General features: G+C 43.3%; 1 protein-coding gene and 3 long non-coding RNA genes across 6 annotated transcripts; 2 read left to right on the plus strand and 2 right to left on the minus strand.

The window, feature by feature from the left end:
- Positions 1–922: 922 nt before the first annotated feature.
- cartl (cocaine- and amphetamine-regulated transcript-like) lies at positions 923–3,633 on the plus strand. Of its 2 annotated transcripts, XM_085281235.1 has the most exons (3): positions 923–1,190; positions 2,495–2,572; positions 3,162–3,633. In XM_085281235.1, the coding sequence occupies exons 1-3, from the start codon at positions 933–935 to the stop codon at positions 3,267–3,269; spliced, it is 444 nt and encodes a 147-aa protein (XP_085137361.1). In that variant the 5' UTR covers positions 923–932; the 3' UTR covers positions 3,270–3,633. The 2 variants fall into 2 exon arrangements, with proteins under 2 accessions (XP_085137361.1, XP_085137367.1); XM_085281241.1 differs by lacking the exon at positions 2,495–2,572.
- Positions 3,634–4,090: 457 nt separating this feature from the next.
- Positions 4,091–6,270, plus strand: LOC146583760 (uncharacterized). 2 transcript variants are annotated; one of them, XR_014893219.1, is made up of 4 exons: positions 4,091–4,160; positions 4,876–4,932; positions 5,444–5,533; positions 5,622–6,270. It is a non-coding gene; the product is annotated as an uncharacterized LOC146583760 (long non-coding RNA). The 2 variants fall into 2 exon arrangements; XR_014893216.1 differs by having other exon boundaries at positions 4,096–4,151.
- A 12,390-nt stretch (positions 6,271–18,660) lies between these two features.
- Positions 18,661–19,254, minus strand: LOC146583761 (uncharacterized). The gene is made up of 3 exons (XR_014893221.1): positions 19,127–19,254; positions 18,900–19,049; positions 18,661–18,818 (listed from the first exon to the last, which is right to left on the minus strand). It is a non-coding gene; the product is annotated as an uncharacterized LOC146583761 (long non-coding RNA).
- A 4,257-nt stretch (positions 19,255–23,511) lies between these two features.
- On the minus strand, positions 23,512–24,192 carry LOC146583762 (uncharacterized). Its single transcript, XR_014893225.1, has 3 exons — positions 24,065–24,192; positions 23,838–23,987; positions 23,512–23,756 (listed from the first exon to the last, which is right to left on the minus strand). It is a non-coding gene; the product is annotated as an uncharacterized LOC146583762 (long non-coding RNA).
- Positions 24,193–64,178: the final 39,986 nt, after the last annotated feature.

Consider the following 64,178-nt stretch of genomic DNA (forward strand, 5'->3'; position numbering starts at 1 on the left):
TGTATTGCTTCTTGTACTGTCACTGCTCTGATGCACTCCGCAAATTATTATTTAAAAGATGATCTTGCTGGGTGGCAGTCAGGTTGGTAGACAGGCGACTAAACATGTTTGAAAGGGTGAGAGGTGAGTTTACAGGAAACAAAGGAATGATGAGTGAGGTGCAGGTAGAGAAACTGGGATAAGGTGGAGTGGGTGTGTCAGACAGGTGACTGGGAGGAGACTGAGGGCCTCTGCAGGGTGGAAGCAGGGATATAAACTGTAACACTGCTCACCTCTGCCTAAAGAGTTAAGGAGAAATAATCCAGCCATAACAGTTTGATCCAGGGCCGTTTCAGGCCACAGCTCCATGAAAACGCTTCTGCTCTTCTTACCGAGGAAGAATTTCTTACTTGTGTTTGTTAGACTTGAAGTAAGAATGCAGAAGTGGCAGTTTTACACACAGTGGTGTTGAAGGTAATTCTCTCAACTGTGTGTGATGTTTTCTGATGTAATCTAAAATATATATTTATATATAAGTACCTGCCCTACAACACAATTCATATGAAAATAAATATTTAAAATATGAATATTTTATTCAGGATGTAATTTGATGTGACTAAATGATAACTTCGTTGTGATACATGGCGGTGCTACAACAGTAAAAGTTATTTTGATGGGCAAAGACGTTCAGAATGAAAATCCCTCCTTCCTTTATCACACAGGAAATGAAGTAAGCAGGTAATCAGGGATGATGCTGGAGGGATGAGGTTTCTAGACATTTAAACGTGTGTGTGTGTTTACACATGATGTGTGAGTTCCTCGTGGTCTAACCAAAAGAGGGAGGAGAGTGGGCTTCTCGTGCTTCTGCCCCCCCTCCCCTTCAGTATTTTCCGGTATGGTAGTCTCGCAGCGGCCTCCCGGGCGGGGCTGTGTGAACCGGTATAAGAGGGGACATGGTCCGGAGGGTGGAGGGAGAGTCACCTGTAGACCTGCTGCGACACTGTGCTCCTCAGCCTCTAATCTGCTGCCTCCCACTGGGACCTCCGCCCTCCCGCTTCACCGCCACCAGCACCATGGATAGCTCCGGGATGCTCCGCGGGCTGCTGCTCGTCGGCCTGCTGTCCGTCCTGTGCCACGGCCAGGCATCACGGGAAGTCTCCGCAGAAGACTTTGGAGAGAAGAAACAAGAAGCAGCTGTAGACAGAGACCTGGTGAGTATCTGCAGAGCTGTGAGTTTATGGAGGAAGGCCACAGTGAGGGAGGGAGCAGTTTAATGATAAAGCTGAGAGACGCCAAATAACTAAGAAAAGAAAATATCGTTTTGAGTACAAACTCAGAATTCTGGACGGATGCTGTAAACTACATGTGAGGTATAAACTGTTTGTGAGGCACAAATACTCAAATCAACATAAACACGTAGGATCCAAATAAAGCGCATTTCATTTGCATGCGATTCTCTCACTTCCACGCTGCTTAAACACAATCAGAATAAACAGAAGTAAAAGTTTGCAGACTTATGCAATATTCCCGGATTTCCTATGACAGCAACTGTTAACTGTCACATCAGCTGCTTTTCTGTCTGCTGTATGTCTTTGGGTTTCAGTGGGGATGCAGCTGCACGTCACAGTTTTTTTTTTTGTTTTTTTTTTCGTGAAACTTAAGTGTGATTTACTTGACCCTCGGTGGTTTCTGGTGGCCAAAATGATGGCTCACGTTGTCAATAATTAGAACCATGTTTTTCTTTGATCCGTGAATAATGATGAAGTATTTTTTTAATAGAAAGAAAAAAAAAGTTACATTAAATTATCAACACATGTACTGCACAACGGCTCGTTATATTAATAGTCACGCTGTAAATAACGTCAAACTGAGAGGTGATTATAATGGTCACTTTTGTCTGTTTTGCCTGTTTATCATCATAAGTTGTTGCTGTGGTTAGTTATGAACGTTTTGCCATTTAGCATATGGCATGATAAGCATAATAAACAAAAGCTTTATTATAAAAGCTGAACAGCTTTTCAGAGAGTTCAGTTGAAATTTAGTAAATTGCGTTCTTTCTATTTAATTGCATTTGTATCCTTTGTCATGTGTCTAATTTTTTTTCCAACTGCGAACATATAAACTCATAAATTCATGATTCATATGATTCAAATGAACCTGGACATGTTTTAGTTTGCTGGAATAAAGTTACAGTATCAAAAAATTATCTCACTGTAGTCTTAGTAGTAACTCTGTAACATAATTGTGTTATTAACATGAATAACGCTGACAGTGCAGTGTTACAAATGCTAACACGTTTAACATTTAACTCTAACCTGAGTGAAACTGACTGAAAGGGTAACACAGCTCATAGTGTAGCGTTAACACTCTATCACAGTTAGTTTGACACTTTTGTTTTTATTGTGTATCTTCTGGCTTCATTAAAAAGTTTGAGCACGAATAAATGTGCAAAAGTATCAAAAAGTGGATGAATGTTATTTAAATCAAACTTTCTCTGTTGTTCTGTGCTGAGCAGCTAGAGGCACTGGACGTGCTCCTGGGCAGAAACCATAATCAAGTCTCCTCCCCTGAGAAAAGAGGAAGCATCCCACTGGTAACGTCACTCCCCCCCCCCCCCCCCCCCCGGTTTTAACATTAATGCACCGTGGCTCTAAGGACGTCATTTAGTCTCGGCTTGTAAGACGAGTCATTAATATGTACTGCGTACATCACTCCACTGCTGCTTAATTAAAGCGTATGGAAAATATACCTGCCAGTAATTAAAAGATAACAAGGGAATGCCAACAACACTCTTTCATTCAGTGCAATTACAGACTAATCAAGGCTGCTGCCCAACTCCAATTAGCTGAGAGAGGGAAACTGGAAAGCTGCAAACAGCTTTCAATCCTCCTGTCTCCTCACACAAAATAAGTCAGCCTGTTTCCTACAGGCCCAGCTGGAGGTAATGGATGGCATTTAATTACAGCGCTGAAGAATGATTCATCTTCTTCTTTCTGTTAAATAAATTGAATAACTGTTCGCAAAGTAATGAAGTTTTTGTGCGCAAATAACAGAATAAAAAATAAATATCCTCCCTGACAGATGTGAAAGCTCATAGTTCTTTTTGCAGCTGTTTCCACATTCAAAGATAAATAAGTAAACTCGCTCAGAGTAACAAGTCTGTGTCTTCCTGCTCCCCTCAGTGCGGGTTGAGGAACCGGTGTGCCATGAAGTACGGGCCTCGCATCGGGAAGCTCTGCGACTGTGGAAGAGGAGCCAACTGCAACTCCTACCTCCTCAAGTGCATCTAAACCGCCCAGGGCTCTCCTTTAATTTGTCACCTCTGCTATGCCAAACACATCCTTCAGCACAGCTCCCATAAACCAACCCTTTCATTTATAGTCATAGCTGTTGTTAAACAGTTGTCGCCTGAGGATAAGCATGGATTTTGTACTGCTGACAGTACTGAATATGTTGTGTTTAATGTAAATGTTTCATCTTCAATAAACACGTCAACATATAATTTGTTTTTTTTTGTTATTTCTTGGTCCGTGTCGCTCGCCCTTTGTCATTCAGGTTACTGTGTGTTTTTATATTGGAGATGAGAACATGTTGTATAAAGCTTGTTTGGATTCGTTTTTATTGGCACTGCAGCCATTACACTACACAGGAAGTTTGCTCAGCTGGAAGGACAGCACTGTGCAAATTCAAGCTCTTCAATGTAGCTGGAGTGTGTCCAGTAACGATACACATTTATTCTGGTTTCAGAGGCCTTTCGGGCCAGTGGAGAATGCATACGTAAATACACTCTAAAAAATATTCGTTGTGTTTGTCGGTAGAACTTACCAAAAAAGCATTTTTCTGCTAAAAAAAAAGTAAGTTGTCTACATGTACACGTTTCAGTGAGTTGAATAATCAATGTTAGAAGTCAGTGCAACACAAAAATTAAAAAACAGCTCCTTAACTTAAATGTTTGAGTATATTGAATAAAATACTTTTGTCATCAATCAACAACAGAAAATATTAAGTTTGTGTAACATGTAAAAATGAGTTTCAACATCCTTCCTGTTTGAATTGAGACCATTCAGACAGACGAGGGCAACCCCGTAGCATATGTTCGTATCGTGCGCAACAGTTTCTGGATTCTTGTGGCTTCGTGGGAGAAGAGGTGTGTTTGCCCTCGACTGTGTTCGGTGAGTTAAGTAAGTACTGAATTCTAAATAGATGAATTACAAGTTATATTTGTACACTTTAAAATGTCATATTTAAAAAAAACTGAAATTTGATGGTTTTAATCGTAATTTAGCAGAGTAGAGTTGTTGTTGTTTTTTTAAGTTTAGCTAGCCGTTTCTTTTAGCTAGCAAACGTTCCTCACAAATAAAAGAGTACAGATACAATTAAAACATGTCACTTGTCAGGGTACATTTGGTTAGCTGATAGACCATGCCGACAGCAGAGCATGTTCAATTTGAACCCGTATATGTTCAAATTAACCGGTCAGTAGCTGCCTGCATTTTTATCATGGTGTCAGAGTAAATTCGTGTTTCCACATGATGGTCTCGGGTGAGGTAACTAATTACTGACAGAGTAAAATGTGGTGAATTTATCCCTGACTAAAAGTATTTCTATCAATTGTGTTGATGTTCTAAGCTCGACTGGGAATTCTGCCTGAGGTTAAAGTTGGTTGACCTAGCAAAAAAACCCCAAAAAACAATATTGTGTGTGTGTGTGTGCGCGTGCGCGCGTGCATACGACTTGCATTTGCTTTCTGTAATTGTAAGCATAATGTAAAGTGTGGGATTGTGGCATGTCCACAGTGGTATTTAACTAGTTTAAAAGAATATAGCCATGGTGGACTGTTTATGCCTTGCCTGTACTGGGATTGTAACTGCTCATTTGAACATATGCTTCCCATAGGAACCGAAAACACACTCCTCACTCATTGGATGACTTCAAGCCTGAGCTGATACAGAGGTGTGTCAGTCGTTTGAATGCAGGAGATGATCCTCTTGAGGAACATAATGAAAATCCATTGTGTGAAGATGTAGCAAATGAAGAGGATGAAGAAATTGGTGAATTGCCTAATTTAATTGAGAAACATTTAGCCCACCTACTACTGAAACTGGAAAGTATATGTAATGTACCTCGCAGGTGTATTGATGAATTAGTTGTTACAGTTACAGTTATAGTTCATGTCATCCTCTGATTCAGGTCCTATTCATCAAAAGCGCAATTGTGCTGTTGATGAAATTTAGGTTACATTTACTTTTACTCACTTTATCCTATTGCTAGCAAAGTGGGCATTTAAAGCAGGCCAGTGTGTAACAGTTTAAATTGAAGTTACAAAGATTAAAACTTTATTTCTTTTAAAAACATATTTAAAATCAATATTTGGCACAATGCAAGTCACATAAATGTAATAGTTTTGACTTTTCACCTAATAAACTGTAAGTTTAAGTTTTGTTTTGCTTTTTTTATTCTCCAGAGTTCAGTGGAAATGAAGAGAGAGGTCGCAATCCGTTGCCTGAAGGTGTATCTGAAAGAGAAGGAAGAGGATCTCTTCAGAGAACAGCTGGTAGGTGAATCTCGCATTCTTTTGTGTTTTATTTTTAAATGGCACATAAAATGCTGACATGTTTCCATTTAAACTACCTACTTGCCAGGATGGTGAACAACAGTTCCCAGAAGAAGTGGTAAAGATTGTAGTCACCAGACGTGCAGCAGTGTCTCTCAAAGCTGTCGCTAAAATTGTGATTGAAGGAACAGCAGTCCTGGAAGACCTTGATGTGCCCAGAGCGTGTGCCTTAATGATGGGGCTTATATACACTCTCAATCTGAGCTACCAAAACAAGTAAAGAACACTCTAGAGGTATTTCTGGAACTTGATGGGCTTAAACCAGTCCACGGGTAATGTCTGTTAAGTGCAAACTTCTGTCATGAAACGAATGTGAATTGGACTGTAGTATTCCGATGTGCCTCTTACGTTTTTGTATGCAGTCCTAGATGAGTGTAGTTTTGAGAAAAGTTTGTAATACATATAATCTTAGCTTTGGATTGTTCCGTTGTTGAACATTAAAATCTTTTGTCATTTCCTTGATTCTGCGACAAGTTGAACAAGTTGATACCAATTTAAGTTAATGTACATGAAGTACTTTTTTTTTTTCTTAGTCATTTATAATTAAAGGGCTGCTGTAATGTTTCATTTATGTTGTATTGACACAGAAGTGTATTACTTTGAAAATGTTTTGTAATAAAATAATCAATTGGAATAAGTGAAATGGCTTTGTATGATTTTAGAAAAGCTATAGAAACCTAAACTAATTGGCATGGATAATTGTGAGTAGGATATATGTAAAAAAGTTCGTTGGTGTAACTCAACTAATGTAATTTCTCAACTTAATTTTACCAGAAATTTTAAATTAATATTAGGTTGAATAAACTTAATTATGCTTGTGGAGGTCAAGGTAAATCATGTTGGTTTGTTAAACAAGTTGAGTTAGCCAAACCTAAAAATTACTTGCTGAATTTACTTAATAATATGCAAAATTTGTAACTTAAAAAGCTGAGTGGAAATTGTTACCTTACTTTTTTAAGTTGAGGCAACAAAATATTTTTTAGAGTGTAGGAGGTTTCAAACTTGGGAAAAGCCTTAAAAGTATAATGTACTGACACGCTGGTTTATTTGTTTATGTAGAAACTTCAATTCAATTCAGTTTTATTTATATAGCGTCAAATCACAACAACAGTCGCCCCAAGGCGCTTTATATTGTACAGTATATCCTATAATAATAGATACAGAGAAAAACCCAACAATCATATGACCCCCTATATGAGCAAGCACTTTGGTGACAGTGGGAAGGAAAAACTCCCTTTTAACAGGAAGAAACCTCCAGCAGAACCAGGCTCAGGGAGGGGCGGGGCCATCTGCTGCGACCGGTTGGGGTGAGAGAAGTAGAGACAGGATAAAGACATGCTGTGGAAGAGAGACAGAGGTTAATAACAGATATGATTCAATGCAGAGAGGTATATTAATACATAGTGAGGGAGAAAGGTGACTGGAAAGGAAAAACTCAATGCATCATGGGAATCCCCGGCAGCCTACGTCTATTGCAGCATAATTAAGGGAGGATTCAGGGTCACCTGGTCCAGCCCTAACTATATGCTTTAGCAAAAAGGAAAGTTTGAAGCCTAATCTTGAAAGTAGAGATAGTGTCTGTCTCCTGAATCCAAACTGGAAGCTGGTTCCACAGAAGAGGGGCCTGAAAACTGAAGGCTCTGCCTCCCATTCTACTTTTAAATACTCTAGGAACAACAAGTAGGCCTGCAGAGCGAGAGCGAAGTGCTCTAATAGGGTGATATGGTACTACAAGGTCATTAAGATAAGATGGGGCCTGATTATTTAAGACCTTGTATGTGAGGAGCAGGATTTTGAATTCTGGATTTAACAGGGAGCCAATGAAGGGAAGCCAATACAGGAGAAATCTGCTCTCTCCCTTTCAAGGATGCCAATGTTCACATTTTGGACAGAGAGGACAGATGGTTTGAAAGAGGAGTGAAAGAAGCCATCTATGTCCACTGTGAGCGACCATCTTTGAACAGAGGCGGGGGTTTACGACACCAACTCTCTGCCATCTATAATCCAGTTTTGAGATCCCTTCCCAGACGCCTTAACGCCCACTCACATCCTGGGCCATCTGACCTCAGGAATTCGCATGATAAGGTGGGGCCAGGTTTCACAATAAACTCACCCGAAACTCTGACTGATTGGGACCCACGCCGAGTTCGACACGTTGGCTCAGGCGATTAGAGGATCATCAGGGGGTCCTTTTGTCCTTCTGTGGGGGGATACTCCCACTAGGTTTATATCTGGAACTCTCCACCATTTGACCTTAGAACTGAAGAAACTTCTCGGATGAGAGGTGAAACGTCTTCAAGTAACTTAAAGAAGTCCAGACGCTTTTCTTTGCAAGCTCCTTTGAATATTTGTTTAATATGTGCATTGAAGGACATGTCCTGGTCAAAAATGACTCCAAGGTTCCTCACAGTGTTACTGGAGGCCAAGGTAATGCCATCCAGAGTAAGAATCTGGTTAGATACCATATTTCTAAGATTTTCGGGGCCGAGTACAATAACCTCAGTTTGATCTGAATTAAGAAGCAGAAAGTTAGCGGCCATCCAGGTCTTTATGTCTTTAAGACATTCCTGCAGTTTAACTAATTGGTGTGTGTTATCTGGCTTCATAGATAGATAGAGCTGGGTGTCATCTGCATAGCAGTGAAAATTTATGCTATGTCTTCTAATGATGCTGCCTAAGGGAAGCATGTATAATGTAAACAGAATACAACTTAGACTCACATTAGTGTCAGGTGTGTTAAAGGTGTTTTAACTTCGTGTAACAAAGAAGACGATTAAAAGACGAACTGTTGCCAGAATAAAGTTGGTAGCACACACTGCCATTTCTAAGTAACCACAGCTTATAACAGGCACGACATACTGTGCAGTTACCATTGACTCAGAGCTCTTTTGTTGTTGTTTTTATATATTTCTGGGAATATTCATGGGAATTGAAAATGAGCACTTAAATCAGTAAAAAAAAAAAAGTCTATAAACACACAAACACAAACTGTAATATACAATGACAATGAGAATGATAGTGAAGATGTTCATTATTTCCAGCAGAATCACAACAACACCATCAATCATCTGGAATCATATTTCAATGCAGATGATTACTTTAAACCCAATATTCACTCTTGTTTTTGCTCTATTAGCATCACCACCCAAGTACACTGTGTAGATAACTACACATTACACCTACAGGAGTTGTTTGGCAATGGAAACCCTGCTATGATGTTCGAGGCACACACTTTTTGTGTTTGGAAATCTGCAGTTAGTGAGTCAGCAGAGCGTTGGCAACTTGTATGCACTATACACCTCTGCAACAAAACTCTATAATTTTATATGATCAGTCACTTCTTGGCTAAGCTGCTCCTAAACGACTGTGAAACATCTAAATTTCACAAACTGGTGGCACCGTCTTACAGGACCATGCCAGAATTCAAAAACACATTCTTTGAAACATGTTGGCAACGGCTGCATGGCTACAAGCTGGAGTTGATACCTGTGGCAATGAGACTGAAAATGTCTGGACTCAGTAAGAGATGTGGCCTGACACAACGTCCACACCGTGTACAGCCTTTTACCCTTCACTGGCTCCGCCTGTGAGCTGCAGTGATTGGGTACAACGATTACTTTTTTAAGAGTTAAAAGGCTTAAACCCCCCATAGTGCTGCAGACACAAGGACAACTTGTGTTCCTGACGAGGGGAAGCCTCTTCCACACAGTCTATCTGGATCATTGTTATTATTATATTGTTAATATACTGTTTGGTAGATATTCATTTATAAAATAAGTCAGAATTTGAAGCAGAATATTTCTGCAGTGTATTACAGGGTGTGTCACATAACTTCTACAAGCAGTTGTCTTCATGTTTTGTTTTTAACCCTCCAGTGCAGGAGCCATTAAACAGCTCCTGCACTGGACTCCTGCAGGACTGTGGCTTTAAAGGTTGATGGAGACCCTCTGCTGGCTGATGCTGCTTGGGCTGGAGCCAAGTGCAACATGCTTATTAAGCCCAAAGTGGAAACAGACCAAAGAAAAACAAATCAGCGTGACGGCTCATCATTTATAAATGCTTATTTATAACTGCCCTTTCCTAAACTTTTATTCTTGCTCTTTCCAGAGCCTGTGCACCCTGCTGTGTGACACATTTAACCACAGCTTGGAACAAATGTAGTGTGTTCATAATATTTGGCTGTATTTAGTCACAAACTGTGACAAATAAAAGCACACTGTCCAGCTGCGCCAAAGATATGTACAGTAATGCTGCAAACATGTGGCCTGCAGCCAACAGATACATGCTTTTCATTCATCCTCCTAATCCGCCATGAAAAACCGAGGAGCTCATTTAAAGTTCTTTGGCTTTCTCTGCTTCTGTTGAAGAGATAGCAGACAAACAGCCCTGTAATGCGTCCCCTGTCCAACGGCTGAAGAAATTTAACCTGCATTAAAAAACAAGTCAATCAACAGTGGATGAAAAGCTTCTGTTTTTAATTATTGCAAACAGTGTGTACCATGTGTCCCCAATAAGGCAACCTTACTTGTGAATTTTAACATGTAACATGGGAGTGTATGGAGATGCACTGCCTTTTAAAATTAGCCTGAAGTCTCATTAGAGGAACCACATGTTTTGGTACTTCCACACTGACTTAAAATGTAAGCCACGTAAATGTTTTCACAGGGGTCTGTGAAAAACCAAGAACACCCCACGATTCAGTAGATTGTAGAACCATGTTTAGTTGAAGTGATGATATTCTGTATGACTGTATCATGTCTCTGACATCACTGCGGAGGAGGCCCTCTCTTCTGCTAACAGCCCACCGTTACCAGTAGCAGGGCCTAATGTAGCCTCGGAGTAGTAATCTGGCCTGCAGGAGGACTAAAAAGGTCTGGAAAGCTCACAGTTTCACACACTGTTTTAGTTTGTAGTTTTCAGACTTCACATCGCTCTCTGTGGTGCCCTTATACTCTTCAGCACCTGGAAATATTGTTAAAGTTCTTATTAAAGCAACATCCTGCCTGATAAGGAATCTATATATCTGTGTCCTATTGCCCAAAATTATTGTGTGCTGGACTGTACTGGGACAGTGGCTGCTGTCGTCACAACCCCAGTGATGTTTCAAATAAGGTTTTTTTTCCAGCATTAAATCTGTTACACCACATTCACTCTGTCCTGGTTTCTTCCAGCCTCATGACTCCCCTGGGTTCTCTTAAAGTGGTGCCAACTTGATGAAAAAAGCTCTTTTTTTGTACAGTTGTGAAGCACAATAGAGAGAGCTGTTTTACAGCAGACAGAAAGCTGTTGTTTCCACTCCCCACCCAGGTAATGTGATCCGTTCCCGACTAGATGGCGTGATTCAAAGATAATAAACTAACTGCTACAATGACTCACATTGTCACGGAGGAGCAGGGAGGACTCGGCGCAGACTGAAATCCCAGAAAAACAGGTTTATTTACACACTCCAGGTGCACTATATACAGGTGAAGGAGAAGGGGGCCAGGGTTCCCAGGGGTGCAGAGCGGGGTCGGGAAAAGCGTCCAGAGTCTCCAAACCAAACACGAGAAATCTGCATACAGAGAACAAGGGTTAGCACGGAACTTTCATCGGACAGAGCTCAAAACTGGCTGAGGCTAAAGTAGCACTGACGAGCGTTATTCAATAGTCCAGCGGCGAGGTGCTCTCAGTCACTGCCTTAAGTAGCGGGAGCAAACAAGGTGAGGAGCCACAGGTGATTGCCTACAGGTGGTGGAGGCCGGGAGCTCACAATGAGCTCCGCCCAGGCAGCGAGCAGAGAGAGGAGAGAGAGAAAAGACAAAACATAACATGTAGCCACACAGGGCCAGCCGAGCAGGCACGGGGACCATGACAGTACTCCCCCCTCAACGGGAGCCTCCCGGCGACCCACCAGGCTTACCCGAACACCGACGATGGAAGTCCCGGATCAACTCCTTGGCCAGGACAGCCGACCGGGGCACCCAGGACCGTTCCTCCGGCCCGTAGCCCTCCCAATCCACCAGGTACTGGAAACCCCGTCCCCGGCGCCGAGAGTCCATAATACGAGTGATGGCGTACACCTCCTGACCATCCACAAGCTGGGCGGGCGGAGGGGCCCTAAGAGGGGGGCACAACGGGCTGGAGAGCACGGGCTTGACCTGAGAGACGTGGAAGACGTTGTGTATGCGCATATTGCGCGGCAGCTTCAGGCGAACTGACACCGGGTTGACAACAGAGTCAATTTCAAAAGGCCCAAGGAAGGTGGGCGCCAGTTTCTTAGACTCAGCGCGAATAGGCACAAAGCGAGTGGACAGCCATACCTTCTGACCCGCGGCGTATGCAGGGGCAGGGGTCCGACGGCGATCAGCGAGGGCCTTGTTTCGCTCCTTAGTTCGGAGCAGGGCCGCTCTGGTAGTACGCCAGGCCCGACGGCACCTTCGGAGGTGGTGTTGCAGAGAGGGGACCGCATGCTCGCCTTCAAGAGCAGGAAACAGCGGCGGTTGGTACCCCAGAGAAGCCTCGAACGGCGACATTCCCGTGGCGGACGACGTGAGGCTGTTATGAGCGTACTCAATCCACGGTAACTGGTCGCTCCAGGTGCCTTGATTGTGGGAGACAACACAGCGAAGGGCAGCTTCCAGCTCCTGGTTGGCACGCTCCGTCTGTCCGTTGGTCTGAGGGTGAAAACCAGATGAAAGACTAACCTTTGCGCCCAGGGTCGTGCAGAACTCTTTCCAAACCCGCGAGGTGAACTGAGGGCCTCTGTCGGACACGATGTCGTCAGGGATGCCGTGCAGCCTAAACACATGTGCCGTGAGCAGTTGAGCAGTCTCCAGTGCGGTCGGGAGCTTTATGAGGGCAACAAAATGTGCAGCCTTAGAAAAACGGTCCACAATGGTTAGTATTACTGTGTTACCTGAAGAGGACGGCAGCCCCGTGACGAAGTCCAGGGCGATGTGGGACCAGGGCCGGCCAGGAGTGGGGAGAGGCTGGAGCAACCCGGACGGCGGTTGGTTGGGACGCTTGTTTGAGCGCACGTGGGACAGGCGGTCACATAGTCTCTAGTGTCTTTTATCAGGGAGGGCCACCAGAAGTAACGTTGCAAGAAGGAGATCGTGCGATGAAGTCCAGGGTGGCAGGAAAAGCGGGCGGTGTGACCCCACTGGAGAACACGTGACCTGACGGACGTGGGAACATAAAGCCGCCCTGGTGGGCCCGTCCCTGGGTCGGGTTCGGTGACTTGCGCCTCGAGGATTTGGGATTCAATCGCCCAAGTGACTGCTCCGAACACGCAGGAGGAGGGGAGGATGGGCTCAGGGTCAGGGTCTTTCTCCGTAACGGTGAACAGCCGGGAAAGGGCGTCAGGTTTTACGTTTCGTGACCCGGGCCTGTAGGTGAGAGAAAAGTCAAACCGTGAGAAAAACAGAGCCCACCTGGCCTGCCGGGAGTTGAGACGCTTCGCTGACCGGATGTACTCCAGGTTTTTGTGGTCTGTCCATACAATAAAGGGATGCTCAGCGCCCTCTAGCCAGTGCCTCCATTCCTCTAGTGAGAGTTTCACAGCCAGCAGCTCTCGGTCCCCGATGTCGTAATTCTGCTCCGCTGGTGTGAGGCGGCGAGAGAAGAAGGCACACGGGTGGAGTTTACCTTTAAAGCGCTGAGACAGGACTGCCCCAACCCCCGTCTCCGACGCATCCACCTCCACCACGAACTGTTGGTTGAGGTCAGGCTGTTGAAGGATAGGAGCGGTGGCAAACCTTTCCTTTAGGCAGGCGAACGCCTCCTGGGCTGGCGGGTCCCACTGAAACGACACCTTCGGGGAAGTAAGTCTTGTGAGAGGCAATGCGATCTTACTATAATCTTTAATGAAGCGCCTGTAGAAATTGGCAAAGCCCAAAAAACGCTGGAGCTGCAGGCGATTTGGGGGCTTGGGCCAGTCTAGGACTGTTTGGACCTTTGCCGGGTCAGGCTTCAGATTACCTTGAGCGATGATGTACCCCAAGAACGCCACTGAGTCTACGTGGAAGTCACATTTCTCCGCCTTCACAAAGAGTCTGTTCTCCAACAGGCGCTGGAGAATCTGTCTCACATGGACTTCGTGCTCCTTCACAATCTTTGAAAAAACAAGAATGTCATCAAGGTAGACAAAAGCACAGCGGTTAATAAAATCCCTGAGGACATCATTGACTAGCGCTTGGAAAACAGCAGGGGCGTTCGTCAGACCGAAGGGCATTACCAAATACTCAAAATGACCAAGATGTGTATTGAATGCCGTCTTCCACTCGTCTCCCTTTCGAATCCTCACTAGGTGGTAAGCGTTTCTCAGATCGAGTTTGGTGAAGACTGTAGCCCCTTGAAGTAGTTCAAAGGCAGAGGAGAGAAGGGGCAGCGGGTATTTGTTTTTGATCGTGATTCTGTTGAGGCCACGATAGTCTATACACGGCCGGAGGGTTTTGTCTTTCTTGCTGACAAAAAAACCCCCCGCACCTACAGGAGAAGAAGAGGACCGCATAATGCCCGCGGCCAGCGAGTCGGTGATGTATTTCTCCATTGTCTCTCTCTCAGGTTGGGTGAGACTATACAAGCGGCCAGAGGGAAGCGGCGCCCCCGGGAGGAGGTCAATGGCACAGTCGTAGGGCCTGTGGGGGGGGAGCATTTTTGCTTTGTCCTTGCTGAATACTGCTGCCAGGTCGTGATAGACAAAGGGAACAGCGGACAAATCGCACTCCTCTGTGGGCTCAACTGTGGTTAGCCGAGTGACCGGGGGGGTGGCAGTTTTAAGACAGTTCATGTGGCATTCCACACTCCACCCCGTAACACGCTCTTTCTTCCAGTCTATCTGGGGGTTATGTTGCACCAACCAGGGGTAACCTAACACAAGTGGTGCAAACGGTGTCTTGAACACGAAGAAGCTAATCCTTTCAGTATGGTTACCGGAGAGTGTGAGAGACAAGGGTTCAGTAATATGAGTGATGTCTGGCAAACGTTGGCCTGATAAGGCAGACACACGGAGCGGATTAGGCAAAGCTGTGGTAGCAACGTTCAGCTTTGTGGCTAGTGAGATATCAATGAAGCTCTGCTCAGCACCAGAGTCTATTAATGCAGAAAGAGGGTGAACAGCTGTCTGTATCATGAGCTTTGCGGGCAATGTTAAACGTGGATGGGAGTGTTTACCAGACAGGTCGCCCACCAGTACCCTCTCCATTACTGGTGGGCGCGCTCTTTTGCCAGAGCCGGGCAGGTGGAGATAAAGTGACCCTTACGGCCGCAATACAGGCACTCACCAGCGGAGAACCGACGCTGACGTTCCGCGGGTGAAAGGCGGGAGCGTCCTATCTGCATCGGCTGCTCTCCTTCCTCGCCCCTGCTGTACTCACGGGCTCCTCGTGACTCGGGGGAAGGGTCTCTTGTTGCCCGCGGCTCCCGCGGTGCGTGCCTCCGCACGCTCCGGCGCGCACGCAGCCGATCATCCACCTGAATACACAGCGACATAACATCCTCCAGAGATTGAGGGAGTCCACGCATCATTAATTCGTCCTTTAGGTCGTCATTGATGTTGTTTAGTAACGTGGTCCTTAATGCCTCCTGCCCCCACTTTGTTTGCGCTGCCAGGGTCCAAAAATCGACAGAATAATCAGTCATGCTGCGCTTACCTTGTTTAAGGTTGTGTAAGCGGTGACCGGCGGCTTCTGTGCTGGAGCCCTTATCAAACACAGCCTTAAACTTGGAAAGGAAGTCAGCATACGTAATTACAGGGTTTGCTTGAAGTTGAGCCTGCGCCCAGGTCAAAGCACGGTCACGTAACAGCTGAACGAAATAGGCGATCTTGACCTCATCGCTAGAAAAGACATGTGGCAATTGGCGAAAATGCATAGCGCACTGCATCAAAAACCCCGCGCACTTCCCCAGCTCCCCCGTGAATGCCTCAGGTGTGGGCAACAGCTTATCCAAAGACACAGAGGAGAGAGGTGGTGCAGCAGCGCTTGCAGCAAAGCCTGATGTTACCTGAGGAGATGAGGCAGAGGCTGGGCGCTCCGGGGGGCTTGCCTCGGGGGGGCTCGCCTCTAGTGGTGTTCGTTGGGCGACGGCCAGAGCCAAGGCGGCCACCTCTCCACTGAGCCGGACTAACATCTGCTCATGCCGGTGTAGTAGCTCCTCCAAGGTGATCGGGGCTGGGGCCGAGGAAGCAGAGTCCGCTGAGTCCATGGTTGGCTTGACTATTCTGTCACGGAGGAGCAGGGAGGACTCGGCGCAGACTGAAATCCCAGAAAAACAGGTTTATTTACACACTCCAGGTGCACTATATACAGGTGAAGGAGAAGGGGGCCAGGGTTCCCAGGGGTGCAGAGCGGGGTCGGGAAAAGCGTCCAGAGTCTCCAAACCAAACACGAGAAATCTGCATACAGAGAACAAGGGTTAGCACGGAACTTTCATCGGACAGAGCTCAAAACTGGCTGAGGCTAAAGTAGCACTGACGAGCGTTATTCAATAGTCCAGCGGCGAGGTGCTCTCAGTCACTGCCTTAAGTAGCGGGAGCAAACAAGGTGAGGAGCCACAGGTGATTGCCTACAGGTGGTGGAGGCCGGGAGCTCACAATGAGCTCCGCCCAGGCAGCGAGCAGAGAGAGAGGAGAGAGAGAAAAGACAAAACATAACATGTAGCCACACAGGGCCAGCCGAGCAGGCACGGGGACCATGACACACATGAAACATAAAAAGAAATAAAAGTCACTATTATTCTTTGTCTGTGATGTTGAAAGTCTTTAGTCTGTAAGAAACACATCATCGCTGCGTGTGCTTTTAGATCTGGGACAAACGAACAACTGCAAAATGTTATGTAGATGACTTGGCTTGGATTTTCTTTTTTTAGAAAGTTTTATTCATGTTATAATTCATACATTTACAGCAATGGCAGCCACAGAGCAGAAGAGATGCATCTGCCTGCAAGAAATGAGCAAATGTGTTCATGCTGACTTTAATCTGAATTACATGATTAATGATCACTGGCTACATTTGTGTAGATTAGATTGTCAGATGAAATACACAACATCCCTGCATTAGCTATAATAATCCAGGGCAGCCTTAAATACCACAGTGCTCACTGAGCCCATCAGGATCAGGATCAGGATCAGGATCAGAATCAGGATCAGGATCAGGATCAGTGATCACTGGATCACATGGAGCAGTGCTCGTGATGATGTAAGTTTTTGACCTACGTAATGTTATCAGTATCTAACATTACCTCAGAGTTACCTCAGGCCATTATCAGGCCCACTGTATAACATAATGGGCTTTTGTTAAAGCGGCTGGTGTGTCCCAGTTACACACAAAGTACGTTGATGCATGACGTGCGCGGTACATATGGAGAGTCACGCACATTAACATAAAGTATTTTAAGAATGAATTATTAATTGTGAAACAATTATTCACTTTATATTCATTCATAAATTAAGTTTTGATGTCTAATACTTATTTATACACTAATGAAGCAATTTATTATTTAAACACTGGATTGTCAGCAAAAATTAGGAAGTATAAATGTTTCTAAATGAGCTATTAATCCATTCATAAATAGTTCAAATGGAAAAGGGATTTACAAAAAAACACTCAATAAAAGCTTCATTTAAAATATAGAAAACATATATATACATAAACGTATTTAGGCGCTATACACGAGCGCCTATATATATTTACATATATATGTATATATATATATTTACATATATATATACATATATATGTAAATATATATATATACATATATATATATATTTACATATATACATATACAGATATATCCGTGCTACTTTGATCTTGCCCTCTAGCCTCCTTCTCCATGGAGGGTACTGCCCCTTGTGGCTGTTCAACTTGTAGCCAAGCATCTCACTGATCACTGCTGCCGTATTGTAGATCATATATATATGTGTGTGTGTGTGTGTGTGTGTGTGTGTGTGTGTGTGTGTGTGTGTGGTCCGCGTCAAGCTTGGCCATGATCCTATTTTTCAGGTCAGTTCCTCTCGCACTCAACGATCCTTCTCCTATCGCACTTGGGGCTATGTAGCCAATCTCGGGTGGGGGTGATGATATCTCCTCCCTGACCTGGCGTCCTGACTAGCCGTCTGTGTGCATGGGTGTTGGACTTCCTCACTGGCAGAACTCAGGTGGTGAGGGTGGGCAGGTGCTTCTCCAACAGCATCACCATCAACACAGGAGCACCTCAGGGATGTGTCCTCTCGCCACTGCTCTACTCCCTCTACACTTCAGACTGTGTGGCCACCCATGGCTCCAACACCATTGTGAAGTTTGCTGACGACACAGTGGTGTTGGGTGCCATCTCCAACAACGATGAGGCGGCCTACATGGATGAAGTGAAGAATCTGGCATCGTGGTGCCAGGACAACCACCTCCAGCTGAACGTCAGCAAGACCAAGGAGCTGGTGGTGGACTTCAGAAGGGGTCAGCACAGAGACTACAAGCCCATTATCATCAATGGAGCTCCAGTGGAGAGGGTGCAGTCCTTCAAGTATCTTGGTGTCCACATCTCCTCAGACCTGACATGGGCTGCCCACATTCAGGTCCAGACCAAAAAGGCTAGGCAGCGCCTGTATCACCTACGACAACTGAGGAAGTTCAGGGTCTCTCCAAAGATCCTCAGGATTTTCTATACAGGCGCTGTGGAGAGCATCCTCACACAGAACATGACATCGTGGTTTGGGAACAGCTGTGTGAAGGACCAAAAAGCTCTCCAGAGAGTGATCCGTACAGCAGAACGCTGCTGCAGGATTGCTCTCCCCCCGCTTCAGGACACCTACACCAGGAGATGCCGGACTAGAGCAGCGCAGATACTGAAGGACCCGTCCCATCCTGGCAACAAACTGTTCCAACTTCTGTAATCTGGTAGAAGGTTCCGCATCTTCCGGGCAAGGACAGAGAGACTCAAGAGGAGCTTCTATCCCCAAGCCATCCGTGCCCTAAACACACACACCCGCCCTCTCACATCATCACATCATCTATAATTGACTGAGACAGGACTCTTCCAGACACTAAACCTGTCAAGAACCGAAGTTCAACACACAAGCTGGACCCAGGAGCAGAACACACACACAGCGGTACGAGAGAAAAAATAAACTTTATTATAACTGAGAGTGTCCCGGGAGAGTAGAAGGGAGAAAACGCACGGAACCAGAGAAACCGAGGGACCGGGAGAAGAATCGCGCAGGAAACGCCGAGAGCGGGACCGTGGGAGGCTGAAACAGAAAAAGAAAAAAGGATTATTGGGGTGCGGGTAAACCGGCAGCATACGAGGGGAGGTAGTGTACGCGTCTTACGATGATAGCGGGGCCAAGGGAACCGGAGGGAGGGGTGAGGGTCCGTGGGGAGAAGCTCCAGAAAGGGCGAGGCGGCTGGGGTTGATCGTGATCCAAATTCTGGACAGGCAGGTGGACAGGCTGGTGACTCAAAACACGCCGAGCAGTGATCTGGGTATACAAGGCAGAGTTAGTACTAGTTCACACGGATAGGATTGCCTAAGGACTTTCCCGTAGGTGTGCGTTACCGCTGAAGGACGATTACGGACTGGCGTGGAGCAGCAGGCTGGGCAGGATTAAATGGTCCACCTGGTGATCGCCTGGGATGGGATGCAGGTGTGGAGTCAGCGGCCACGCCCACGGGAGTGGGCATCCCATCAGCACCTCAGACGCCAGGCCGCGGACCATGACAGTACCCCCCCCTCAAGAGTCGCCCCCAGGCGACAGGCCGGGACCCCGCCTGCGGAGAGAAGCATGGAAAGCAGAGATGAGGCGAGGGTCCAGAACGAAGGAGCGCGGGACCCAGAGGCGGTCCTCGGGGCCGTACCCCTCCCAATCCACGAGATACTGCCAGCCGCGCCCGCGCCGGCGCGCATCCAGGATACGCCGGACCGCATAGGCCGGATGGCCGCCGACGAGCCGGGCGGGAGGAGGGGGCGCGGAAGGAGGGCACAGGGGGCTGAGGCGGACTGGTTTAAGCTGAGACACATGGAACGTGGGGTGCACACGCCGGGAGGCTGGAAGCCGAAGCCTGACCGCCACCGGGTTGATGACTCGGCCCACCTCGTATGGCCCGATGAAACGGGGAGCCAGTTTGCGGGACGTGCCCCGGAGTGGGATGTTCCCAGCAGCCAACCAAACCTTCTGTCCCGGCTGGTAGTCAGGGGCTGGGGCGCGGCGACGATCGGCGTAGTGCGCATGTCGTTCCTTCGCACGCAGGAGGGTGCTGCGAACGCTGCGCCATACACGTTGGCAGCGCCGAAGGTGGTGTGGAGCCGACGGGACGGAGAGAGTCAAGTCCTCTTCAGGGAAGAGCGGAGGCTGATATCCGAGAGACGCCTCGAAAGGTGATAGACCGGTGGAGGACGAGGTTAGAGTGTTGTGGGCGTACTCCACCCAGGGCAGGTAGGTAACCCAAGAGGAGGGGTTTTGACTGGCCACGCACCGTAGCATAGTCTCCAGTTCTTGATTGAGACGTTCAGTCTGTCCGTTGGATTGCGGGTGGAAGCCGGAGCTTAGGTTAACTTTGGCGCCGAGAGCGGAACAGAAGGTCTTCCACACCTGTGAGGTGAACTGGGGACCTCGATCGGAGACAATTTCCAAGGGGATTCCGTGGAGCCTGAACACATTAGCAACCAACGACTGGGCAGTCTCAGCGGCTGAGGGCAGCTTGGCTAGCGGGATGAAGTGAGCGGCCTTGGAAAACCGATCTACAACGGTGAGAATGACACGCTTTCCGGACGAGGCAGGGAGACCGGTAACAAAGTCGAGGGAGATGTGAGACCAGGGCCGGTGGGGTGTAGTGAGCGGGTGGAGCTGGCCTGCGGGGCGCTGGGTGGATGACTTATTACGGGCGCAGACGGCACAGGCAGACACATAGTCCCTCACGTCCCTTATTAGCGTTTTCCACCAAAAATGTTTCTTGAGGAGGTGCGTCGTTCTGTTCACGCCTGGGTGGCACGTGAATCGTGCTGTGTGGATCCAGTGGATGACAGCTCCACGGGCGGCAGCAGGAACGAAGCGCCGTCCGGGTGGTCCGGTCCCTGGATCGGGGTCTCCCGGGAGAGCTCGGCGAATGGTCTCCTCTATTTCCCAGGTGAGGGCGCCCACCACGCAGGTGGCGGGTAGGATGGTGGCGGGGGGAGTCGCTTCGCTGTCGGAGGAGTACTGACGGGAGAGCGCATCGGGCTTGGTGTTCCGCGATCCTGGACGATAGGAGAGCGTGAAGTTGAAGCGGGCGAAGAATAGGGACCAGCGAGCTTGGCGTGGATTCAACCTCTTGGCGGTTCTCAGGTACAGGAGGTTCTTATGGTCTGTCCAGATGAGGAAGGGCTGAGCGGCCCCCTCCAGCCAGTGGCGCCATTCCTCTAAAGCGAGTTTAACGGCTAGCAGTTCCCTGTCGCCGATGTCATAATTCTTCTCTGCGGGGGTGAGTCGGCGTGAGAAGAAGGCGCATGGCCGGAGCTTATTCAGAGGCCCAGACCGCTGGGAGAGAACCGCTCCCACTCCCGCATCAGACGCGTCAACTTCTACAACAAACTGCTTAGCAGCGTCTGGGTGGGTTAGGATGGGTGTGGAAGTGAATAACCGTTTTAACTTAGCGAAGGCTGCGTGGGCTTCAGGGGACCAGGTGAAGGGCACTTTGGGTGAGGTGAGCTGGGTGAGCGGCGCTGCCACCTGGCTGTAGTTCCGGATGAAGCGGCGGTAAAAGTTCGCAAACCCCAGGAAGCTCTGAAGCTTCTTCCGTGACTCCGGAACCGGCCATTCCAACACTGCCTTGACTTTCACCGGGTCGGTCTTCACCTGCCCACCTGCTAGAATGTAGCCCAAGAAGGAGATGGATGAAACGTGGAACTCACATTTTTCCGCCTTGACGTACAACCTGTTTTCGAGCAGCCGTTGTAGTACGCTTCTCACATGGATGTGATGTTCTTCGGGTGTTTTGGAAAAGATCAGAATGTCATCTAGGTATACGAAAACAAACACATTTAGGAAGTCCCGTAACACGTCGTTGACTAGAGCTTGAAAAACCGCCGGGGCGTTGGTTAGTCCAAACGGCATCACCAGATATTCGAAATGCCCCAGTGGGGTGTTGAAGGCGGTCTTCCACTCATCACCCTCACGTATTCGAACCAGGTGATAGGCGTTCCGCAGATCCAGCTTGGTGAAGACTGTGGCTTCCTGGAGTGAGTCAAAAATAGAATTAATTAGTGGGAGGGGATATTTATTCTTGATGGTGATGTCGTTAAGACCCCGGTAATCGATGCAGGGGCGAAGCGTTCCGTCCTTCTTTCCCACAAAGAAAAAACCCGCAGCGACAGGGGAGGACGACGGCCTGATTCGTCCTGCCGCTAGCGACTCTTGGATGTAATTCTCCATGGTTTCTCTTTCGGGGCGAGACAGGTTATACAGTCTGCTAGAGGGCAGCGAAGCTCCCGGGAGTAAATCAATGGCACAGTCATAAGGACGGTGAGGAGGTAGTGAGAGCGCCTCGTCCTTACTGAACACCTGCCGAAGATCGTGATATTCGGGGGGCACGGAAGAGAGGTCCGGTGCGGGTGGCGGGGTTGAATTTCGTTTCGTTGAGGCGGAGGGAACGGCCGACCCCAAACAGTTCGCCAGACATAACACACTCCAGCTCGCGATCCTCTTTCCGGCCCAATCGATGCGAGGGTTATGTTTCTGTAGCCAGGGGTAACCTAAGATAAGCGGGGTGTCAGGAGCGGGAAAAGTGAAAAAGGAAAGCTGCTCCTGGTGATTCCCTGATGTGACTAACTGTACGGGTGCAGTTTGGTGGGTGATATAAGCAAACACTTGATTATTCAACGTGGACGCAGGGATGGGCGGCTCGAGTGGCGTGAGGGACACAGCTAATTTCTTAGCCAGTCTCTCATCCATAAGATTCTGTTCCGCCCCGGAGTCTACCAGCGCGGAGCATGTAAAGGTCTGGTTATTAGTTACGAGGGTAACGGACAGTAATAATCGGGGTCTAGTAGTGCTTAACGTGCTGCCCACCCGTATCCCCGGACTTACCGGTGGGCCGGGTCGTTTGGGCGGACCGGGCAGACAGCGATGCGGTGACCGGGCCTCCCACAGTACAGGCATTCTCCAGCCCGAAATCGGCGTTCCCTCTCCTCCGGAGAAAGCCGAGAGCTTCCGATCTGCATGGGTTCGGGCGGGGGAGGCGACGGAGAGCGCGCACACGCAGCCGTGGGCGTGGGCGGAGAAACACTGATCCCGGGGCGCAATACGGAGCCCATAGGTTTAAGCCGCCGCTCGGCATCCCTCTCCCGCAGGCGTCTATCGATCCTACGGGCGAGGGAAGCCAATTCTTCGAAGGATTTAGTCTCTTCGTGAAAAGCTAGTTGGTCCTTCATCTGGTCGGTTAGTGACCGTAATAAAAACCCCACGGAGAGCTGAATCGGGCCAACCCACGGCGACCGCTCTGGTACGAAACTCGACTAGGTACTCCGTGATACTGCGCCGCCCCTGACGGAGCCCCAGCAACTTCTGTGTGGCGTCATCTTCCGAGACCGGAGGGGAGAACGTAGCCCGGAACTCCTCCAGGAAATCATCGTAATCGCAATCACGAATGGAGTGAGATGTTAAATAGGCCTCAGCCCACGTTAAAGCACGTCCCCGTAATAAACCTACAAAATAGGAGATTTTAGCTGCATCCGTGGGGAAGGCGTGTGGCGTGCGGCTGAAGAACAGGGAGCATTGAAAAAGGAACCCCCCACACAGGTCTAACTCCCCGTGGAAGGGCTCCAAAGGCGGAGGCGAAACGCCGTGGGGCACGGGATCGGGTGGCTTGGTTCGCAGCTGTTCCCGAGTGTCACTGAGCTCTTGGTAGCGGTCCTGGAGCGATTGAAGCTGCTGGTCGTGGTGACCGAGAATAGCGCCCTGCTTATTAATGGCGGAACGGAGTGGATCTGCTGGGTCCATACTGGCCAGTCCGTACTGTCAAGAACCGAAGTTCAACACACAAGCTGGACCCAGGAGCAGAACACACACACAGCGGTACGAGAGAAAAAATAAACTTTATTATAACTGAGAGTGTCCCGGGAGAGTAGAAGGGAGAAAACGCACGGAACCAGAGAAACCGAGGGACCGGGAGAAGAATCGCGCAGGAAACGCCGAGAGCGGGACCGTGGGAGGCTGAAACAGAAAAAGAAAAAAGGATTATTGGGGTGCGGGTAAACCGGCAGCATACGAGGGGAGGTAGTGTACGCGTCTTACGATGATAGCGGGGCCAAGGGAACCGGAGGGAGGGGTGAGGGTCCGTGGGGAGAAGCTCCAGAAAGGGCGAGGCGGCTGGGGTTGATCGTGATCCAAATTCTGGACAGGCAGGTGGACAGGCTGGTGACTCAAAACACGCCGAGCAGTGATCTGGGTATACAAGGCAGAGTTAGTACTAGTTCACACGGATAGGATTGCCTAAGGACTTTCCCGTAGGTGTGCGTTACCGCTGAAGGACGATTACGGACTGGCGTGGAGCAGCAGGCTGGGCAGGATTAAATGGTCCACCTGGTGATCGCCTGGGATGGGATGCAGGTGTGGAGTCAGCGGCCACGCCCACGGGAGTGGGCATCCCATCAGCACCTCAGACGCCAGGCCGCGGACCATGACAACCAAGGCACAATGTACATTTCAATTCCTTTAATTTTAAATATGTTTATATTGTCTATCCTGTAAAATAGTCAGATATCTATTCATATTAATGTACAGAATTCACCTGCTTGCTGCTACTACTGCACATTCACCCAGTGTATATACTATATGTGTATATATATATATATATATATATATATATATATATATATATATATATATATATTAGGGGTGCAACGATACACAAAATTCACGGTTCGGTTCGGTTCGATACTTTGGTGTCACGGTTCGATATTTTTTCGATACAAAAAAAATGTTCATGCATTTTTAATTTGTCATTTATTAAAATTATAAATATATATTTTAACTCAAAAGTACAGTTTTTAAATTTAACCCTAACCCTAACCCTTGTGCGCGTTTTTTATTTTGACAGCGAATGCGCACCTGCGGACCACTTATGTGCAGCCCTGGTTATATAGCTCGTCATATTGCAGCCACAGAAATTATTTTGTCCATGAAACCATAAAGCTGCACTTTCTTTTTGCCTTATAGTCTGATTTGTCATAACTTCTCCGTTTTGTGGTAAGCTTTTATTTGGCTGTCACTTCTTCACCCTGACCTGTCTTATTTGGCTCAGCAGAACTGAAATGCTTTTACACACGCACTCACATAAGCTCAGCGATTCTCTGCGTGATCAACCTCTCACATGTTTAAGCTTGCTGCGGGAGAATTCACTTGTCATGTTTGCATAGTAAGCTAACGATTAATAAGACGATGTCAGAGGAATTGGTGCACAAATTATCATCACTCACAGATCAGTGCTGTCGCTCTCTATACACAGTTCGCACGATTGCAAAGTGAAAGCAAAAAAACAAGCGCAAATTCAAACGCGACTTCAATATGTCACATATTGACAGTGGCTCACCGATGCCAATGACATAATTACCCAGCTACATTTCTGAAAGAATGCAAAAGCATTGACATATATTTTTCCTTCCTACAATAGCCCGACGGGCAGGGAAGAGATAGATTTTGGTAGCCCGACTGAAAAAATCGCTAGCTCCGGGACGTCGGGCTAGCGATATTGCAAGCCCTGTATCTGATTGAGGAATCACTCATCTTTGGAAAAGAGAGTTTATTACAGAGAAATGGCTCTTTCCAAAATAAAAGCTATACTATCCGCTTCTTCTGGGCTATATTCTCAGCAGCATAAGGAGAATCATGTGCTAACAGCTGTCTAAATGACTCGGCTAAAGTTAGTAGCATGCTTGTTGTTTTTGTCTTTGCACTAGGATGATGTCGGTGTAAATGTGCAGTCATATTCGTTGTGTTCCCACTAGTGCTTTCAGGTTAATCTCGTTGAAATGACCTTAACGCCACAACATGGCAAATCTCCGTTAACGAGCTACCGCCGATCGCTCCGTGCATGGGGCTAGACGGCCAACACGTTAACGAGCTAACTGCGCTAACACACTAGTTCACACCAATGTAATTGAGCATTGCATGGCACATCCAACATACTGTTTTACTTTAGTCCATGACTCGCTTACCTTCAGGGTCATACGTCACATGAAAACCAAAATAATTCCAAACGCCAGATCTGAATGAGGGTCAATTTGCCTGTTGCAAGGAGAGCTTAACTTCTGTCTCGCTAGCTTGCCCTGTGCTCTTCCTTCTGACTATGCTGTCTGTGTGGAGCGCTCAGTGGATCTGCGCTCGACAGTGCAGCCTAGGCGGAGTAGTCGAACACAGATTCACTGAGCGCTCCACACAGACAGCATCGTCAGAAGGAAAATTGATAAAATAAATTACAAATGTTGTATTGTTCGATACATATGCGTACCGAACCGAAAGCACTGTATCGAACGGTTCAATATCGATACGAATATCGTTGCACCCCTAGTATATATGTATATATGTGTATATATATATATATATATATATATATATATATATATATATATATATATATATATATAGGCCCTGGCGGACTGACCCCCGGCTGCCAAGACTGGCAATAGGGACATGGAATGTCACCTCTCTGGTGGGGAAGGAGCCTGAGTTAGTGTGTGAGGTTGAGAGGTACCGGCTAGATATAGTCGGGCTCACCTCTACGCATGGCTTGGGCTCTGGAACCAGTCTCCTGGAGAGGGGCTGGACTCTGTCTCAGTCTGGAGTTGCCTCTGGTGAGAGGCGGCGGGCTGGGGTGGGTATTCTAATATCCCCTTGCTGCCGGTACGTTGGGGTTTTTCCCGGTGGACGAGAGGGTTTGTTCCCTGCGCCTTAGGGTCCTGACTGTCATCTGCGCTTATGCGCCGAGTGGCAATTCAGAGTACCCAGCCTTCTTAGAGTCCCTGGGCGGGGTGCTGGAAGGTGCTCCACCTGGAGACTCTGTTGTCCTGCTGGGAGACTTCAATGCTCACGTGGGTAACGACAGCGAGACCTGGAGGGGCGTGATTGGGAGGAACGGCCTCCCTGATCTGAACCCGAGCGGTGCTTTGTTATTGGACTTCTGTGCTAATCACAGTTTGGCCATAACGAACACCCTGTTCGAACATAAGAGTGTCCATAAGTGCACGTGGCGCCAGGACGCTCTCGGCTGATCGATTTTGTAATCATATCACCAGACCTGCGACCATATGTTCTGGACACTCGGGTAAAGAGAGGGGCTGAGCTGTCAACTGATCACCACCTGGTGGTGAGTTGGATCAGGTGGCGGGGGAGGACGCTGGACAGACCTGGTGCACCTAAACGTGTAGTGAGGGTGTGCTGGGAACGTCTAGCAGAGGCCCCAGTCCGCGAGATCTTCAATGCACACCTCCGGCAGAGCTTCAACAGCATTCCGAGGGAGACTGGGGACATTGAGTCCGAATGGACCATGTTCAGCGTCTCCATTGCCGAAGCTGCTGCATTGAGCTGCGGCCGCAAGGTGGTTGGTGCCTGCCGTGGTGGTAATCCCCGAACCAAATGGTGGACACCAGAGGTGAAGGGAGCCACCAGGCTGAAGAAGGAGTCCTATCTGGCTTGGTTAGCCTGTGGGACTCCGGAGGTAGTATCGACAGGCCAAGCAGAATGCGGCTCGGGCAGTGGCTGAAGCAAAAACTCAGGTGTGGGAGGAGTTCGGAGAGGCCATGGAAAAAGACTTTCGGACTGCCTCGAAGAGATTCTGGCAAACCGTCAGGCGTCTCAGAAGGGGAAAGCGGTGCTCTACCTGCACTGTGTATAGTGCTGGCGGAGCGCTGCTGACGTCGACTGAGAAAATTGTCAGGCGGTGGAAGGAATACTTCGAGGACCTCCTTAATCCCACTGACACGTCTTCCGAGGAGGAAGCAGAGTCTGGGGATGAGGGGAATGACCCGCCAATTTCCGGGGGCGAGGTCACTGAGGCAGTTAAACAACTCCTTGGTGGCAGAGCCCCTGGTGTTGATGAGGTCCGCCCCGAGTTCCTGAAGGCTCTGGACGTTGTAGGGCTGTCCTGGTTGACACGCCTCTGCAATGTTGCGTGGAGATCAGGGGCAGTACCCTTGGACTGGCAGACCGGGGTGGTGGTCCCCATCTTTAAGAAGGGGGACCGGAGGGTGTGTTCCAACTACAGGGGGATCACACTCCTCAGCCTCCCTGGGAAAGTCTATGCCAGGGTGCTGGAAAGGAGAGTTCATCCGTTAGTCGAATCTCGGATACAGGAGGAACAATGCGGTTTTCGTCCTGGTCGCGGAACACTGGACCAGCTCTTTATCCTCTCGAGGATACTTGAGGGTGCATGGGAGTTTGCCCAACCAGTCTACATGTGTTTTGTGGACTTGGAGAAGGCATTCGACCGTGTCCCTCGGGGTGTCCTGTGGGAGGTGTTGCGGGAGTATGGGGTGTCTGGCCCATTGCTACGGGCCATTCGATCCCTATACAACCGTTGCAAGAGTTTGGTTCGCATTGCCGGCAATGAGTCGGACTCGTTCCCGGTGGGTGATGGGCTCCGCCAGGGCTGCCCTTTGTCTCCGGTTCTGTTCATAATTTTTATGGACAGGATTTCTAGGCGCAGCCAAGTGGCGGAGGGCTTTCGCTTTGGTGGCCTCAGAATCTCATCTCTGATTTTTGCGGATGATGTGGTTCTGTTGGCTTCATCGGGTGAGGGCCTCCAGCTCGCACTGGAACGGTTCGCAGCCGAGTGTGAAGCAGCGGGAATGAGGATCAGCACCTCCAAATCTGAGGCCATGGTTCTCAGCCGGAAAAGGGTGGAGTGCCCACTCTGGGTCGGGGATGAGTTCCTGCCCCAAGTGGAGGAGTTCAAGTATCTCGGGGTCTTGTTCACGAGTGATGGGAGAAGGGAGCCGGAGATCGACAGACGGATTGGGGCTGCAGCTGCAGTAATGCGGACGCTGCACCGGTCCGTCGTGGTGAAGAGGGAGCTGAGTGTAAAAGCGAAGCTCTCAATTTACCGGTCCATTACGTCCCTACCCTCACCTATGGCCACGAGCTGTGGGTAGTGACCGAAAGAACGAGATCGCGGATACAAGAAATGAGCTTCCTCTGAAGGTTGGCTGGCCTCTCCCTTAGAGATAGGGTGAGAAGTTCGGCCATCCGCGAGGGGCTCAGAGTAGAGCCGCTGCTGCTCCACATCGAAAGGAGCCAGCTGAGGTGGTTCGGGCATCTGACAAGGAGGCCCCCTGGGCGCGGTGTTCCAGGCATGTCCCACCGGGAGGAGGCCCCGGGGCAGACCCAGGACACGCTGGAGAGATTATATCTCTCGGCTGGCCTGGGAACGCCTTGGTATTCCCCCGGATGAGCTGGAGGAGGTGGCTGGGGAGAGGGAGGTCTGGGCCTCTTTGCTTAGGCTGCTGCCCCCGCGACCCGGCCTCGGATAAAGCGGATGAAGATGTATGTATGTATGTATGTATATATATATATATATATATATATATACATATATATATAAAAACACCCAGCACGCCCCTGCGGGCGGTTTATCCTTCAAGCTCGGGTCCTCTACCAGAGGCCTGGGAGCTTGAGGGTCCTGCGCAGTATCTTAGCTGTTCCCAGGACTGCGCTCTTCTGGACAGAGATCTCCGATGTTGTTCCCGGGATCTGCTGGAGCCACTCGCCTAGCTTGGGAGTCACCGCACCTAGTGCTCCGATTACCACGGGGACCACCGTTACCTTCACCCTCCACATCCTCTCGAGCTCTTCTCTGAGCCCTTGGTATTTCTCCAGCTTCTCGTGTTCCTTCTTCCTGATATTGCTGTCATTCAGAACCGCTACATCGATCACTACGGCCGTCCTCTTCTGTTTGTCTACCACCACTATGTCCGGTTGGTTAGCCACCACCATTTTGTCCGTCTGTATCTGGAATATATATATATATATATATATATATATATATATATATATATATATATACACACACACACACACACACATTCCATGTGTTCTCCCTCAAAGTACCTTTTCCTTGTAGATGCAAAGGTTTGATTTTCCTGGTTTTGTTATTTTGTATTTTATTTTAGTTTAATAAAAAGACCAATGAGTTCATTCCTTGAGTTTCTGAATCCTGTGTTTGGGTCCAACCTCTGCCAGCCACACAGTCACTGTGACAGGTAAAGTACCTTTGGCAGCGATTAAGTCTTCTTGACTTCCATCGCTGACCTTTACCACCCTCACCTATTCCTTACCCGCTCAATCTGTCTGTCCAGCCTGTTGATACCTCCTTTTCTCCTTCCTTAGTGTGCAGCCTTACACAGGACTCACTCTAAGCTTTTGTGGCCTCTCTTTCTGCTGTCTGCCTATGTCTCCCAGCATTTCTACTTTCTACTTTCTTCATCTTCTTGATTATCTCATGTTTTTTTTTTTCACCTATTTTTTTTAATGCCCATCAAAGTCTGTTCCATTCACCAGTCTCTCCCTGATGGAGACACTCCATACTACTTTATCCACCTTACTTCAGAATTAGTTTTTCTCTTTTAACCTCCAACCTGTGCACTCACAACATTCAACAGCCAGCAGCCCTTCAGTTTACAGCTTCAAATCCAGGATCCTGTCTGAGATGAGAGCAGTTTAAGTGTCATTCAGTGACTGTCCAGAAGACAGACGGGGCTCAGCTGTTAGTCTTAACCCTTCTATAAGATAAATCACCAGCTGATTTCCCCCTATTATGGGGTTTTTTACTTTTTTGTTTTTTTGCCTTTCAGGCTGTCTTCACACTCACAGTTGGTTACACATTTGATAAATCCAACAATGATCTGCAAACTCATGCATACCAGCCGAGTCAAGGCCTTCTACAAAATGAAGGTATATCTGTAATGCTTAGCAAGTATTTATTACAGTAACATAAAACCACATGTCAGTTTTATCATTAAATTAACACCTACAGCTATTCATTTTTAAAAAGTCTAATTTTCTCATTTTTTTCAGTCCTTTTCTATGTAGAAAAAGTAGAGGCTCATTCAAAATTATTACTGTTTTATATATAGACATTTTTTTTTTAAACTAAAATTGTGGTTAATGCTGAAAACGGAAACTTTTCATATGGGGTGACTGTGGCTCAGGGGGTTGGGAAGCGCATCTGTAACCGGAAGGTTGCTGGTTCAATCCCTGGGCTCTCTGTCCTGGTCGTTGTGTCCTTGGGCAAGACACTTTACCCTACCGCCTACTATTGTTGGCCAGAGGGGCCGATGGTGCGATATGGCAGCCTCGCTTCTGTCAGTCTGCCCCAGGGCAGCTGTAGCTACAACTGTAGCTTGCCTCCACCAGTGTATGAATGTGAGAGTGAATGAATAGTGGCATTGTAAAGCGCTTTTTGGTTAGTACTTGGATGGGAGACTGCCTGGGAATACCTGGTGCTGTAAGCCTATGGCAGCACGGCGGCATGGTAGTTAGCACTGTTGCCGCACAGCAAGAAGGTCCTGCGTTCAATTCCACCATCAGGCCGGGGTCTTTCTGTGTGGAGTTTGCATGTTCTCCCCGTGTTTGCGTGGGTTCCCTCTGGGTACTCCGGCTTTCTCCCACCGTCCAAAGACATGCAGCTTGTGGGGATAGGTTAATTGGATAATCCAAATTGTCACTAGGTGTGAATGTGTGAGTGAATGTGAGCGCGAATGGTTGTTTGTCCCTGTGTGTTGGCCCTGCGACAGACTGGCGACCTGTCCAGGGTGTACCCCGCCTCTCGCCCTATGACAGCTGGGATAGGCTCCAGTGCCCCCCACGACCCTGAAAAGGATAAGCGGAAGCGAATGGATGGAAATGGATGGATGACAATTCCAGCACGTTGGCGATATACTTTTATATGTTACCATAGCTATAGTGGATTTTTCCGACCACATGTGAGAAGGGAAACAAGTGGAACCAGACAAGTACGTGTTACCAGCTTGTAAAGTGATTACTAACAACAGTCGGATAGCAGCCTTCATTTGTAGCTGTGTATTTGGCCATGTGACACATGTAAAGCAAATACTGCTTCACTCTACACAAACTCCCCGGGGAAATATCTTTGTGTTTTTAATCCTCTGTCTTCACCAGCTAGCTGCTAACTTTGTCTGCCATCTGATGCTGAGCAGGCAGTGCACACTGGGCTTAGGGGAGCTTTTCTGACACCTGTTGTGGAAATAAATGTGGTTAATGAGCAGCAAAAGTGAAAAAAATACAAAAGTTTTTGGTCATTACATCAAAACAAAGTTTCTTATAAAGACAGTAGCTCTGTAGGATTGAAGGGAACTGTAGAGGCAGGTGAAAAACTTGATTCACGACTCTTTAGAGTTTCTTTCATTTTCAATTAGTGGAGTGATTTAATTACACTGAGCTATAAGGTCCTGTCTGCACTCAGTGTTTGGACAGGATTAGTGATGCACCAGTGCTCTGATGTCACAGTGGGCCAGGCACAAATCCAGACAGAAGCATAGAATAGTACGAGGTTCCTCCTCAGTGAAAAGACTCGTTCAGTATTACCTGATGACTGATGGGGAGTCTGGACTCTGATTCACACACATGGATGATCGTGAATGTTTACACATAATGGAGAGACATACAGTATTTTGATAATGTGCTTAACACACAAGGATCTTTTGCAAATTCACATGAAAATGCAAAATAAATAAATAAAATCATGTCAAGAGGTCACCATAGCAATAGGTGGTGATGCATCCCTCAGCAAACAGTAATGCTGGCCAATCAGAAGTCTACAAGCAATAATATGTCACTGAAAAGTCTTCATCCCGGAGGAAGTTTTTGACATCTGGAAGCAGACTCACTGGCCACTCGGGGAACTGTAGCACCTCCATGTTTACTAGTTTCAGCTCCAGTGGCTGCCACCTTGTAAACTCCAGAGTTTAGTAAAGACTGCATATCTTCCAGAGAGTGAAAACTCCCTCTGTCCCACAGTTTTATCTGTCATATATGCACCCACTGTGTGGGCTGCAGTGACTAATAGTATGAAATGAAAATATAAGATGTGTATGTGTGCAGAGTCATTTTTACAGTTCTGCTTCTTGTCGATTGATCACTCAACAGCTCCTTAACTGATGCTATTTTTCTAAGTCATGACACATGGAGGGGTACCTGAACGCTATCTCAGCCAGCTGCATGCGTCCCATCTTGCATCTATGTGCAGTACTGCACTGCTGCTTTGCACAGCTGAGGTAAGCCTCTAAGTCCACGGATGTTTTGATTCCACTAATCTCTTACCCCATCAGAGAGCCCACCCCACAGGTATGTGTAAACATAACACAAAGATGTTAGATGGGATCTCCACGGTCTTCAAGGGAAAACGGCAGCAGTGATGGAAGGACATGCCCTCCCTGAAGGGGATAATTGAAGTTCAATCAGGACTGGGTTTGGGTTTTTTTTTTTCTTTATGGGTGGTTTTCTCAAACCTTATGACTGCACCTGGTATAGAAAGTCACTCAAAATAATGCAGAGTGGTTTCTTTGAGAAATATTTGCAAATGTGGTGCAAGAGACGTAGGATGGACTCAAGCACTGAAGAGAAGAGCAGCAGCACAGCTGTTAGTGTTAGAAGTGCACACTAATAAGTGTGAATGCCAAATGAATCCCACAGAGTTTATTCCCATTTTTACCAGTTTAATATAATGTGAACTGACCGACACTGAGTGCAGACGAAAGGGAAGCATCTCATCCTCAGGACAGCTGTGGGCTATTTGGCACCGATGTGTGTGATTTTAAGTCTAAAAATATGAAATAAAATATGTCACTTATATAACAATCTAATAAACACGATTATAAAATGCGGTTTAATTACTCTCAACATGAGAAACACAGCAGTTTTGACTTCTTCTGTTATTAATCTGTTTCTATTCACATTCGTTTTGCTGTGAGGTTTATGAAAATGATCCATCATGCAGCTCTGTGGGCAAAACCCCAAAACTGGCCGCCATACTTTCCGTCGTGCTACCACAGTAACATAAATGGAAATCCATCAGAATGAGATGTTATTCAATTATACCTCTGGGCGTCCAACCTTCATTTTCATTTTCGATCTTTTTGCTTGAGTGTGTTTTATGGACAGACACATAAAACATCAGAGTCGTGAACAAGAAAGAAAATGCAATTACTCCCCAGTTCCCAGGAGCACTGGTCTGATTGCAGATAATTTTATTGGATTACCAATAACCTGCAGGGAAATGGAACACAATCTGTGTCTGGCACCAACATCACTGCATAGACCAGATGTTAATGAGATTCTTCTGGACCTGATTACCTGAGAGAATAAAGTCGCAGGCCCAAGAGAAATGGCTGTGTTGACTCTTTGCCGAAGGATCATAAAAACAGCTCAGGTGGTAGAGCAGATCAGCTACTGATCGGAAGGTTGGTGGTTTGATCCTAGGCTTCCCCAGTCTGCATGTCAAGTGTCCTTGGGCAACTCCAACTTGCCCTCCGATGCGTTCATTGGAGTGTGACTGTGTGTGAATGTAGATTAGCACTTGCGTGTAGAAGTGCTTGCATGAGTGGGTGTGATTGGGTGAATGAGGCATGTTGTATAGAGTGCTTTGAGCACTCCGGGAGAGTAGAAAAGCGCTGTCCATCAGTCCATTTACACACACGCCTGTTCAGCTATCTTAGTTATCAGCTATCTTCATTGACATAATGGTTTCCCTAGCCCCATAATTGTAACCCTGACACTAAAACCACATTTTGAGCCTCAAAAAGGCCTTCAAACTTGTGAGGACCGGTGCGTCTGTCCTCACAAGTGACTGTTGGTTCTCACAAGTATAGTAGAATGCAGATTTCGGTCCTCACAAAAATAGCTAGACAGGAACACACACACACACACACACACACACACACACACACACACACACACACACAGTAAAGTAAAATGACAAAATACTGTAAAAATGAAAGGTCTCCGTATCAGACCATCTTGGACGTAACATGTTTACAGCCTTGTAAAAAGACCCTTTTAGTCTCCTAGTTTAATTTCTGCCTTCATAACAAGTTTACGGGTGATGTTTTTATATAATTCACCCTTCTGTTAATGCTTTAAGATAAGGGAATGACTACCTTGACTAACAAGTGTAGCAGCACAGGCCACTGTAGCTGGGAGCTCTTTGCTAGGCGTTGCTTCTGGTAATCCGACCCACTAAAGTGGACCTCATGACAGGATTTGAGCTGTTGGGGACTTGTTTTGTTTTACTGCAATTATCTGGCAAATAACACGGATCACTGTGTGGCACAGGCCATCAACAGCTACTTCAATCATTAATTTGACACAAAGTGAACAATGAGGAAAAAAATAAGAATCATTTAAGAAGCCTGAGGTGATAGGACCACTTTGTTACTTTGTTACACATCATACTGAAATGATGATGATGGAGTGGATATGATAAAGAGCAGGACCACTGAGGAGTTTTCTGGAATGATGAACACTGGTCCTGTTGAAATGTGGAGGTGAAGGAGGTAGAGGAGAGAAAACGCAACGAGAACCTTCAGTTGGGACAAACACAGATCATCTCTCTCTCTCCTGTTGTAGTCTGTTTGGCTCCATCACTACAGTCACTTGCTGTTCCTTATTACTAGCTTCAGGTCTAGGATGAGTGGTGACACATACCAGTACATTCACTGGCTTCAAGTGATGTAGGATAACCAAAGTACTGAAGAAGTTAGTGAGATCAAACAGTTGTTTCACTTTCAAAGAGAAATGATGGAGTCAGACCCAGGAAGTGAGGACACATGTGTGGATACAGTAAGCCTACAGCATTTTGAATGAGTCTCTCTTTTTAGCATCCAAAGCGATGATGCTAATTTAACTTGCCTAAACTCTTAATGGGGAATGGCAATACTAGAAAGATACTGGTACAACGATCTTATAGAGAGGTCAAGTTTTGATCATGGAGCAGTTGTTTTCATAAGCAGACTGTTTCTAAAGTGAATGGCTTTCCTCTACCAGAGCCGTAGATGCACCTTCCTGTTTGAGCTATAAAGATCAAAATCTCCGCAGTTTTATTTTGTCAATGAAACAGCTGCTAGAAGGATGCAACCGCTTGCTACAAATGGCCACAACAACTAGGAATTGTCCTTTAAAACTTTTCCAGAGACCAGGAGATGGTGCTGTTTCTTAACAAATGTCCATCATTTCCCCTCTAATCAGACTGGGTCACGTGGCTGAAAGCAGAGAGAGAACCAGCAGGACTCTGAACAAATGTTTGAAACCACACTCCAGGACTGTCACATCAGTGCAGCAGCTGATTTCACTAATTAGGCTCTGCTCTCTGTGTGAACACGTGTCAGTCACTTAAATCTGGTGTTGCTGTGTTTGTTTAGAAGAAATCCTGCATCGGCTCAGCACTCAGTGCCTGCTTTGTCACAGTCTGGGGGAGGCAGACTGTATGAATAGAAAAAAAAGGACCCAAAACGCAGACTCCAAGGAACAGGGAACAGAACTTGAATGTTAACAAAAAGCGAGCCATTTAATAAGGCTGGTAAAAAAAAAAAAAGGTACAAAGAAAGGGCAAGGCAAACTGAAGTAAACTGTCAACATCAACCTAAACTGGAAGAGCAAAATAAACAACAAGAAAAACCTAGACATGAAACATGACATGAAAACCTTGGCATGAACAACAGACGACCTGACAAAGAATGAACAGAAACACACAGACTAAATACACACAAGGGTGATTAGGGGAAGTGAAAGACATGCAGCTTGAACATTTAAGGGGAAAAGGGAGACTAAAACACAGGGGTAGAAGACACAAGGGGAATCTAAATAAACAAATGAGCTTAGATAACCTAATGAACTAAAAAATAAACCATAAACATCAAAATAAACTAAAACTCAAAACGCTGGGTCAACAGACCCAGGAACGTGACATGCTTTTGTATGGATGGAAGCATATTTGGATTGCAGTGGTTATCAGCAGTGGCTCGGTGTTTCAGTTTCCAGACACTTTACTTGAATTTAATTAAGCTGAATTCAGTTTGGTTTATATTACATCAAATCACAACAGCAATCAAAGTGCTTTATATCATAAAGTAACTGCCCTAGTGAGAAACCCCACAAATCAGACTACCCTCCATGAGCAAGTACTTGGCGACTGTGTGAAGGAAAAACTCCCTTTTAACAGGAAGAAACCTCCAGCAGAACCAGGCTCCGGGAGGGGCGGGGCCATCTGCTGCAACTCCATCACATGAATCTTTTTACTACAATGAAAAAACTCCCAGATTTATTTAACAAAGCCCTGAAGAGTAGTTTTACTGGTGCTAGAAGACACTGGTTTTACTGGGTGTCAGTTTTCCCATTCACCCTGTCGATCAGGGATCATGGCTCATTGTCAGCAAACATTTTCTTCTGAAAAGTTCTGTTTCTTAGTTTAGATGTGTATTTAAAATGACACCGTTGTGCACATGAAATATTGCTAAACAAGACTGTTGTTTCAAAAAGTGAACTGGAGATACTGGATTATTGTTTTCTTGTATGAGTAAAGCACATGTTAGTCACCTCCAGTCTGTTCATACTGCTGCTGTAAGTCTTTCAACTCACTCATAAATCTTGACACATCAGGGTTCTTACTTGTACAGCCTTACGAGGTGAGGGCCCCTCCTGCATTACTCAACTGCTCCATCTCTGGGTTTCAGGTCCTCAAACAGGGGCTTTCTTAAGGTTCACCGTCGGTTGTGGATTGTGCCTTCTGCACATTAGTTCCAAAACGTGTTCACACTTTTAAAAAGCAGCTTCAACACAGACAGTGGTTGTAGTGTTTGTGTTTTGTCTCTGACATAGGCTGCTTCTTACTGATCCCTTTGTAAAGGACTTTGTGACTGCTCTTTATTTTAGAAAGGGTTGGATTACACTTTTTTTCACATTTGCATTTTTCAGATCATCAAACAAATGGTAATAGTAGACAAAGATAACCTGAATAAATGCAAAATACCCCCTTTGAAATGATAAATTAGCATTGATTAACCACACTTTTTCTTTAATCTTTTAATTTGATGGTCAGAAAATATGACAAAATTGCAAAAAAAAAAGAAAAGAAAAGAAAGAAAGAAATCAGGAAGGGGGCAAATACTCGTTCACAGTGCTATAAAAAAGCTTTACATGCTTTCTATTACTGAAGCAGTGTGGGCTCACTGACAGAGAATGGAACAAAGGGCAGCTTTTTAAAATTCATTTGTCACTTTTGTAACACAGTACAGAGTCATTATCCCCGTGGTGCAGGTGCACTGTCTCACAATGAACACAGGATGTCTCAGCCATCTTAAAGGATTGAAAATGTGAACATCTAGAATAGTTGGACAGACGTCATCTGCAGATGAAGAGCATGTGATATAACTGAAAGCAGGGGCGATTCTAGGATCAGAGCTTTGGGGGTGCTGAGCACCCAGAGAGCTGCCCAGCCAGGCAAGATAAACTTCAAGATGAGACTTCTTCCCCATCTCTGTCAGTCCCTGCATCCTTAAATGTCTCCCGAGTTCTCTCTGACTGTCTCCTTGGTGCATTTAAACCCCTGTTCCTCCCTGTCCTCATTGTCTGTTGTCTTCATCTCCATTATCAGTCATCATCATTTTACCGTCTCTGTGCAAGTCTGCAAATTTCTTTATTAAATCAAAAGATTCTTAAATTCATCAAGTCTCTCTGTGCCTGGGTCCTCGTCACAAAACATGACATCACTGTTTTGTACATTTTAACACAATTTAATCCCCATATTTGTGAAAGAAAAGCAAAACACTTTTTAAAAGTCTGTAACAAAACCATCAAATCTGATAAAGGTTATTTAAATGCTGCAGAAGAAGAATGGATTGGAATAAAAAAAACAAACAAACTGATGATGAAAATGATGCTCACAGTGAGCAAAAAGTAAACTGAGTGCATTTTTTGGACAGAGATTCACTTTTAACCCTTGTATGGTGTTCGGGTCTATGAGACCCGTGTTCAGTTTTTTTCAAAAGAAAAATTAAACAATTAATTATTTTTTCACGTGTAAATGTGTTGTGTCTTTCCACTCACTCCACTTGATTATAACTGATTTATTTATAACATTTTATATAAAAGAAAAACGAGAAGCACATTAATTCATAAATGTGATCTAACAAAGGTAAAGGGAAAAAATTAACCATGTTTGCTGTTCATATGTCTTGTAATTGGGATGAAGTAAACATCTGTTGAGTAATTTAACATAAAATTGTTTGATAGTGTTAATTTGGAAAGCCAAAACTCTAGCGGGTCCACCAGACCCATGAACACTGGCTGAGTAACAAAAATACGAACACCACACAAGGGTTAAAGTGTATGTATGATATAATACAGATACATAAAAATACACTCCAAAAATAGAGTCCTTGAAATGTACAAATGTACAAAATATTGATAAAAAAATGTATAAAAATGGAAGCAATGTCGCCAATGGTACAATGTATGAAAAGATCTTTACTGCAGATGCTACTATGACTCTGCAGATTTTTTCATTTTATTTTAACCTATGTTGCCTCACCTTGAAGTTGGCAAATCTGTCACTTTTGGTGCTCAACTCTCTCAACTGACATCACAGCCAGGTGCTGGAGTCTGCTTTGACCCATGGTCCTTCTCAGCCAGGTGTCCCTGTCTGTTTTCATACCTGGTTCTTCCTGACCTTGTACTCTCTCCTCATGTTCCCCCCATACCTCTTTCCCTCTTTGGACTGACAATAATACACAAATAGATTGTATTCAATTAGATGAAAAAATTACATTAATGTGAAAAAAAATATTATTAAGATCACTAGTAAAAAAAAAAGTCCTCTCTCAGTGTACTTTCAACCAAAAGGCAAATAACCCAACCACATGTACATCTAATAAAAGATATAAATATTGAAACACTGATCCAACATTATCCTTTGTTGACAGATCATTTGTTCTTACACTTTTACCTGAATGTTGCTTCTGGGTATCATATTGGCACATATGACAAAATAACCAGCTTCTCTCTTTCCATTTCAAACAGGACAGTGGTAACAGCAGCAGGCTACGGACAATGTTAAGTTTTAGATTTTAAATAGTCTGTATAAATGTCAATGGGAACAACAGGACGGTCAAATGTAGCTGATTTTACTACAGAGCAGGACGGATTGTAGGGTAGCAAACATAGTCGGGAAACAAGTTTTCAACACTGCAGGTTACCTGGTGTAATGTTTTTCAGCTAAAAAGAAACATGGCCTGACTCCTACCTAACTATATAAAGAGTAACTGAAGGTTAAATGCAGCTAATATGTCTTGTTTTAAGCCAGATGCTCACACCTCCACTCAGCTGCGTCTCAAAAAGTAAGAATGAATCAAAGTGTGAACTCTGAAAAACCTTATATGGTCATCTTGTACGTTATGCAGCCAATTTTCACAATTGTAACTGGAACTGTAATTATATATGTGAATATGCCAAAGGAAGTGCCAAACTGAAGCTTTTATAATGACCTGTGAAGGTCCCGGCAGTTATGAAAACTACTTAAAAAGAAAAGTGGCATGTTTTTAAATGTAAAGAAGTCGCTGCTTTGACATTATGAAATGTCAATCTCAGCATTTCTAATATCAGGAGTGATGTAAAGCTGGTGTGTTTTTTGTAATAATTCCTCATATGAAGCATTAATCATCACTTCCAGCCGGCTGAATAATAACTGTGCTTTCGTTTCTTCATATAAAGGTTTCATTTTGACGTATGGGAGCGAGTCTGGCACGACTCCCTTATCAGTGGACAACAGGAGATTAAAGATGGTCACTTCTGACCTCTTGATCCTGAAGTAATTTTTCCCGCTGGCACATTACTCTGGTTTGATTGTCAAGCAGAAAGACATTACACTGGTCCATCAGCAAACAAAGAAAACCTGGGTGACTAATGTGAGTCATTACAACAGCTCTAATAACAGCTACTTTGCACTCCAGGATTAATTATTTAGGAACTCTAATTAGTTTTAGGAGCTTGTTGGACAGTTTTTTTTCCTTTTTTATGAAGTGGTGTAGAAATGGGAAGAGAATAGAAATGTTTTATTGGCTCGTAAATAAAGAAGCGCTGACTATTTCCTCACAACACATGTGTAACAGATACAACCTGACCACCCTGCACTGATTGGTTTATTGAACATTGACTTTGATGCCAGGAGCCTGAATAACAGGTGAAGCTGGATTTATTTAATATGAACAGGAAATGCCTATTAATACTAAATGTGTTCAAACGTTCCCTCTGCAGTGTCTGTGTTGTTTCTGCATCATCACTGAAAGAGCATTCAAACAGAAAAGGTGACAGGTTTTTGAGAGTTGAACCTAATTTGAACCATTCACCGATTTCACACCGAGCAAGTTTATTTGGATTTGAGGTATGAAGGTGTGTCCACACACAAATGTGACTATGAAGAATGGTGTCCTTTCATTTAAAGGGATGTCAGACGTTTCCGTAACATCTTCACTGTGACTACGTCTAACCTAAACAAACCTCAGTTTTAACATTCATTTGTTCAGGATGGGGTGAGACCACAGCTCTGGTTCTGAGGTCAGACTTCCAGGCTTTATTTATTAAACCGAGCTGTGACAGAAAAGCACGTATAAGTCGGTTTTGAAATCCATACTTGGAAGTGGCAAGAATCTCTAAACAGTCCAGACTTGACTAGAAGCGATTTTTGGGTTTTGCTCTTTAGGGACGTGCTTGCTCTTGTCCGTCTGTCTTCGTGCTGCAGTTTTGGATGGCTGCTCGTTTCCCCTTTGGTCAAACTAGTTCTGCTGAACCAAAACCTCAGCTCTGCCACTCTATCAGCTCAGGGACGAGGCAGGTGATCAGTCTGATATGTGCATCGTCTCTCCCTCTGCAGAGTGAATTCAACAGCTGTGTTTGCACTTAAGTGTTAAATGAAAAAGATGAAACCAACAGTATGGGTAATGTTACTTACATGGGTTTATGTGGTGACACCAAACATGATTATTGTAGATCAGCACTCATATTTCTTTGCAAGTTCAGGTTGTCTTTGAACTTCTGGGCATGAATTAAAACACAGACACAACTTTAAATTCATCGTGTTGTTCTTTTTATCTTCACTGTGTCACTGTATATAGACGGCAAAAACACCTGTTCATAAACACCAAAGAAATTAATATTAGAAATGAGTATACTAGTTGTTCTTTTTTACAAGCTACACGTTTATTGTGTAAGACCAAGTAATCAGTTACAGGCACTATCACTGTCCATCATATCTATAGATATGCATGACCACACATTCCAGTCACCCCACTGCAGAGAGCCACTGCACCAAAAACACTTATTTATAAACAATGACGTACGCTTACATATCAACAACACGCATGTATATGTAGATGTCTGCGTTTGTACACATAATATATTTAATTTGAGTCTTTTAACCCTTTCACACGCCGTGGTCACTACAGTGGGCAGCTGTTCAAAGGTTCTTGTGTCAGTGTTGATGGTGTACTTGCACATAAATCACTACATTGGACACTGATGTGTCCCTCCATACCTGCCACCTACTCCAAAGGGGATGTTGTCCACCTAAGTGGACATGTAAAAACTATTTGAAAAATACATGTTTAAAAAATAAAGTTCAAAAATCTTTTTTTCAAGATGAATAAAAAAATCCTGATGGATTTTGCCATAATTCATGCATGACAGGGTTAAGAATAATTCCCATAATCTATATGGGCGTTGATACTGGTGCCCGAGGCAGTGTAGAGAGAGCAGAAATTTGATTATCATTGGAAGATCGAAGAAATTAGCAATGCAGCAAAAATTAGCAGCATAGAAAACTTTAGTACTAGCATTTGAAATACTGCAGAGTTACTGCATTAACTGGTTTTTCTGTCCTGTCGCACCAATTTTTATTTACAGCACCAATTCACATAAACTGTTGCCTCAAGGTGACCCTGTAATATGAACAAAGACAAAGAATCAAGAGAAAATCCAGTGATTACACAGCCCCGTACAAGCAAGGACTTGATGAGGGTGGGAAGGAAAAACTCCCTTTTAACAGGAAGGAAGCTCTGCTGCCCTCTGCTGCAGCAGGCTGGGGACTATAAGCAACCTGTAGTTTGGAAGAAAACTGAAGGCTAACTGAAATCCACTTGGTTTCATTGCTACAGTCTTTCATTCTACTATTTCTGATGTGAACATTGTAGGGACATTTATGCAACTCTCTCCTTCTGCAGCTATACTGTCATTAAAGTCTTCACTACTGTAGTTCCTTTTGCCTGTGCACCAAGCTGAGGGGTCTGAAATTGTGCCTCTTCCTCTGTGACTGTGTCATGGACTTGCACTCCACAGGTGGGGACACCAGGTGATGATGCTTGCAGCATCGTTAATAGTGCTGCTCCTGCACAGCTCCAGTACCAGTGTAAAATTTGCCGATGACTCAGCGGTGGTAGCCTTGGTCTCTAATGAGGATGACTCTGCCCACCTGAAAAAACGTGAAGGTGTCATTTCTGTGGATCCAAGGAGATTATTGTGGATAAGACAAAATCAGCTCAGAATCTAACTCCATCCCACTCAGGCTCCACTGGCCTTTTGTGGGATGAGTCAGCAGTTCCAAATATCTTCATGTGTATATTTTTGAGGCCCTGGCCTGAACTATTCACATCTCCACTGCAGAAAGCAACCACCTCAGCAACTGAGGAAATTCACTCTTTAATGCCATACACTAAACATTCTTTAATGCTACTGTACTTGTCGGAGTTGCATATAACAGCTCATTAGACAGACCTGCAGGTCATCTACACCCAATGATGCAGGCCTGGGGCGAAACAGATCACTGCTGACACGTTTCACCCGAGCCATATACTTTTCTACTGGCTGCATTCAGGCAAACGCCTCTGCAGGCAGAACTGAGACGAGGAGAAGCTTTCTTTGCTGTCTTTTTAACCACAGGCTGTGCAAAGTCTAAATTTACCTTAATCCCACTTTAATATTTTCATTCTCTTCTGCGTGGCATTACTTAAGCTGCATGCACAGTTTAAATTCTGCCCACGTGTATTAGATTAATATCTATACTCGCTCATTACATAACACTTACCTGCCACAATTGAACTTGTTGCCCTTCTAATTGTAACATTAACTCATCCCTGTTTATCTTACACTCTCTGTTTTACCATTTGTCTAACTTTGGTCTCATTTTGGAGCCTGACCATGCTCTCACAGTTAGAGGCTGCAGCCCTTTCATTTAGCTTAGTCCTATCCTTTACATAGAATTTTGTTTAATATAATATATTATATGTATAATGCATTACAGTCATGTATAGTGATTATATTGCTTTTCACCACAGTGCTACCATTTTCACACTGCTACCATTATCAGCTTCAGTGGACCAGCACATCATGAAAAAAGTAACACTGAGTGTACAATGGGTGTAGTGTGAGTGCTTATGCGTCTCTCAGCCTTTAGTTTTGTTCTCAGTAACTGAGAAGCTCTGTTGGGGTTGAGATCAGGTAACTTTCCCTGAAGAATATCTCATGTCTTTGCCTTGAGACTCTTTGCTTTGGCAGTATACTCTGGGTCGTTATCCGTTTGCTCCGTGCTGTCTGAGCAATTTTGTAGCACTTGGCTGAATCTGAACATAGAATATAGCAGAATTGATCACATCATTAATAAAAACTGCTAACTTTTCTCTTCCTATTATTGTGGTGCAAGTCAATCTTAGTTTCATCTGTGCAGAGAATTTTTCCAGAACTGTGTGTTATTTTGGATGTTTTGTGCAGTCTGACCTTTCCTTCTTGTTCGTCAGTATCATCAGTGGTGTGCACCTTGTTTTAAACCTTGTGTACTGAAGGTTTAAAACATGAAGGCGTCTCTGGGTTGTAGACAGCGATACACCTGGCTCCCTGGCGTAACTATATGCTTTAGCACAGAAAGAATTCTGTAATTATCCACTTTGTCTCTGATCTTTCAGGCCTTTGGGTCTTTCTGAGCTGGCCAGTGTATTTTCTTTAAGCATTTAACAGACTGTTGATTTGCCCTCTCCTAAAGTTTTCAAAAGTCCTAGAATATTCTCCTCCTAGAGTATACTCAGAGAGGTGTTAGGTAAAGCAGTTTCACCCCGGTTCTTTTTTATTCCTCAGGCCTCCAGAGACGACACCAAGCTCAGCAGTCATTTCACAAAACCATCTTCAGTTACGCATGCACCTTCTAGAAGGGGAGACGTGCAAGGCCCTCTGCAGAGCTCCACTTCTTTGTTTGTTTCCACCAGTTTTATAGAAGCAACCCCATCGTGAGTGCCTGTGTGTGCGCAGTGGCATTTGATTAAACATTTCATTTACTAAGCATACAGTTTCAGCATACCTGTGTGTGTGTGTGTGTGTGTGTGTGTGTGTGTGTGTACGTGAATGAATGTGCGTGTCTGTATATGTGACTTCCTGTTGGTCATAAAAGTCAATCTCCCCTCATCCAAGCTACACCAAATTCCTCTACAAAACATAGTTAACAGATTACAAGCACTGAGACCCCCACTCTACACCCACTGGCCTCTTGTTGTCTTACTCTTACAGCTAAGCATGTGGAGAGTCTCCTGCAAACCTACTTCTAAGTTATGACAATTATGAGCTTTTATTACATTCAGGGACAAGCATCAGCATCAGCATCCCCAACTGTAGCTTCCTGTCTCCTTTTATGACAGGCAGACCCCCAGTGTCCATAAATTCCTCTCCTGCTACACAATCACACACTCTCAGGCCTACAGCTAAACCAAACTGAAACACACAGACACATCCTTCCCTATTCCTCTGATCTACTGCCAGTTAAAAGGGAGTTTTTCCTTCCCACTGTCACCAAAGTGCTTGCTCATAGGGGGTCATATGAATGTTGAGGTTTCCTCTTCTGTATTTAGGGCAGGGTATCGTCACAGTTCTCTCTCAGCATCACAGCAGGTGTGTCAAAGTAACTAAAGATATAAAACAGAAAAACTTGAAGCAGATTTTCCTCTCCTGGCTTCGTATAGCAGATAACATTAAAAATATTCTGCAGTAATTAAAAAACTGAATAAAACCACGAATCAACATATGAACCTTACCTGATGCTGCATTGACATTATAATAGACAATAGATAATAGATAATAAACAAGTGAATAATACAGAGATTTGAGATGGTAAACTGGTAAATTCATGACAATGTTTATCAAGCATGAAGTTTGGATCTTGTTTTGCTGCTGGTTCAGTGAATTTTGGTCAGAGAGTGACGAAACCTGCAGCATCAGGATCTGTGAGCTGTCGGCGACGACGGCGTGTCCGTGTAGGTGTTTACGTCTTTTTCCGTTGATCTGCTCTTTAATCGTTGCTGTTTTAGCTGTTTGGCGGTTGTTGAAATAGTTTTGTGAACTGTTACCTGATATTCTGGCGTTTCTGGCAAAACAAATCGATTCAGGAATAATGAATTGATATCACGTTACTCAAACTAAAATCGATTTGAATTGGGAAATAATAATTTTTCAAACCCACCCCTAGCTGTGTTATAGTATAAAGAGCTGAATGTTGTTGTATAAATAAAACTGAACAGAAGTGTGTGCCATCTCTCCGATGATTTATTTTTGGGTTTTCAATCTAATCTAATGTTACGTCAGCATCTCTTTGGAGTTCATATTGAGAGTTAAACATCTCCCAAATGCAAGTTTCAAATTTGGAATGAACTCTAGATTAATGAGGTAACAGGCCGGGCCAATCGATCGCCCAGTTACTTTTAAGCTTCAAAAATGAGCACCATGTATAAAAATGGCTTTTCTTAAACAGTTAATGCAATACTTTTGTTTTGTTCTTGTTTCTGAAGGTCTGCACCTCAATCATTGTGTCATTGTCCAGATCTGGGAGATACCATATTTTGCAAGTCAGCAAAGTGACTATGAGTGAAAGTTATATGTTTCTTGCAAGTAGTATCATAAACCATAGAAACCATAGAAACGTGTGCTGCATCCCTCCCGTAGCTGATTATCACCCAGCAGGTGATAATATATTCATTTTGACCCTTTCCAGGATTACTGAGTTCCTTAAACCAATTATGTTTTCAGTGTCTGCACAAGGACAGAAATCACTGACCTTTGCCACATTGATGTCACTGTGTGGTTGGTTACAGCTTTAAATGGCAGTGACTGAGTGAGCACAGGCCCAACTTTCCCCTCTCTGACGTAACGTGATGAATGAAACAGCTGCCATTGAACCACTCAGGAGGAGGAACAAGCTGAAAGCATGAGGAGAAAACTGAGCTTAGCTAAGTCTGTGCTGAGGAAGTGTTTTTATTAAGTGACTCCAGAAGTGAATGTCAGCACATTTTACAAGTTTCCTGACATTACTGAACAATGAGGAGCACTTTTGTCCAATCAAAGTATATCTGCTCTGCTCAAATATAACTTCAGCTCTATACTCAGGGGACTTTAGATCTTTTACCTTTTCTCAGCTGTAGGGAAACAGCTGACTATGACATTCTGTATATAGGAAACATCTGACATGTCTTCCAAGGAAACATCTGCTGCTCATCACTCTAGACACAAAGGATTAGGTACACCTGTGCCTTCCTTTATCTGTCCACACTGATTGTGGTCACGAAAATGTAAAAATATCCCACTATTTGCATAAATGTCAGGGATAAATCTGATCAGATCTCTGCCTACAAGCAATAGTAATGCATACGTTATGGATCTTTATCCAGTGTAGTTTTTTCTGTAAAACGGGCCCAGCCTAATGGATTATGATTCCTCGTGCCGCATGCATCCACTGCCAATATTTACCACTGATAATACTGTGTGTGAACAGGTGGAAGATAAGATTACAGAGTGTATTCAGCTTGTCTATCAATGCAGGACAGCACAGCACCTGTTGAACCTGCACTAGGCTGAGAGGAGCTTGCTCACTTCAGTAGGACATCAGAAACCCAAAGCATCCACTCAGGCAAACATAATGGCTGAATTTGGTTGTTAAACGTTATGGTGTGGACTTGATGGTCTGTTCTAGTTCACCGGCATTGTGCTTTCTCCACAGACTGGACATTGATTGTTAACCTGAGAAATGCTGAACACAGGTTCTACAGAACCAACAGCTTCAATTCTGTCCAATCCAAAAATGTTTTACTGTGCAGTAGAGGAAAATCTTTGGATATGGTGTTGTAGCCTGGTTTGGCAACTTTGGTCCGGAGTTAAAATCTCACTTTATCCTAAATGCTATGAAAATCATTGACATGAGGCAACATCACTCCGATGTATCACATGGTTTACCTGGAGCCACCTGGGGCTGTCACTGTTTGGAAAATATTTAAATTATCCATTTAATCACCTTTTACCTGTTGTCACACTCATGCTACACAAATGTCCTTTCAGTTTCTTATAGAAGTCATCCAAACCTGTTATACACTAGTTAAGTCTAAGTGGATAAACCTATAGCAGTGTTTCCCAACCTCTTGGAGCCACGGCACATATTTCACACTAGAAAAATCCCACGGCACACCACCAAACAAAAATGTCACAAAAAGCATATTGATCATTTACCCAAGAACACCAGGTATAACACAACTCAATTCAATTCAATGTTATTTATGCAGCGTCAAATCACAACAACAGTCACCTCAAGGAGCTTTATATTATACAGTAGACCCTACAATAATACATGCAGAGAAAAACCCAACAATCATATGACCCCCTATGAGCAAGCACTTTGGTGACAGTGGGAAGGAAAAACTCCCTTTTAACAGGAAGAAACCTCCAGCAGAACCAGGCTCAGGGAGGGGCGGGGCCATCTGCTGTGATTGGTTGGGGTGAGAGAAGGAAGACAGGATAAAGACATGCTGTGGAGGAAAGACAGAGATTAATAACAGATATGATTCAATGCAGAGAGGTCTGTTAACCTTTGTGGCTCAAGGCGATTGAGCGATTGTGGCTCAAGAGTTGGCAGTTCGTCTTGTAATCGGAAGGTTGCCGGTTCGAGCCCCGGCTCTGACAGTCTCGGTCGTTGTGTCCTTGGGCAAGACACTTCACCCGTTGCCACCTACTGGTGGTGGTCAGAGGGCCCGGTGGCGCCAGTGTCCGGCAGCCTCTCCTCTGTCAGTGCGCCCCAGGGCGGCTGTGGCTACAATGTAGCTGCCATCACCAGTGTGTGAATGGGTGGATGATTGTGTATAGTGTAAAGCGCTTTGGGGTCCTTAGGACCAAGTAAAGCGCTAAACAAATACAGATCATTTACCATTTAACACATAGTGAGTGAAGAAGAAACACCCAGTGCATCATGAACCCCCCAGCAGCCTACGTCTATTGCAGCATAACTAAAGGAGGATCCAGGGTCACCTGGTCCAGCCCTAAATATGCTTTAGCAAAAAGGAAGTTTGAAGCCTAATCTTGAAAGTAGAGATAGTGTCTGTCTCCTGAATCCAAACTGGAAGCTGGTTCCACAGAAGAGGGGCCTGAAAACTGAAGGCTCTGCCTCCCATTCTACTTTTAAATATTCTAGGAACAACAAGTAGGCCTGCAGAGCGAGAGCGAAGTGCTCTAATAGGGTGATATGGTACTACAAGGTCATTAAGATAAGATGGGGCCTGATTATTTAAGACCTTGTATGTGAGGAGCAGGATTTTGAATTCTGGATTTAACAGGAAGCCAAAGAAGGGAAGCCAATACAGGAGAAATCTGCTCTCTCTTTCTAGTCCCTGTCAGGACTCTTGCTGCAGCATTATGGATTAACCGAAGGCTTTTCAGCGAGTTTTTAGGACTTCCTGATAATAATGAATTACAGTCGTCCAGCCTGGAAGTAATAAATGCATGAACTAGTTTTGGATAATTTAGAATTGGCTCGGTTTGTCCCCAGTATACCTTTGTTGCTTTCTTCTGACCACTACTCATGCTAGGACCAGGACCAGCTCAGACTGAACACTTTTAATTTTCAAATATTTATCTATTGCTATTAGCACTGCCTCATCTTACAGCATGACTATTATGTCATTTCATCTTCATCTTCTTCTGTTTTCCTGGCAGTTGGCAACTCATTGAATTAGAGCAGGTAGTTGTACTGCCCTCTAGTGGAAGAGAATGTAATTGTTCTGCCTGTTACTCATGCTGGTCGCTTAGAGTATTAATCAGGTGGAAGCAGATAATCTTCCACAGCACACCTGATCATTTCTCACAGCACACCTATGTGCCGCACCACAGTGGTTGGGATACACTGCCCCATAGTGTGTAAAGTTGCTGGCAGGGATGCTAGCAAGCTTAGGAGTAAAAGTGCATCCCAGTAATTTTCCTCCCAGCATGTCCAGTTCCCTCCAAAAATGAAGTAAAAGAGATGTTGTTTAAAAGTTCCTGAGTATAAAGTTGTGTATGCTAAAGCCAGCTGACATCTCTATGATGACTTCCAATTCCTTCAGCTGTGATGCTTTTCATGCTTGAGACCGATTCTGTTGATTAAAGTTCTGCTGCTTATGCACCTCACAGAGAGTCTGTTTGAGACCTCAGGGTACGGCTGACCCTCAATACATTTTAATCACACATCAGTTCTCATTAAAAAACAGTCGATATTTGAGGAAAAGAAAGAGAGGGAGGAAATATAACCTCAATCACTCCTAACAGAAGAGTTGTTGTTTGAATAGAAACACTTAGAATCTTAGAAGACGCTCTCTCTCATGACTTTACAAATCTCATGAGAATCCAGCTGCATCATGAGGTAAGCATCACACTGCACAGGACATGACAGGAAGCGATTAATGGATAAGACTGTTTGTCCTACCTCCACCTGCCCTCCAGTAGATACTTTAAAGCCCGAGCACAGGCCAAATAGTTTTCACAGCTTTTTGTTCCCTTTCCCACGGAAACTTAGCACAAGAACTGTAATTATTTTACTACACGTTGCTCATTTGCTCTAAATTTTTAAGGCTAGATTTGGTCTTTGAAGATCTTTATGCCAAATGAAGGGAATACAGGGTGGACTTTGGAACAGCTGATGTAGTTGTTCCTTCAAAAACAGAGCCAGAGTGTGTTTCAGTTACTCACAATCTTTTGATTTTAGTCAAAGCCCTTCTTGCATCGTGACAACCAGATGTGAAATTCCTTCAGGCTATTTGGAAATTACATTCTAAATAAATAGGGAGAGATTCCCATCGTCACTGGAACATAAACATGGTGCAGTGGTTAACACAGTTTCCTCACAGCATGAAGGTCTGGTTTCAGGTGTGTGGGCCAGCCGGGGCCTTCTCTGTGTGGACGTTTCATGTTCTCCCTGTGGGTACCCTTCCTCCCACAATCCAAAGACATGAAAGTTCGGATAAATGATGATTTCAAATTATCCACAAATGAGAAGCAGATAAAGTGCTTACAATGAATGGTTAAAAATAGCTTGTAACTTGTTTCCATGTACGGACCAATCAAATGCTCAAAAGCTTGAAAGATTCAGCAACTTTCAACCAACATATTTGTTACCTATGCAATGCACAACATTACTGCTGATGGCTCAATCATTAACTCTAGCAAATTACAATTAATCAAATTTTAATCTCAACTAGAAAAATTTGCATTTCCTGCGAAAATGCAGTGTGGATGCTTAAAGCTGAAGCTGTATGCAAAAAGTAGCTGAAAAAGCTGAAAAGTTGCAGAAATTGTAAAAACTTTGCAGAAGCAAAAGAAGTTTGCTAAAATGGAATAACTTAGCAGAACTGCAATATCTTAGAGGAAACATAATACTTGGCAGAAATACAATAGCATAGCAGAATTTAGCAGAAATATTGTAACTTACCAGAAACATGATAACTTCTCAAAAATACAAGAATTTAGGAGAAATAGTATAAGATAACAGAAAGAATATATTTAGCCAAAAATACTTAAACATTACAGAAACACTATGATTTAGAAAAATAGTACAACAGAGCAGAAATATTGTGATTTACCAGAGACACTGTGATGAACTATGAATATTGTAATTTTAAATTGAGACTATGTTTTAGCACAAATATTATAATTTGGCAGAAATACTATAATTTAGCAGAAATACTATATTAAGCACAAATCCTATAAAAGCAGAAATAGTATATTAAGCACAAATCTTATAAAATAGCAGAAATAGTATGATTTAGCACAATAGTAATAAGTTAAACAGAAAAATTGGAAAAGGAAAATGGACAGCTGAAAAAATGCTGAACATGCTGAGGGTCCCTCAAATATACTTGTTAAATGACAAAAATCTGCAAAAACATTTATTACAGCCACACAATCACAAATATGTACACATGAGGAAACACACATGCACAGAGAGACCCACACACAAGATCCAATTCAGTCAACCAGTCTAAATATATTGAATTTAAATCTTAGAATGAGATCATCCCATTAAAAGCCTTTTTCTCTCTCTCTCTCTCACACACACACACACACACACACACACACACACACACACACACACACACACACAGGGAGAGAGAAGTAAGTTTCTAGGTCAGCCTGGGAGCTGGTGAATTTGAATCCACCAATCAGAGAGGCTGTGCACTTTTCCCCACCAAAACAGGTGCATCTGTTTACACACGCAGCAGCACAGAGAGACACAGGATTTTTGCAGTCTATTTCTCATAGTGAGGACTCCCCTCAAACAAATGACCGTAATTTCCTAACCGTAGGGGCTAGAACGGTCATTCTTACACCGTTTTGTTCAGAAGAGATGGGGGAATCTTCAAGTGTTGACAATTTAATATTAAAATATGAATTTTTAGAGATATATGACATGGATGACTTGTTGACTTAGAAGCCACGAATTCCCCAATATGCAAATTTGAATGCCTGAGGCCACATATGTGATTGGCTGGCTGGGAAGCCGTGCAGGCCCTGATTTGTGGATTTGAATTCCTCAGCCCTCAGATATGATTGGCTGGCTTAGAAGCCACGAAGGCCCCAATATGCAAATTTGAATGCCTCAGGACACTTATTTGATTGGCTGGGAAACTGTGCAGGCCCTGATTTGAAAATTTGAATGTCTCAGTCCTCACAGAGGATTGGCTGCCTGGGGACCTGGCAGAAATATATAGAAATACTATTATTAAGCATAAATACTACATTTAGTACAAATACTATGTTTTAGCACAAATATTATAAAAAGAAGAAAAACTATAATTTAGCAGAAATACTATATTAAGCACAAATCCTATGAAAAGCAGAAATAGTATGATTTAGCAGAAATACTGTATTTAGCACAAGTACCGAAAAGTACCAGAAATACTATGATTTAGCAGAATAGTAATAACTTATTGAAACACAAATGCACAGAGGGACACACAAACACAGGCTCTAATCCAGTCAACCAGTCTAACTATGTTCAATTTAAATCCTACAATGACATGCTGTCAAATAAGGGCAGGGTCCTCTCTCTCCCACTAAACACACACACACACACACACACACACACACACACACACACACACACACACACACGGAGAGAGGACTAAGTTTCTAGGTCAGCCTGGGAGCTGCTGAATTTGAATCCACCAATCAGAGAGGCTGTTTACGTTTTCCCGCCAAAACAGGTGCATCTTTTTACACACGCAGCACAGAGACATAGACCTGCTTCTTTCAGTTTATTTCACATAGTGAGGATTCCCCTCAAACAAATGACCATAATTTCCTAACCATAGGGGCTAGAGCGGTCATTCTTACACCGTTTTGTTCAGAAGAGATGGGGGAATCTTCAAGTGTTGACAATTTATCATTAAAATATGAATTTTTAGAGATATATGACATGGATGACTTGTTGACTTAGAAGCCACGAATTCCCCAATATGCAAATTTGAATACCTGGAGCCCACATACATGATTGGCTGGCTGGGAAGCTGTGCAGGCCCTGATTTGTGGATTTGAATTCCTCAGCCCTCAGATATGATTGGCTGGCTTAGAAGCCATGAAGGCCCCAATATGCAAATTTGAATGCCTCAGGACACATATATGATTGGCTGGGAAGCCGTGCAGGCCCTGATTTGAAAATTTGAATTTCTCAGTCCTCACAGAGGATTGGCTGCCTGGGGACCTGGCAGAAATATATAGAAATACTATGATTAAGCATAAATACTACATTTAGTAGAAATACTATGTTTTAGCACAAATACTATAAAAAGCAGAAATACTATAATTTAGCAGAAATACTATATTAAGCACAAATCCTATAAAAAGCAGAAATAGGATGATTAAGCATAAACACTACATTTAGTAGAAATACTATGTTTTAGCAAAAATCCTATAAAAAGCAGAAATATTGTAATTTAGCAGAAATACTATATTAGGCACAAATCTTATAAAATAGCAGAAATAGTATTATTTAGCACAATAGTAATAAGTTAAACAGAAAAATTGGAAAAGCAAAATGGACAGCTGAAAAAATGCTGAACATGCTGAGGGTCCCTCAAATATACTTGTTAAATGAAAAAATCAGCAAAAAAATGCACAGGGAGAGAGAAGTAAGTTTCTAGGTCAGCCTGGGAGCTGCTGAATTTGAATCCACCAATCAGAGAGCCTGTGTACTTTTTCCCGCCAAAACATGTGCCTCTTTTTACACAGGCAGCACAGAGAGGCACAGGATTATTGCAGCCTATTTCTCATAGTGAGGACTCCCCTCAAACAAATGAAAATAATTTCCTAACCGTAGGGGCTAGAGCGGTCATTCTTACACCGTTTTGTTCAGAAGAGATGGGGGAATCTTCCAGTGTTTACAATTTATCATTAAAATATGAATTATTAAAGATATTTGACTTCTAATGCACCATAACTGAGTAGAGCGAAGCAAAAACTGCCTTGACTTGCCCTCAAACAACGCTTTCTAACTCTAAATCTATTTGGAGTATCGATATCATTCTTTCACCGTAAGAGACAGCAGGGTTTGGTGAACAATCATGGAAATTTTCAGGTCTCTGTGGAAATCCAACAAAAAGTTATGACGAGAGAAAAAAGTGGTTCATTTCCACAGTTTGAAATCTGAAGAAATCTGAGCGAAGGACAAATTTCCTACCCTCAAACAAGTCCAACTCATTTCAGAACGGTAATAGGTGAGAAAATAATTCTTGAATTGTGAGCGTCACGAGTGTCTGAAGATATACCGGGACAAGCCTCATGTCTTAACTTTGCTTCGTTAAGGAGATATGACGATTCGAATATGCCTCTCATTACAGAAATGCAGCGGTGATTTTGAACAAACTCTCCATTGACTTTATATGGAGAGTTTTCTGACCTTGTGTTAGTCTGAGGAGATTTGCCAAAATTATATAAATCCCACAACAATGATGGTGACATTTTCTGAAAGCCAGCAAAAATACCTACGTTTTGATGTATAATTTGTGGAAGTTGAGTGAAAATTGAGCAAGTAGCAGGAAGTTGTTCGGACATGAAGTGAAAATTGCAAAAGCTTCAGTGGCACACTGGAAGCCAAGAGCATAGCAACCATAACAACACATGTATTTTGTGAAAAATCACAATTTTGCAACTCAAAACTTTAAGAGGCATAAAAGTAAAACAGTAAAAGATTTGAAAAAGCTGAATCATACCTGAATAGCCCAATAATTTGTGAACATTTTAAAATTTGAATGGTTGTTCTAGGTGAAAGTATGAGGAAGTAGTTAAGTTTCAAAAACAAGCAAATTTTAGCAGAATTGCTGAAGTTTCCCATTCATTTCAATGGGACAAATTAAAGGAAAAAAGCTTAATATTTTAAAAAGTATAATAGCAAAAAATAGCAAAAGTCATAGCCGGAAAGAGCAAAAATAGCAGAATAGTTTAAAATTTGAACGGTGAAAATCGGCTGAAAATTGTGGAAGTAGTTCTACGGCGAAAAGTGTACGGAAGCAACTTGAAGAATAACTAGAAAAATTTGCATTTCCTGCGAAAATGCAGTGTGGATGCTTAAAGCTGAAGCTGTATGCAAAAAGTAGCTGAAAAAGCTGAAAAGTTGCAGAAATTGTAAAAACTTTGCAGAAGCAAAAGAAGTTTGCTAAAATGGAATAACTTAGCAGAACTGCAATATCTTAGAGGAAACATAATACTTGGCAGAAATACAATAGCATAGCAGAATTTAGCAGAAATATTGTAACTTACCAGAAACATGATAACTTCTCAAAAATACAAGAATTTAGGAGAAATAGTATAAGATAACAGAAAGAATATATTTAGCCAAAAATACTTAAACATTACAGAAACACTATGATTTAGAAAAATAGTACAACAGAGCAGAAATATTGTGATTTACCAGAGACACTGTGATGAACTATGAATATTGTAATTTTAAATTGAGACTATGTTTTAGCACAAATATTATAATTTGGCAGAAATACTATAATTTAGCAGAAATACTATATTAAGCACAAATCCTATAAAAAGCAGAAATGGTATGATTAAGCACAAATACTACATTTAGTAGAAATACTTTGTTTTAGCACAAATCCCATAAAAAGCAGAAATACTGTACTATGATTTAGTAGAAAAACTATAATTAATCAGAAATACTAAATTTAGCAGAAATACTATATTAAGCACAAATACTATGAAAAGCAGAAATAGTATGATTAAGCATAAATACTACATTTAGCAGAAATACTATATTAAGCACAAATCCTATAAAAGCAGAAATAGTATATTAAGCACAAATCTTATAAAATAGCAGAAATAGTATTATTTAGCACAATAGTAATAAGTTAAACAGAAAAATTGGAAAAGCAAAATGGACAGCTGAAAAAATGCTGAACATGCTGAGGGTCCCTCAAATATACTTGTTAAATGACAAAAATCTGCAAAAAAATTTATTACAGCCACACAATCACAAATATGTACACATGAGGAAACACACATGCACAGAGAGACCCACACACAAGATCCAATTCAGTCAACCAGTCTAAATATATTGAATTTAAATCTTAGAATGAGATCATCCCATTAAAAGCCTTTCTCTCTCTCTCTCTCTCTCTCTCTCTCTCTCTGTCATACACACACACACACACACACACACACACAGGGAGAGAGAAGTAAGTTTCTAGGTCAGCCTGGGAGCTGCTGAATTTGAATCCACCAATCAGAGAGGCTGTGCACTTTTCCCCACCAAAACAGGTGCATCTGTTTACACACGCAGCAGCACAGAGAGACACAGGATTTTTGCAGTCTATTTCTCATAGTGACGACTCCCCTCAAACAAATGACCGTAATATCCTAACCGTAGGGGCTAGAACGGTCATTCTTACACCGTTTTGTTCAGAAGAGATGGGGGAATCTTCAAGTGTTGACAATTTAATATTAAAATATGAATTTTTAGAGATATATGACATGGATGACTTGTTGACTTAGAAGCCACGAATTCCCCAATATGCAAATTTGAATGCCTGAGACCACATATGTGATTGGCTGGCTGGGAAGCCGTGCAGGCCCTGATTTGTGGATTTGAATTCCTCAGCCCTCAGATATGATTGGCTGGCTTAGAAGCCAGAGGTGTGGACTCGAGTCACATGACTTGGACTCGAGTCAGACTCGAGTCATTAATTTTATGACTTTAGACTTGACTTGAAAAAATGTTCTAAGACTTGTGACTTGACTTGGACTTTTACACCAATGACTTGGGACTTGAATTGGACTTGAACCGGTTTACTTGAAAAGACTTGATATTTTACCCCAAATATAAAATTTAACATGCATATTATATAGAGATTGAAAATGTGACGTCATTCACGGGTAGAACCGCAAAGGATTCTGGGAACTCGTGGCAAGCGGTACTAGCGCACGCAGGCTTTCAATTAAAATCAGTTATACAGCGATAAAAAGAAACACAAAAATGTCAAGAAGCTGTTGTATGATTAACTGCAATAGCCGGTCGCATGACAGCCACGGGAAGCCGACGGGTAAAGAGATCGGTTGTTATCGGATTACGTCGTTGAAGAGAAATTGTTCGAGCCATGTTTCCGAAGTAACAAAGAGGCGACGGGTGGCCTGGATCGCAGCCATTCAAAGACCAATTATAACGTCCCAGAACCCTCCAGCTCACAGGTTAGTCTGCTCCAAGCATTTACACAAAGGTCAGTGTTTTTTAGTAGTTAATACGTCATTTTCATAACATAATTGGTGATATAGGTTACAAGCAAGTCTGGCGCTGAACAGAAATTGTTGCGCTATGCTCCTTTATTTATTGTGCATAAATAGTGAATTGTCCTGACACAATATTGCGTTTCGCTTCTGTTATTATGGTACAGTGACAAAAACATATACTTTTATTCACAGGATAAAACAGTTGTTTTGTATCACTAATTGTCCAGTGCGATTACAGCATACAATATTATTGTCACTGCTACATTTCTGTGATGCTACCAGAAATGATTTCCACTGCTAATTAATTACCATTGAGCTCAAAGGTCCTATTAATAAACGGTTAACGAATGTGTATTTATGAAGACGATTTGTGAGACTGGTAAACTTATGATACTTACGATGGTCTTTACTTTCTACACGGTGCATTTCAAGGTCCTGTACCCATCCGTCGGTAAACTGTACCTGGGCTTGTTGCAGTGACCTGAAGTTACTAAACTTCATGAGTGTATGCACTCACTCCAAGAAGCGTATAATTATAAATATGCATATAAATATGCTACGATGAGATAGCTGACTTCATCTAACTAGCAAATGTTGTCCAGGCTACGTTGGTGATACAGTTTTTTTTAATGTGTATGATATTTTTGTCATGCGATTTTAAAGCCGGTGTTGTGCCAAAAAGTGATTGTCTGCCAAAAACTGATTTCCAATGTTTCTGTGTATTTTTTATGTGTAATATCTTTACGTATGTTCGTAAATAGACTTCGGTGAACAGGGTTTACAAAGGGGTTATATAGAGAATTAAAACAATATCTGTTTTTCAAGTATCTTTACAACTCTGTACTTACATTATAACCAATCCGGTCCTTTATCCCCACTTAAAATATTTTTACAGAACTATTGTAATATTTGCTGCCATTTCTGCTGTCCTCTTGGCCAACTTACTCTTACAAAAGACATTTTTAATGTTAATGAGATTTTTTTTAACTGTTTAAATAAAGGTTATATAAAAGTCACTGCCAAAAACTGATTGCGGCTTCTACCTTGTTACACGAATGTTGTTTGTGGCTCAAGATGACTTTATGTCATCCATGAGGGATGCATTTGACATATGTTTCACATATTATAGCCCAACAAGTTACTTATAGCAGTTTAAATACGAGCAATCAGTTTTTGGCAAATACCGGAAATCAGTTTTTGGCAGACAATCACTTTTTGGCACAACACCGGTCCTACAACCGCATCCAAGAATAACATGCAGCTTATCTCAGAACTGTCGGTGAAAATTATTCTTGGAGCTAGGTTTAATTGAGCTGCATTTTAAAGAGGTGCAATTTCACAATTTGTGTATATTTTCTACGTTCACTATTTCGTCATGTGTTGAGAAAAACACAGATTTAAAAATTACATGGTCTAATATTTACATTTAGCATAACTGCAACATTATTTTTTCATTTTTTTTTTTTAAAGACTCGAAAGGACTTGAAATTCAAAGTTTCAGACTTGTGACTTGACTCGGACTTTTACACCAGTGACTTGAGACTCGACTCTGACTTGCCTGACATTACTTGAGACTTGACTTGAGACTTGAGGATAAAGACTTGAGACTTACTTGAGACTTGCAAAACAATGACTTGGTCCCACCTCTGTTAGAAGCCACGAAGGCCCCAATATGCAAATTTGAATGCCTCAGGACACTTATTTGATTGGCTGGGAAACTGTGCAGGCCCTGATTTGAAAATTTGAATGTCTCAGTCCTCACAGAGGATTGGCTGCCTGGGGACCTGGCAGAAATATATAGAAATACTATTATTAAGCATAAATACTACATTTAGTAGAAATACTATGTTTTAGCACAAATATTATAAAAAGAAGAAAAACTATAATTTAGCAGAAATACTATATTAAGCACAAATCCTATAAAAAGCAGAAATACTATAATTTAGAACAAATAGTATAAAAAGCAGAAATACTATAATTTAGCAGAAATACTATATTAGGCACAAATCCTATAAAAAGCAGAAATACTATAATTTAGCAGAAATACTATGTTAGGCACAAATCCTATAAAAAGCAGAAATAGTATGATTTAGCAGAAATACTGTATTTAGCACAAGTACCGAAAAGTACCAGAAATACTATGATTTAGCAGAATAGTAATAACTTATTGAAACACAAATGCACAGAGGGACACACAAACACAGGCTCTAATCCAGTCAACCAGTCTAACTATGTTCAATTTAAATCCTACAATGACATGCTGTCAAATAAGGGCAGGGTCCTCTCTCTCCCACTAAACACACACACACACACACACACACACACACACACACACACACACACACACAGGGAGAGAGGACTAAGTTTCTAGGTCAGCCTGGGAGCTGCTGAATTTGAATCCACCAATCAGAGAGGCTGTTTACGTTTTCCCGCCAAAACAGGTGCATCTTTTTACACACGCAGCACAGAGACATAGACCTGCTTCTTTCAGTTTATTTCACATAGTGAGGATTCCCCTCAAACAAATGACCATAATTTCCTAACCATAGGGGCTAGAGCGGTCATTCTTACACCGTTTTGTTCAGAAGAGATGGGGGAATCTTCAAGTGTTGACAATTTATCATTAAAATATGAATTTTTAGAGATATATGACATGGATGACTTGTTGACTTAGAAGCCACGAATTCCCCAATATGCAAATTTGAATACCTGGAGCCCACATACATGATTGGCTGGCTGGGAAGCTGTGCAGGCCCTGATTTGTGGATTTGAATTCCTCAGCCCTCAGATATGATTGGCTGGCTTAGAAGCCATGAAGGCCCCAATATGCAAATTTGAATGCCTCAGGACACATATATGATTGGCTGGGAAGCCGTGCAGGCCCTGATTTGAAAATTTGAATTTCTCAGTCCTCACAGAGGATTGGCTGCCTGGGGACCTGGCAGAAATATATAGAAATACTATGATTAAGCATAAATACTACATTTAGTAGAAATACTATGTTTTAGCACAAATACTATAAAAAGCAGAAATACTATAATTTAGCAGAAATACTATATTAAGCACAAATCCTATAAAAAGCAGAAATAGGATGATTAAGCATAAACACTACATTTAGTAGAAATACTATGTTTGAGCAAAAATCCTATAAAAAGCAGAAATATTGTAATTTAGCAGAAATACAATATTAGGCACAAATCTTATAAAATAGCAGAAATAGTATTATTTAGCACAATAGTAATAAGTTAAACAGAAAAATTGGAAAAGCAAAATGGACAGCTGAAAAAATGCTGAACATGCTGAGGGTCCCTCAAATATACTTGTTAAATGAAAAAATCAGCAAAAAAATGCACAGGGAGAGAGAAGTAAGTTTCTAGGTCAGCCTGGGAGCTGCTGAATTTGAATCCACCAATCAGAGAGCCTGTGTACTTTTTCCCGCCAAAACATGTGCCTCTTTTTACACACGCAGCACAGAGAGGCACAGGATTATTGCAGCCTATTTCTCATAGTGAGGACTCCCCTCAAACAAATGACCATAATTTCCAAACCGTAGGGGCTAGAGCGGTCATTCTTACACCGTTTTGTTCAGAAGAGATGGGGGAATCTTCCAGTGTTTACAATTTATCATTAAAATATGAATTATTAAAGATATTTGACTTGTAATGCACCATAACTGAGTAGAGCGAAGCAAAAACTGCCTTGACTTGCCCTCAAACAACGCTTTGTGACTTGAAATCTATTTGGAGTATCGATATCATTCTTTCACCGTAAGAGACAGCAGGCTTTGGTGAACAATCATGGAAATTTTCAGGTCTCTGTGGAAATCCAACAAAAAGTTATGACGAGAGAAAAAAGTGGTTCATTTCCACAGTTTGAAATCTGAAGAAATCTGAGCGAAGGACGAATTTCCTACCCTCAAACAAGTCCAACTCATTTCAGAACGGTAATAGGTGAGAAAGAAATTCTTGAATTGTGAGCGTCAGGGGTGTCTGAAGATATTCGGGGACAAGCCTCATGTCTTAACTTTGCTTCGTTAAGGAGATATGACGATTCGAATATGCCTCTCATTACAGAAATCCAGCGGTGATTTTGAACAAGCTCTCCATTCACTTTATATGGAGAGTTTTCTGACCTTGTGTTAGTCTGAGGAGATTTGCAAAAATTCTATAAATCCCACAACAATGATGGTGACATTTTCTGAAAGCCAGCAAAAATACCTACGTTTTGATGTATAATTTGTGGAAGTTGAGTGAAAATTGAGCAAGTAGCAGGAAGTTGTTCGGACATGAAGTGAAAATTGCAAAACCTTCAGTGGCACACTGGAAGCCAAGAGCATAGCAACCATAACAACGCATGTATTTTGTGAAAAATCACAATTTTGCAACTCAAAACTTTAAGAGGCATAAAAGTAAAACAGTAAAACATTTGAAAAAGCTGAATCATACCTGAATAGCCCAATAATTTGTGAACATTTTAAAATTTGAATGGTTGTTCTAGGTGAAAGTATGAGGAAGTAGTTAAGTTTCAAAAACAAGCAAAATTTAGCAGAATTGTAGAAGTTTCCCATTCATTTCAATGGGACAAATTAAAGGAAAAAAGCTTAATATTTTAAAAAGTATAATAGTTAAAAATAGCAAAAGTCATAGCAGGAATTAGCAAAAATAGCAGAATAGTTTAAAATTTGAACGGTGAAAATCGGCTGAAAATTGTGGAAGTAGTTTAACGGCGAAAAGTGTACGGAAGCAACTAGAATAAAGTATAAAGAATAAAGAGAAACAGGAACTCAATAGTGTGGATGCTTAAAGCATCCACACAACTAGAAAAATTTGCATTTCCTGCGAAAATGCAGTGTGGATGCTTAAAGCTGAAGCTGTATGCAAAAAGTAGCTGAAAAAGCTGAAAAGTTGCAGAAATTGTAAAAACTTTGCAGAAGCAAAGGAACATTGCTAAAATGGAATAACTTAGCAGAACTGCAATATCTTAGAGGAAACATAATACTTGGCAGAAATACAATAGCATAGCAGAATTTAGCAGAAATATTGTAACTTGCCAGAAACATAACTTCTCAAAAATACAAGAATTTAGGAGAAATAGTATAAGATAACAGAAAGAATATATTTAGCCAAAAATACTTAAACATTACAGAAACACTATGATTTAGAAAAATAGTACAACATAGCACAAATACTGTGATTTACCAGAGACACTGTGATGAACTATGAATATTGTAATTTTAAATTAATACTATTTTTTAGCACAAATACTATAATTTGACAGAAATACTATCATTTGGCAGAAATACTATGTTTCAGCACAAATACTCTGGTTTAGCACAAATATTATAACATAGCAGAAATACTATTATATAGCAGAAATGCTATATTTAGAAAGAAAAATATAATATAGTAGAAATAGTATGATTTAGCAGAAATACTGTGTTTAGCACAAGTACCACAAAGTAGCAGAAATACTGTCATTTAGCAGAAATACTATGATTGAGCAGAAGTACTAAGATGTAATAAAAGTACTTTGATTTAACAGAAATACAATTATGGAGGAGTAATACTTTAAAATGGGAGAAATATTGATACACACACACACACACACACACACATACACAGAGCGTAAAGGGAAGAGTATTTGTGCCATGGAGTGTTAACAAGAATGTGAGGTCTATATTAGAAAAGCTGGTAAAATCATAAAAGTTTGCAGAATTGTAATAAATGATGAATATGAATTACTGGTCTGTGACAGTGTATTAATTTGTAGGGAAAAAAAACATGTTGACCAAGGTGGAATCGAACCCACGATCTTTGGCTTGCAGACCCGTGTCATTACCAACTGCGCCACTGGGAAAGAGAGCAGGCGTTTTGAAAAACAGGCTGATGAGGAGTCAGAATTAGATCGCGGTGAGAGGCGAAAAATGCCATTTTTGGAGTTACAAAACAGTGTGTAACTCAAAAACTAGGTGGACTAGAAGCATAATTCTTCTACTGGCTGAATCAGCGGACTTTGGTGTACTTTGACTGTACTTTGAGAGGAAACGGGAGACCTCAGATATGATTGGCTGGCTGGGAAGCCGTGCAGGCCCTGATTTGTGGATTTGAATGTCTGAGTCCTCACAGAGGATTGGCTGCCTGGGGACCTGGCAGAAATATATAGAAATACTATGATTAAGCATAAATCCTATAAAAAGCAGAAATAGTATATTAAGCACAAATCCTATAAAAAAGCAGAAATAGTATATTAAGCACAAATCCTATAAAAAGCAGAACTAGTATATTAAGCAGAAATCTTATGAAATAGCAGAAATAGTATGATTTAGCACAATAGTAATAACTTAAACAGAAAAATTGGAAAAGCAAAATGGACAGCTGAAAAAATGCTGAACGTGCTGAAGGTCCCTCAACTATACTTGTTAAATGAAAAAAATCAGCAAAAAAATCTATAACAGCCACACAATCACAAATATCTACACATAAGGAAACACACATGCACAGAGAGACACACACACAAGATCAAATTCAGTCA

The sequence above is a fragment of the Mchenga conophoros genome, linkage group LG1 (assembly GCF_057382185.1).
Source record: "Mchenga conophoros isolate Kocher_MC1m ecotype Shallow Benthic linkage group LG1, M_conophoros_male_GT1.1, whole genome shotgun sequence".
NCBI lineage: Eukaryota > Metazoa > Chordata > Actinopteri > Cichliformes > Cichlidae > Mchenga > Mchenga conophoros.

Coding starts and splice junctions, on each gene's coding strand:
- cartl (XM_085281235.1), top strand. CDS start 933: ATGGTCCGGAGGGTGGAGGGAGAGTCACCTGTAGACCTGCTGCGACAC. Junction 1,191..2,494: donor CAGCTGTAGACAGAGACCTG/GTGAGTATCTGC, acceptor TGTGCTGAGCAG/CTAGAGGCACTGGACGTGCT. Junction 2,573..3,161: donor AAAGAGGAAGCATCCCACTG/GTAACGTCACTC, acceptor TGCTCCCCTCAG/TGCGGGTTGAGGAACCGGTG.